We start from the raw sequence: 72,089 nt of genomic DNA on the forward strand, positions 1-72,089 counted from the left end.
GGCAGAAATGTGTCCTGTTCCTGCAGTAGGTTACTGGGGCTGGGCCACTCCAGGTAGGAATCAGTTTCGTGCCTTGGCCTGTTCCCCTTGGCAGCCTGGTGACCACCATCCTCCAGAGGCCACTGGACAGTAAGGTTTGGGCCTGCAGTGACGAGACACGTGGGGCCTCACCAGATGGGGGTGGAACCAGCCCTTTCCTCCCTATCCCAGCAAGACCTCAAGTCACCGCCTACAAACGAACTCTCTGGCTCCTGATCAAGCTGATTGATGGCCATGATCTCAGAGAATCAGAAACAAATATCAAAACCCAGTGGCTTTTGGCAGAAATATATCTGAACCTCATACACAGCCATGGTTCCAGGGGCAAAAGGACTTAATCCAAGAAAGTAAACAGCCAAAAGTTAGGTATGTGGGAGACACACCCAAGAAATCCAGAGCCCGAAAGCTTGCAGCAGAAAAGTGAAAGGACCATGCGTTAAACTACGGCACCATGCCTTCCCGGGAGGGAAAGGATGTTTCTCCCTTCCGCCTTTCTCCCCCCAGCAGCAAGGTGGCCGCCCTGCCTCAGAGCTTATTGGAAAGCCAGGTATGAGCCGGTGGTGATGGGACAACGGCAGTTTCATGGGAAAGGGGACTGTACCGGCTCGTCCTTCATGCCCTACCAAGGTCACAAGTTGCCCCCCACGAGTGGCTCTCCGGCACAGACAAGGCTCCAGAGGCAAAAGGACTTAATCCAGAGCCTGGCAGTTTATGGCAGAAAAGTAAATGGACCATGCTTTGAACTATGGCACCATGCCTCCCCAGGAGAGAAAGGGTGTTGCTCCCTTCTGCCTTTTTCCCCCCTGGCAGCAAGGTGGCCACCTCCTCAGAGCTTATTGGAAAGTCAGGTATGAGCTGGTGGTGACGGGGCAACTGCAGTCTCATGGGAAGAGGGGCGGTACTGGCTCATCCTTCACGCCCTACTGAGTCACAAGTTGCCCCCCACGAGTGGCTCTCTGGCACAGCCATGGCTCCAGAGGCAAAAGGACTCAATCCAGAGCCCAGCAGCTTGCGGCAGAAAAGTGAATGGACCATGCGTTAAACTACCGTGCCATGCCTCCCTGGGAGGTAAAGGGTGTTGCTCCCTTCTGCCTTTCTACCCCCGGCAGCAAGGTGGCCGCGTCCTCAGAGCTTATTGGAAAACCAGCGGTGACAGAGCAACTGCAGTCTCATGGGAAGAGGGGTGGTACCGACTCGTCCTTCACACCCTACCAAGGTCACAAGTTGCCTCCCACGAGCAGCTTTCCGGCACGGCCATGGCTCCAGAGGCAAAAAAACTTAATCCAGAGTCCAGCAGTTTGCAGCAGAAAAGTGAATGGACCATGCGTTAAACTATGGCACCATGCCTACTTGGGAGGGCAAGGGTGTTGCTCCCTTCCACCTTTTCTCCCCCCGCCAGCAGCTCTGGCCGCTGCCTCAGAGCTTATAGGAAAGCCAGGTATGAGCCAGCGGTCATCATTGTATGACAGAGCAACTGCAGTCTCATGGGAAGGGGAACAGTACCAGCTCATCCTTCAAGCCCTACTGAGGTCCTGAGTTACCCCCCACGAGCGGCTTTCCAGCACAACCATAACACCAGACGCACAGAAACCAATCTCTAAATTATCTGGCTCTTTGCAGAAATCCAAAATTGCGTGGTCACAATAGCGGCCACGCAACATTATATGATTCTCATAACCACCTATAGAAAACAAAGTATTTCACAATGCCCTTTCAGCAATTCTGATTGGTGGGGGGGGTGGAATTCTAAACAATAATGGTACATTTTTTGTCGAAATGATGAATGTAATCAATGTAGAGAAGAGTTAAGTAGAAATCATCTGCCCCACAGGCATTGGGGGGGTAGGAGGGGGGTATATTGGGGTTCTTGGTGGTGAAATATGAGTACTGGTCAAGGGAAAGGTGTTTGATCATTGTATGACAGAGACTTAAACCTGAAAGCTTAGTAACTTTTCCCACAGTGATTCAATAAATAAATATAAGATGAAAAATAAATAAAACTGTGAAAAAAAAGTAAGGTGGAGTTCATGCCCAATTCAATCAGCTAATCAGTGGCTGAATAAATGGCAGTACTCCTACATATAAAAAAAATGTTGAAGGAAATATCAGAACAGGCTAACTGAATGATATCTTGATGCAAGCAGAAAGAGTGGGAGAGATTATGCGAAGGACAAAAGGAAAATGTAGGAATATGGACAAGAATCACAGGAAGGGCAATGGAGCATCTGATTAAAATGAGAACCCCTATGTAGATTATACGCTGTGGAGTGAGTTTGCTGGAATATCTCAAAGGATCACATATGGCAACATGCCGATCAAATGCCATGGCTAGGAGCACAGCTGGCTCCATCAGAGAAAAGGTGTAAATAAAATACATTTGCACTATACAGGTATTCATCTTAATCTTCCTAGCATCAAACCAAAAGACTCTCAGCACCATGGGTAGGGTGGAAATAGACATGCCCATGTCAGTGAGGGACAGCATGGACAGGAAGTAGTACATGGGCTCATGGAGATTCTTATCAGTGTGGATGACATGCAAAATTGTACAGTTGCCCACAATTCCAACCAAGTATAGCACACAAAAGGGGATATAAATAAGGTGATGAACATTATCATAGCCAGGAATCTGAGTGAGGAAGAATAAAATAGATGATTCAAAAGTATAATTAGTGCCTCTAATAAGGCTGTCCCAAGGAACCATTTTTCTATTATGTAAATGTGAATTCCTAGAAAGAAAAAAAATGCTGTTAAGAAGCTATAAATTCATTCTCCATTATTTTTCTTAATTCATCACTTACTATGACTGTTGTTATAAAAATTATTTTAAAAATTAGTCTTTCAATATATTACTGAATAATCTTTTTTCTAACAGTTAAAATTATTTTTATTTCCATTTTTTAATGTTCTTAAAATTTCTTTTGAAAAAAATTTATCCAGGTTTTATGATGACAATACCAGACAACAGAAGTCTTCAGAAGAGTTCATACAATAAAATGGAAAAATAAAATTCTATAGGTATAATTTACATAAATACCTGAGGGTTAGAACTTAATTTGTTGTTTTCCAGAGCATTAAAATATGGAAGTTATGATTTATTTGGTTTCTGGAGGTAGTGATTTACTCCTTGACTAAGCATACCCTTTGGTGAATCCAATTCTCATGAAAATAACAGAAAAGGAAAATATAATTATGCAAAACTAAACTATTAGTACTTACATTAGGGCATTGTCTTCAGAATTTAATTTTTCCTAAAATGTACACACATATTAAACTACTCAACACTGATTCATTATGTTAGAGAAAATGGTCTAAAATTAATATGGGAGATTAATGTCACTTAATCAATTAGCCCATATTCAATATTGTTAAAATATTTTTGTTTGTTTTCAGGTCACACCCCTTTATGCTCAAAACCTACTCTTGTCTCTGCACCCAGGGATCACTGATGATGTCACTCAAAGGACCACATGAGGTGCTGGGATTCCAGCCCAGGTCGAACACATGCAAGGGAAGTGCCTCGTCCACTATTCTATCTCCCCGGGTCCAGATTAATTTTATTCAATGGTAAAATTATAATTATACAATGCCCTCATTTGTCATTTGAAATATCAAATATTTTATAGTAAAGAATACTTTCAGAAAATACATGCCCGGCAGCATAAATTAAGCTTCTATAAATCAAGACCTAAGAGAATATCAGATCTCAGGGTGGTATAAGACTTCTATAAGAACTAACCACTAGAGTTAAGGGTAGGGAATTTGGGGGAAATATGAGTGATATTTCCTGGTTGAAATTAATCTTCCCAAGCACAAAAATATAGTACTTGAAATATTAATGAGATAGGGGACAATAAAAGAATAGATCCAAGAGAAAGATATTGTTATTATATTTTAGTTCAGAGATTAGAAATCTGTAGACTGGAACCAAAGCTATCTAGCCAATCTTTTTTGTAAACAAAATTTTCTCAGAACATTGTATAATTAATTTTTTAAGTAATCTTTTAAATAAATTGTAGCTTTTAGGAAGTTAATGTCAATTTTTTAATTTTATTTGTATAAAGTTGTTCACAATGTTTGATTATGTTTAATATTTGAACACCAATCCCACCACCATTACACATTCCAACCACTATATTTCTATCTTGAACCCCAAACCATGTCCCCAAAACAGAACCAAAGTAATTTTAAATGTCAATCCTCAATCTTGAAATACTTTTAGAATTTTTTTTCAATTCCCTAACTTTTAATATATTTTCCTATTTAACTAATATTTTAATAAATGGATTAATTTTAATTCTTTTGATTCATAATTTAATTTAGTTTATATTTATTTACTGTGGTTGGCATATCGAATACGTCACGGGGAGCTTGCCAGGCTCTGCCGTGTGGGCGAGATACTCTCAGTAGCTTGCTGAGCTCTCCGAGAGGGGTGGAGGAATCGAACTCGGGTCGGCCATGTTGGCTGTGTGCAAGGCAAATGCCCTACCGCTATATTAAAATATATTGCAAGACATTGACTTCTCTTTATAAAACATTTCTTTGCCAAATAAATAGTACAGAAGTTATGGCACTTACATGCATGTAACCATTTTCATTTTGATCCTTGTCACAGTATTCCTCAGAGTGTCAGGAATAAGTCCTAAGTATTGCTACACTTGGACACAAAACAAAACAAATCAAACATTTTTTTTATAACATGGATATTTGGTAGAAATATTTTAGAATGAATGCTAGGCAAAGCTTAGTAACAAACAAATGCACTGAGTTAGTTTTGTTCATTCCCATGTGGGGCATTCACAAAATTACACCTCACATATTGTCCAGAAAAATTCCTTTACAGGTGCCTATGCTTCTAAAGACTGTAATTTTATTAAGTGAATTATTATTAATTCTAATTATAGAAATAGTTTCTTTTATGAGCCATACTGGCCTTCTTTTTTGTCATTGAAAATTACAATTTCCTTTTGGGGGTTGAGGGCGTTGAGGGAGTTTGTGGCCACCTGGTGGTACTCAGGTTTATTCCTGACTCTGTGTTCTGGGGACACAGAGGGTAGGGTGTTTGCCTTGCATGCAAGGCAAATCGGCCCAGGTTTGATTCCCAGCTTCCCATATGGTCCCCTGGGCACAGCCAGGGGCAATTCCTAAGTGCAGAGTCAGGCATAACTCCTGAGCATCACCGGGTGTGACTCAAAAAGAAAAAAAAAGAACTCATCCTTGAAAAGTTGTGGGTCAGAAAATGCCAGTGGGTAGAAAGAAGATACCAGCTTAGCTTTGATACTTAATTTAGTTTACAGTGATAGTCCATCAGCATCTTTTTGGTATTTAAGCACAATTGATCAAAATGTTTCTGACAGAAGGAAGTGAATGAGAAATGAATAGAATTTACCAAGCTACAATTTACCTTGAGACCTGCTAGCACTATTAAAAGCAACAGAAAACAAAACAAAAATTAAAACACCTCTTTTTTGTCCTTCTTTTTTTCCTGTTTGGGGGCAATATGTGGGTGGTGCTCAGGTTTACTCCTGACTCTGCAATCAGAGATCACTCTTGGTGAAACTCAAGCATGCTAGAGATTCTACCTGTGTGGTCCCTAGCACCACAGCTAGCACACCACTGTGCCCTTGCTCCAGTCTGGCAATTTTTAACATAGGAGTGAGAGATTAGATATGTAAATAAATTGTATACATATTTTTTATGAAAAAATATACAAAAATAAGTAAATCGTATCATTTTAAAGAATTGTATCATTATTTAATCCTTTACACATAATAAAATGTATATAATTTATGTTTAAAAGAATTATGAGAACTGGGGCTGGAGTTCATTTCACAGTGATTTGGGCATTTGTCTTGCATTTGCCAGCCCAAGTTCAATCCCATATAGGTCCCTTGGAGTCTTCCAAGAATGATCCCTGAGTACAGAACCAGGGGTAAACCCTGAGCATCAATGGGTGTTGCCCAACCCCACCCTCCCACCCCCCCAACATGAAAAAGAATTATAAGAACAAACAAGAATCAGAATAATATTTCTCACCTCTCTAATCTAACACCCCATGGGCAGAGAGACAGTACAGCAAGTAAGGTATTTCTCTTGCATGCACCCAACCTGGGCCCAATCCCTAGTACCACTGTCCCTGAACTCGACAGTGAACCCTAAGTGCAGAGCACCTGAATACAGAGTGAACCTTAAGCAGATAGCACTCCTGAGTATGGTCAAAGATAGATAGTAAAAAAATCTAAAATGTCTCACTTAAATTAAAATAATTTTAAATAACTCCATGATCTCTCTTCACCAAACTCAAACAAATCCCTCTGCCCTCATGAAAAGGGCTCAGTTCTTTATCCATACATGAGATTATTTTCACATTGTTTTCTCTTCACTCCCTTTCCTCCACACCATGGTGCCCTCATGACCAAATCCACTATAGTTTACTTTCAAATGTTTTCAGTTCTTTTTTTCTGACCTCAAAGCATAGAACCTGCACCACCAAATTATTGAAAGTCATTTCTTCTTTCTCTCTTTATATTAAAAAGTTCCTTCCTTATGAATCTATTCAAGTATCTCTATCAACTTAGCAAAATATTCACATCTTATAAATGAGTTTTACTTTGTTATATTGTACATGTCTGTCCTACAAAATTCACTCTTTATTCATCTCACCTAAATTTTCAATCACCAAGAAAACAAAGTCAAATTCTTCTAATTGTCTATATTTCTGTGCATTTTATTGCCATATAGTATACATTTCAATAGTATACTTAATGTTTTCAATATTAATATTGTTACCTTAGTAGTTATAAGTGAATAAGTAAGTCCTCTCCCAGTTTTGCCCTCCTCTCTTTAAGGGAATTATTCAACTCAACAGGACCTCTCAGCTTCCCCATCACATAATTTGTCTTCATAGTTTTCTCAATATTAGGTTGTTCATGTTGGAGATGGTTTCATAAGCATCACAGAAGTTATGTATCTGAGAAAGTAGAAGATTTTCGGGTTCTGGAATCCTGAAGGAACAGTAGCTATTAAGAAAACATAAGGTGTAACAAGCCTGTGGGACTAAGGGATATGTGATCCCTATGTTGAGAAGGTAGAGTTTTCATAGAATGGGGATTGTCAGGGGAGGTTAAAAGGTATAGAACAAGAAAATACAGAATATAACCATTATAGCTGTGTGAGTGTATGTGTAATTTTATTAAATTTCAATAAATATTATATATGACTACTTTCAACCAACACTCTATAATTATTTTAAGTATCACTCTTTTTCCTTCAATACCTAAGAGTTTTCTCACCCCACAGCTTTTGTACATAACAGTCTGATACATTTTTATTGCATTACTTTTCTTCAATTTCTTGAATGAATGTTTTATCTTCTAAGTCTTAATTACATTTATCATTTGAAAGTGTTTTTTGTAGATTTTTTTCTTATTTCGTTTGAGGGCCACAGTCTATTTTCCCTGGGTCTTAATCTATTTTTTTTGCTCAGGAATTACTTCTAGAAGTGTTCTGGGCAGTGATTTTGGTGCCAGAGATCAAATTCAGATCAACAAGCTCATTATGCTCTGTACTATTACATTGACCACTCTTCAAAATATTCTTACTGAATCACATCAGATTGGGGCTCTGGAGAGAGCTCAGGAATGTCATTGTCTCTCACCAGGTCTGGAGCACAGCTGCCAAGGTGCAGTCACTCAACTTTGCTCCTTGGCCACACATTTCTTCAGTTCTCCATAACACACCATAACCATACAATCACTAATTGTAGAATCCTTAAGCACATAACAACACAAAAGAAACAACTCCAAACTGTAAAGTTCACAATAGTAATCCAACCCAGAAGCCCATCAACTTAGTGAATGAAGACACAATCCCAGGTGACCCAACCAATAATAATGAGCTTCATAGCCACTCTCTCTGATGGGGAATTTAGAATGGATTTTTTAAGGATGCATAAGTAGGTCAAAGAAACAATGGAATGTACCATCAGTAAAATATAAGATAATATGAGAGCACAAATAAGGAAAATACAAACAAAAGTACAAGCAGAAATGACAGGTCAGAAAAACCTGGTAGATAATACGAAAAACTCACTGGAAGGCCTTAGCAGCAGACAACTGCTGAAGACAGAATCAGAGATCCAAGATGAGATGAAGAGAATCTCTAGACAGCAGGAAAATATAGAAAAGAGCCTCCAAATAAACTAATAAATGACAAGAGAATTTAAGGATGAATTCAAGAGGAACAACATAAGAATAATTGAGATCCCAGGGGCAGGAAGAAAACCCTGGAGAAGTAATTGTCAAAGCCATCATTGCAGAGAAATTCTCAAAGCTGAAGAGTGCTTGCACCCAGATCCAGGAGGCCTGAAGGGTACTAGCTAACAGAAATTAAAATAGAGATATCCCGAGACACATCTTTATCAGAATGAAGAAAATCATAGACAGAAAATTAAAAGCAATAAGAACAAAGAAAGAAATTACTTACAAATGGGAGTTCTTAAAATTTACATCAGGTCTAACAGACAAAACCCTATGGGCTGAAGACAGTGGTGGGATACAGTGAAAAAAAGCAATAAAATAAACACCTCACCAAGAATTATCCAGCCATACTATCATTCAGTTTTGAAGGAACAACACACATTTTCACAGATAAATAACTCAGGAAATTCATAGACACAAAACCATTGTTACAAGAACTAAACAGGCTACTATAAGGTTAAGAAAAACCCTACCAGCACACCTAACTCCTACTGAAAGATGACAGAAACTTCATAATAGTAATCTCTCTCAGTGCACCAATTAAATGACACAGAATGACAGGATGGACTAGAATATTGAATCCAACACGCTGCTGTCTACAAACAGAGTAAATATGGACTCAAAGCCAAAGGCTGGAAAACAATCCTTCAAGCAAACAATACCCCCAAAAAGGAGGAGTGGCCATACTAGTACCAGACATGTAAACTTCAGACTGAATAATGTTAGTTAAGAGACAGTATAGCCATTTTTTAAGGATCAAGGGACCAGGGACCTACACATCAGGAAGAATTCCCACTCCTAAACATATATGCACCTATGTACCTAATGAGGGACCAGCAAAATATTTAAAACAACTGCTAATAGAATTGAGGAAAGACATTTTTAGCAATACAAGAAAAATTGGAAATTTCAACACCACTTTGTCACCTCTTCATAGATCAACTAAACTGAACAACTTCACAACTGTGTATCTCACTGAGAAAAAGAAAATGCTAGGAAAAGTCAGCTTGGATTCAGATTTATATTAATCCATTTTAATCCAATATAATCAACATTTAATAGTAAATTATATGCAAAGTAGAATCAACTTTTCAAAGGAGAAATAGCTATAGTATTGCAAATTCATACTTGAGAACTAACAGACATTGGAGACTTTATTTTCTCTTCTCAAAATTGCATCAGATTATTCACAGATATTTCAAAAAGGTACAAATGCAAAAATCTAAGCAAAATGTTTTATTGGCAGTAAGCACTGTAGCTACTGACAGGTCCAGTCCCAAACCGTGCAGGCTTAGAGATCTCAGTCCCGGGTCCCACGCACCTGGGTTCCTCTGCCAGTTCGGTTATGTCTGAGGCTTATCCAAGTGTGTGGAGAGTGGCTCCAGTAAGGCCTTGGTTGGGGCCTGGAAGTCTTCAGCTGTTGGAATGCCTTCAAGAGCATTGAAGAAATAACTAAAAGGACAAAGAACCTCCAGCTACGAGCACATCTCTTTGATTCCACTATTCTTCCTGCATTAACATATGCCTCAGAGACCTGGACCCTACGAAAACAGGATGAGAACACTATTCGGGTCTCTCAAAGAGGAATCGAAAGAACTATGCTTGGAATATCACAATTCACTCAAATGAGAGATAGAATCCGGAGTTCTGATCTTCGTCAACGCTCAAGAATCAGGGATGCTGTCTCATTTGCCAAGACATCAAAAATCAGATGGGCTGGACATGTAATGAGGTTTACAGACAACCGCTGGACTAGAGCCATTACTGATTGGATTCCACGAGACATCAAAAGATCACGTGGACGCCCACCTATAAGATGGTCAGACTTCTTCGTCAAGACCCTAAATGATCGGTTTGAGGCTCTACATGTTCCTAAAACGAACAGATACCATTGGGCTACGCTAGCACGCAACCGGGATGAATGGAGACGTTACTGGCACCCGCTCGAATAAATCGATGAATAACGGGGATTAAGTGATTAAGTGATTAAGTGAAGTGATTAAGCACTGTAGCACTGTCATCCCATTGTTCATTGATTTGCTCGAGTGGGTGCCAGTGATGTCTCCGTTGTGGTACTTGTTACTGTTTTTGGCATATTGAATATGCCACAGTTAGATTGCCAGGCTTTGCCATGTGGGGATGATACTCTCAGTAGCTTACCAGGCTCTCTGAGAGGGAAGGAAGAATGGAACCCAGGTTGGCCACGTGCAAAGCAAATGCCCTACCCACTGTGTTACTAATTTTTTTTTCTTTTTGGGTCACACCCAGCTATGCTCAGGAGTTATTCCTGGCTCTTCACTCAAGAACTACTCCTGGCAGTGCTTGGGGGACTATATGGAATGCCAGGGATTGAACTTGGGTTAGCTGAGTTCAAGGCAAATGCTGTACCCACTGTACTATTGCTCTGGCCCCTTTAATATTTTTTTTTACTTATTGGGGTTGGGATACAGAGTAAAGAACCAGGATGCATGAGGACCTAGTGGGCCCTGCATCCCTAGAGAGAGCTACATGACCTGGCTGAGACCCACCACTTGCATCAGGCCCATCCTGCAGGTCCAAGACTAGCAGGAGTAGCCCCAGGGTCCCACACACTGTTGGGGGGCCTTGAACAATGACTGCAGGAGAAGACAATGGTGGCACCACTTGACAATAGTAAAGACAATAGTAAAGAATAACTTGTCCCTGCCATTGAACTAACATAGGCTATAAAACTCCACCAAACATTCTCCTTTAAAAGCAAGTACAAACTTGTTTGATGCTATCTTTATATTCAGAGTTCTCCCAGAACTCATGCAGGTCCACTGGGCTAGATGCAAATTTGCTGGTCACCACATTTCATGTGTCCTTTTTAAAGGTAGAAATTTATTAGGATAACACAAAATAAATTTTAAGATATGCTACTGTTGATACTGAAATTCTAAATATAATATACACTTTTACTGTTTAAATTTGACTATTTACTCTTTAAAAATATATCCTTAATCTTCCTTCTTGGCTTGCACAAAATAAAAAATTACTTGGAAAGAAAACTTAACCATCCTTAATCAACAAATTGATGTTCGATGCTTTCATTTTAGTAAGTTAATCTTATAAAGCACTACTTTTCTTTTCTTCTGTCTAGTTGCTTATTAAATATCTGTGATCTTCCTCTTTCTTAGGCAATATTAAATAGCATTGGTCAAGGTTTATTTTTACCACTTTTAAGTAGAGTATTTTAGTACATTTCACTACTATTTTTGAAGAATTTTCTTTTAATAACTGCTAATTTTTCCTCTATATTGAGATTATAATTGTATTTCTGAAAATAAAAAATGATAACAAAATTTAACATATGATAACAAAAATGTATACAATAACATCAGACATATAAGCTATAGGATTCCAAAGTGTAACTTTACTAATGTTTCTATTGTGTCTCTTATGATTCTTACATCCTATTGTCTTTGTCCAACTTATGAATACTCCTACCTTAATTTAAAGAAATGGGACTCTTCATACATTCATGACTTTGGTTATATAATTTATGTAGTGATGCTCAAATGAATATTAAGTGCTGCCAAATGAATTTTCATATGGAAACATGGAATGGAGTTTGATTTAGGGAAAAGGAATCAAGAAAAATTTCCTTAAAATCAGCATTAATTTAAGTGATAAGTGAACTAAGTAGACAAAAAATAAATGCATTATAAATGGAAAATAAATGCATTATAAAATAAAAGCAGTGATACTATAGAGAAAACAAGATGTGTGAGTGTTTAGGGATCATAAGAGAGAAAGGATTTTTCTTCATTTAAAGAACTGAATTACTCATTTGAAAGACACCCATTTTACAGGCTAGAATATAGAGATAAAATGGGATTGCTAAAATGGAATCGCATCTCAATGGACTGTAATGTTGGGATATTCTCCTTCTGGCCTGTATCCGGTGTGCCCCCTTGTCCAGTAAGAGGCTGCCGCTCAGGGCCCTGAGGATAGGCCTATCTACCCTTCCTGTAAAGAGAGAGGTCTGGGGAAAAGAGCATGCCCTATGCCGCTGCCTTCTCACGAGCACAGCTGGGGTCCTCTCAAGAAGTTCCAACTTTGTTGGACAATCAGCACAACTTACATAGGCTGGGAAATGGGTGAGACATGCAAATAGTCACATATTCACAGTGGTTGGAACAGATAGGTGTTTCTTCACTGTTCTATAGATGGGGTTACATTTTTGTCACCCACACATACACCAGATTCATCCTGTTCCCCTGGTAGCATTGAGCTGTGAGCATAACTGTATATTGTAACAGGCTTCACTTCAAAGCAAACCAAAAGGGGCTTTTCTCCCAACATATCGGCCAGGGCCTGAACGCAGGGATTAGTGTTACACTTCAGAGTAGACCAAAAGGGGCTTTCTCCCAACACTGTAATATATGTTAAAGATTCCCAATTTTATCTGAAGATACCAAGAAAAAAAGCAAAGTTTTATGCATAGGATTGTGACACTCAAGTTTATGTTGGAAATTATCAATTTGACTGTAATGATAAAAATGGGGTTAACAGAAATAATGGAGAAAATTAATGCAATAGACCTTTTCAAGAGAGGTTATAAATCTTTTATTTTACAAGTATTGGGCTAGAGCTGGTGGTGCTCAAGGCTTATCCCTAGCTCTGGGCCCAGGGGTGACTCTTGGCAGAGTTTAGGGGAGCATGTGTGGAGCTAGGATTGAAGTGGGACCAGTCACATATAAGGCAAGTCTTTATAATATCTGTAAGCCCTGTGCTCCTCTCCAGTTTTTTTGTGAGGTGGGGGGAGTAGGGGGTATCAGGGAGAATCTCAAGCAATGCTTAACTGTTCAGGGAATAACTCCAAGACATAGTCAGACAATTGGGTGGTGAGGGCCCACCAAGGTCACACAGGATGGCCTTGGGTAAAGCGTGCAGTGCTGGGTATCAAGTTGGGGTTTTGCACATGCAAGTCATGCACTTCAGCCTTTTGTGCAATGCCACTGACTTGGATATTTTTAAAGTTAACCAGCACATGTGTCAGCAATTTAATCCTGAGTATTAGTGATCATGATTGAGAGAAATGTATTGATATAAGTACCCTGAAAATACCTATGACTATAAGACATAGATTAATGTATATTTTGAAAAATTCACCGCATATGGGATTGTTGTTTTCTCTCAATATTATCCCAGAACTAGAATATGAATTGTATGAATGAGAAATTGTGGTACACAGGTGGTACATTTCTTCATATAAACTATTTGAGCATCCTTAATTTGGCATACATTTAAAACATAATAGTGTGCAAAGAGAACCCTGATCTTTAACTTTAGGATATGTAAACTACCACTTTTTTGTTTATTTTTTAATTTGAGAGCCACACCCATCGGTACTCAGTGCTAATCTCAGGCTCTGTGCTCAGAAACCATTCCTGGCTGACTTCAAGGATGAGTACCATATGGGGTGTTGTGGCCTTGTGCAAGGCAAGCACCCTACCTGTGTGTTGCTCTGGTTTTTACCACTTTCTTTAGCAAAATAGTAATCAGGTTTTTACACCTTGTATTTATTCACAATTAAGTTTCTCTTTTTTTTCATTTATTCACCTTTAACTTCTGATTTCTGCCAAGTGTTTCTGTAACTGTCTCTTCTAAAATTAAAAGCATGCAATTTTTTCTGAACCTCCTTTCTTAGATTTACTTTAATCACTTTTTAAAATTCTCTTTTATATAGCTTATTTATCAGTCCTATTAATATAGTTAATTATGTTCTTATTTAGTGCACAGCAACAGTCTCCCAGCATTTTGTGTATCTTAATTGCATCTGGTGAACCAATATTCAAGTATCAACCTTTTTATTTTGTCACAAGATCAATTGAAAAAAATTATTGATTTTGAAGCAAGTTACAAGTATTTTGTATATAAATATAGGCACAAAACATTCTGGCTTCTATTTTATCCTAACACTATTTAGTTCTCATTGTAAATCATTTTTTCCAGTTCCTATATCTCTTTTACTTACATCATAAATCATGTCATTCCACCTGCCGTGCCACAATATAGCAATGGTTTTAGTTTTAAAGTGCTCTTAAAGAGACTGGAGAGATAGCACAGCAGGTAGGGCATTTGCCTTGCATACGGCCAACCCGGGTTCAATTTTCAGCATCCCAAATGGTCCTCTGAGCACCGCCAGGAGTAACTCCTGAGTGCAGAGCCAGGAGTAACCCCTGTGCATCGCTGGGTGTGACCCAAAAACGCAAAAAAAAAATTAAAATTAAAAAAATTAAAAATAAAGTGCTCTTAAATATTTACAATATTTACTCTTAATTATAGGTGCTATTTTTAATGATTAGGTCTAGGATTTGTTCCCTAGAATATTCAAACAAAGAAAGCACTTTGTCCAACAAAGCCGCTAGGGACCTTGGAGAGTCAAGGTAAATCTGCATAAATATACCTCCAGTTTGAACACTGTTCTATTCTGCACATATATAGATATTCTCCATATCTCAAGAAGACGGTATCTTTACTGGTTCCGACTTCATTGCGACAGATATCAGAACCATTTCCTGCAGGTATTTTCTAGGAAAAGAGAGAGTAGGAAGGAGGGGAATAGCGTAAAATTTTGTATAAAGAAAGAGATTCTCAGTGCCTTCTATCATAAGATCACAGTTGTTGATCCTTAAAAATCTACAGTTGGAACTTAAAAACTTTAGGATGTCATGTGACAATTATTATGAGATACCAAACATATCTTACAAGATTTACATTGTTTAGAATTTTTTTAACTAATTCCAAATGAATAAGAATAATTTTAATTATTTAGAATTAGTTTCATTATAGTTTTGTTTGACAATGTTCCTGATATCTCAGTCAAACTTTAATATGTTTCTTGGAGCGCTAACAATATTCTAATTTCCTAAAGTTACTACCATATGGAGAATTTTCATCTACAGTATTGCTGATAGATGACCACTGAGTTGTTATCTGATAACTTCCACTGACAGCTACTGGTTTCACAGACTCATCTTTTTGTTTAAATTTATTATGTTACTTTCCCGTACTGAATTAAGGTGTAAATCTTGAAATTTGGTTAGCATCTTTTATTTAGTCATATCTGTCTTCAGTGATGCATTTTTTCTCTCTATAGTGCACAATAAATCAAAAATGTGTTTGTTACTTTGTTTTGGTTTTGGTTTGGGTGTCATAACCTCCAGTGCTCAGGACATGTTCCTGGCTTTGCACTCAGGGATGACTCCTGGTGGGGTTGGGGGACTTCTATGTGGTGCCAGGGCTGAACCCAGGTTGGCTGTGTATAAGGCAATTGCCCTATCCACTGTGCTATTTCTCTGGCCTCTGAATAAAAAATTTTAAGGATAAAACTACTAGGTTCAAAAATATTTTTACATATATTAGCAAGACCAGATTATTACTGGTCATAGTTACAGTTTTTTCCAAAAGACAAACTTAAAAATGGCTATTATATTTATATACCTCACTTTAAAGTCAAACTTAATATAAAATAAATAAAGACTGTATTTATGAACACCAAAGCATTTCAAAGGTAAACAGGAACAGTTCATTTTTTAGTATTTTATCAATGTTATATGTTAGGATTTAATAATGAATTGACACTTGCTGCAGGATTTAAAAGGTAAGCTTAATTCCACACTTAAAATGAGGTAATGAGGCTCACAGTTATGGTTTGATTTTTTATAATTAAATTATTTGGTTTGGGGAACACATCTGGTACTTCTCAGGGTTTAGTTTTTCTAGCTCTGTATTAGGGATCACGCCTAATGATTTTTGAAACTTTATGGGGTGCTGAGATGGCCCTATGCAAGACAAACACCCTCCCTTCTGTATTATCTCTTGGATCCCAGGGCCAAAGTTTTAAACAACTTAGTTAAGTCACATGAAAGAAGTGGCAGCACTGATATTGTATCCCAATCATATGTCATTTTAAGTATTTTTCTATTTTCACTATACCACATTAATTTTCTGACCTAGCATTCAAGTAAGGTAATGAAGCTGAAAATAAAACATTTAAGTGAATGGTACAATTTATGATTTTTAAATACTACAACACTATTTCAGTATATATGTACATACATATAAGACATTCTGAATGAGATTCTTAAATATTTGAAATGCATTAACTATCAAACAGAGATAAACAGTCTAATCTTATCAAAAAATAAAACTCAGGAGTGTACTATATCATCATTCCTAATTAGAAAACAATATTTATTACATTTTTCATGCCCTTATTTTAAGCTTTTATTGAAAGTATTTTTGCAATAATCTTTTATAAATAGTAATGTATTAATGTTTTTAACCAAACCTGGAGTTTAAACTTTAATAGTGAAATTTAAAACTATAATAATAATAAAATACTGATTCCTATTTGCTACTTTTTAATTATTACAAATAATTTGATTTCTACTCATAATATATTAACCATATACATTCAAATACATATATTTAATCAAATAATTATTTTATAAAATAAGTAACATATTATCAAATATTTGATAATTATTTTATGAACTAATTAATATATATGGGGCTGGAACGATAGCTCAGCAGGTAGGGCATTTGCTTTGCACGCAGCCAATCCGGGTTCAATTCTTCCATCCCTCTCGGAGAACCCAGAAAGCTATCAAGAGTATCCCACCAGCACAGCAGAGCCTGGAAAACTCACTGTGGTGTATTTGATATGCGAAAAACCGTAACAAGTCTCACAATAGAGATGTTACTGGTGCCCACTCGAGCAAATCGATGAACAACAGGACAACACTGACAGACAATGCAGTGCTAATTAATATATATAAATAAAATTTGCTTAAAATAGCTATACATATTAAATATTTGCTTTAATGAAGTAAAATCTAGCTTTAATGAAAATATATGTTGTGTGCAAGAGAGATATTACAGAAGTTTAGATATCTGTCATGTGGCCAGTTCTGGTTTAATTCCTAGCACTACATATAGTCCTCTGAGACCCAGGACCAATTTAGTTTTTATTTAGTTTTTATTTTCACAAATCAGCCTTCAACTTTTGTCATCTAAAATATCTTTTTTCCCCCAGAGTGCCACAATGCCTTTCAAGTATAACATCTATAGATTTTGTAGGTCCTTTATCAAAATCAGCTAGGACTCCAAGAAAAAAATCCTACAAAACTAAGACCATTCTCTGAAAATCAAGATCCTATGGTGATGAAATGCAACTTCCTACTTTTGAGTGAAAACATGCTAATTTTTGTTTATATCCCACTTCTCATCTTCAGTGCTTCCATGTTGAAAATGTTAGATCTGGGACCTGAACAATAGTACAGCAGGTAGGGTGTTTTCCTTGCATGTGTCTGACCTGGGTTCAATCCCTGGCATCCCATATGGTTCCCAAAGCAGTGTCAGGAGTGATCCCTGAGTGCAGAGCCAGAAGTAACTCTTGAGCATTGCTTGGTGTGGCCCCTCAAGTTTTAAAATGTTAGATCTCTGCCAGAACCTACCACATAGGAATAAATTTTTCAGGGATGTATATATTGAATTATGAAACAGATGGCATCAGCCATCAGACCTATGGAAAAGCTAGACTACAGAGTTGGTAGTTCCTTATTAAACATTTATTCCTCAGGCATTGCCTTCTTCTAGAGGCTGTGATCATGTCCTTCTTCACCCTATGATTTGCTCGAGCAGGCCCAGTAATGTCTCCACTGTGAGACTTGTTGTTACTGTGTTTGGCATATCAAATACGCCACGAGTAGCTTGCCAGGTTCTGCCGGGCAGGCGAGATACTCTCGGTAGCTTGTTGGGCTCTCTGAGAGGAATGGAGGAATTGAACCCCACTTGGCCAGGCCTGCCATTTGCAGAGCAAACGCCCTACCGCTGTGCTATCGTTCCAGCCCCTCTTAATCCTAAAGAGACAAAAACATAACTTTGTTTACATTTTATAACTATCGTGAGGTATTATAAAGCCCAGCATTTAAGGTGCAAATAAAACAGATAGTTCAAAATGTCCCTGTTTCTTTCTCCCCAGGAATCAGATCTTGAGGAGTTCAGGTTAGGGATGTCCTCTTGCAACAACTCCATTCCTCAGCCTTCGGAATTTGTGCTGGCTGGAATTCCTGGTCTGGAGTCTTACCATGGTTGGTTTTCTTTGCCATTTTTCCTGGTATTTCTTATTACACTCATTGGAAATGTCACTATCTTATGCATCATTCGGGTAGAGAAGAGCCTTCATGAACCTATGTTTCTCCTACTAGCCATGCTATCAGTTATTGATCTGTCCCTCGTCACTGTCACCGTGCCCCGCATTCTGGGTATATTTTGGATGAATGCTAAAGAAATCAGCTACAATGCGTGCCTCACACAGATGTTTTTTATTCCTTCTTTTTATGTCATGGAATCTGGGATCCTCCTGGCAATGGCTTTTGACAGATTTGTAGCCATCTGGTACCCTCTGCGATATACAACCATCCTTGCCAACAGCATGCTTGTGAAGATGGCACTGGCTGTCCTGGCACGGGCAATAGCAATACTAACCCCAGCACCCATTCTGACAAAAAGACTGGAAAGCTTCCAGACCCAAGTCATTTCTTATTCCTACTGTGCTTATATGGCGGTGGTGCAAATAGCCTGTGGAGACATCTCTGATCACATTATCTATGGCCTTATGGTTATTGTAGCATCTGTTGGATTTGATCTGTTCTTCATTATGTTGTCATATGGGTTGATTCTCCATGCTGTCTTCCGGATACCCTCTTGGGAGGCCAGGGGCAAAGCTCTCAGCACATGTGGCTCTCATCTTTGTGTCATTGCTCTCTTTTATTCTCCAGTTGTCTTCTCTGTTCTAGCCCAGATTTTGGGCTACCATATGGCTTCTCATCTACAGATAATCATTGACAATCTTTACTTCCTGGTGCCTCCCATGGTCAATCCCTTAATTTATGCAGCCCGTACCAAACAAATAAAAGAGTGGGTATCACGGATCCTCCACTGTCATAGAAACTGAGGTTGATAGTTGCAGTGAACAGAAAACCTGAGAATAGGGGATAATGTTAATTTTAAAAAAATTCTGCTAGATATGGGGATTTCGGAGAAAGGAACAACCAAGGCAAGAAAATCACTTAGTATGAGAACATGAGTGTTCTTCTCACCCATAATGTAGTTATGAAAATTTTATAAGCTAATGTTCCATCAAATGCCTCTTCAAGTAGTAAGATAGAATACTTGGCTGTTAATGTTATTGTTTGTGTAATAATATCAGATAAAATAAAAGCATATTACTTTTATTTTATTGTAAGCATATTACTTTTAAGTGAGACCAAAACTAATTCAGACAAGCATATTACTTTCAAGTGAGGCAAAAACTAATTCAGGCATGTTTCATCTGTTCACAAATAATTGTCTGAGGCATTTTACTGATTTCATGTTATTTTCCTTCATTTCTCATTTATATTCCCAGAACAGAATTAGGTATTGTACAAAATATGCTAATAAAAATTAATAATAATTATCCATGTTAGGGGCTAGATACAGTGAGTACAGTGCTCGCTTTGCATGTAGCCAACCTGTGTTTGATCCTCTGCACTCCGTATGTTCCCTGAAGTCCCTCTAGGAGTGATCTCTGAACATAGAACCAGATGTGCCTCCTTCAAAATACACTATAAATATACACGATAATAATAATGAGTAATGAGCTTCTTTTCTGTCTGGAGATTTTCTAATTGAAATTAGTCATCTTTAGAATATTAGTGTTAATATAGAATCAAGATATATTAGATTGAATTTGAGATATAGGCATTTTACAAGAAATTTTAAAAGTATCTTAATAATTTATTTTTTCTCAGTTAACTTTTCCCATCATCTTCCTGAAATTTTTACAAATCAAGACATTCAAATATTTATCTTAAGTAATAAAAAATGTTTGTTAATAGTCCTGCAAATAATTCAGTATATATAATCACTGTCACTGTCACTGTCCTCCCGTTGTTCATGGATTTGCTCAAGTGGACCCAGTAACATCCCCATTGTGACAATTGTTACTGTGTTTGGCATATCGAATATGTCACGGGTACCTTGCCAGGCATTGCTGTGCGAGTGAGATACTCTCAGTAGCTTGCTGGGCTCTCCGAGAGGGGCGGAGGAATTGAACTCAGGTCGGCCATGTTGGCTGCTTGCAAGACAAACACCATACCCACTGTGCTATTGCTCCAGCCCATTATATATAATATATAATTATACATATGCATAGAAATATTAATATTTTGCAAAATAAGTTCTTAATCTACTTTCCCATCCAAATTATTTCTCATCCAAATATTTAGCCCCATCCAAATTCTCTGTTCTTATTTAGTTATATTCAGTTTGTTGTTTGCTCCTCCAGGTTAATTCCATAGAATAGAATGCAAATTAGTTTACACTATGTTTCCAGTGTTCCTCATGAAGTATTTTGTTCTCATTAAATCATAGTATGTAGCACTGTCCTCCCATTGTTGTTCATTGATTTGCTCAAGCAGGCACCAGTAACGTCTCCATTGTGAGACTTGTTACTGTTTTTGGCATATTGAATATGCCACCGGGAGCTTGCCAGGTTCTGCTGTGCAATCAGGGTACTCTCAGTAGCTTGCCAGGCTCTTCCAGAGAGACAGAGTAATCAAACTCGGGTCAGCCGCATGCAAGGAAAACACCCTACCCACTGTGATTAACTTGTAAAGAAACCACTAGTTGCTTTCTTCTTTAGCTGATTCTTTATGTTACATGTGAAACAATTTTCTTTATGATCTTTCTTAATCGATCCTTTCATAGTCAATACTCCTTCCAAACTTGAAAGTTTCTCAAGTATGTTTTCTCGATGTTTGTTATCAAATATTATCAACTGGGTTCTTTTTATTCCTTGACATTCAAGTGTTTTGGAGTTCATTGATATTCACATGTCAAATCTATTCTGTGCCTCAGATATTAATCTACATGCTGTGCAATTATTCTTATGCTGGCAGTTTAGTAAAACGGTCCTGTCTAGAAGTTTGATTTTGTATTGTATACAAAAATATATAAGTGTAAGTATCTAAAGAAATGTATGACACTAATTCTTAAACCAAGAGTCCTAACCATATAATCCTAACATATTCTCCCAGAATATTCTGATGCTCATAGTTCAGATATCTGCCTGTGTCATTGAAACAAATATTTTTTATCCAAACATAGACAAATAAATATCCCTCTATTTTGTTGGTATTTCTCACCTTTCTTTTTTTCCCCATATAGCATCATATTCATATCTAAAGAATTTCATACTCCTCACCTGCAATATATGTGCATTCTCAAGAACATATTCTCACCTGAATATATGTATGGTGTATATGTCAACTAAATATCCAGTAATAAAGATATTAATTGTACTGCAGAAAAATATAGAATTTAGAAGATAGTATTTTAGACAACTTTGATAAATATATTCTGGCAAAATTCCCTCTCTCTCTGCCATGATTTATATTTCTTTCCTAAGCAACTTACTTCCAAACTGCCTCTAAAACTTTCTGGTCTCATCCCATTAATAGGTTTAATTAAGAATTTTATTGTACATATTATATTCAGGTACAGTTGAGCCTTTGGAAACATGGTTGCTTGGATGCAGTTCTTTGATTGTGGCTCCTCTTTTTCTGAGTACCGTCACTGTCACTGTCACTGTCCTCCCATTGTTCATCGATTTGCTCAAGTGGGCCCAGTAACGTCTCGATTGTGAGACTTGGTTGTTACCGTGTTTGGCATATCGAATACATCACGGGTAGCTTGCCAGGCTTTGCCATGCAGGCGAAATACTCTCAGTAGCTTGCTGGGCTCTCTGAGAGGAGTGGAGGAATTGAACTTGGGTCGGCCATGTTGGCCGCATGCAAGGCAAACATCCTACCCACTGTGCTACTGCTCCAGCCCTCTGAATACCTATTAACTAAAAAATATGTCATATGGCATTTGTTTTTAAGATGCTGGACAGATGGCTGCAAGACCTCCCAATCCAAAATAAGGAGAAAAAATGGAACAGAGTTGGTTCTAGGTTCCCACCAAACTAATATATAAATAGGTATCTGTTGAAAATAGAGCATGACTAGAGAAAAAAAGTAAATGAGAATCAGTTTATACTTAAAATCAAATAGCTAAAGCCTAATTGTTTCTATGAACCCTTTTAATATATTTTAAATTTGCATGTTAACATCTCTATGTAAGACTAGGAGTTACAAATAAGAATACAGACATTCTGAATATTTGCAGACCCTGGTTGGCATTAACAATATAGTCAACAAATCTATTCCCCACAAGTATGTTGATTCATGGGACAAATAGACAAGCAAAGTGGTGGATGAAAATAATACAGTGAGACAAAACAAAAGCAACAATAAATACAAGGTACAGAGAGAACAGCTGATAAGTCACCTGTCTTGCACCTGGTCAACCTAGATTCAATCCTTAGCCCCATATATGGTCCCTAAAGCACCTCCAGAAGTGATCCTTGAGACTCTGGACATCATTAGATGTAGCCCCCCAAAAACAAATTTATCACTTAACAGTTGATTCTCTCTTGAATTAGCTCTTTATATGTCATTTGACTTTCCAGATTTTATAAAAATCATTGACAGAAATATGCCAGTAGTTATAAAAATAAAAACTAATACATAAGTGGAGAAACAAATACATTGTTCCATGGAGCTACAATTGCTTTTGCATCCACTTGCCCCATGGACTATCACTGGCAAATACTTTCCCACTATAAGTATATATGGTTAAGAATAGCATTATTTACAATATTTTCTGTAGGATTGTGAATATTATAGACCTTTAATTAATATCAACCATGCTTTAATTATATCAGGAGTGAAATATTGATCAACCTGTGCAATTCAAACCATAGTGGCAATATCAGATTTCTCTCTGTGAATGAGTGAGAAAATGGTTTTAGTGATTATTTGAGTTTTCAGTTCCTTTAATAATAATATAAATTTTTAACCACTCAAATCAACTTTGGTGCACCTTCTTAAGAGAAGCCATTGTATACCACAACTGTAAGAATCATGATTCAAAGTGCAGTTTTTTTTAATAATTTATTTCTTTATTGAATCACTGTGGGAAAAGTTACAGAGCTTTCGGGTTTAGGTCTCAGTCATGTAAATATCAAACACATTTCCCTTTACCAATACTTATTTTTAACCGCGAACCCCAATAGAACCCCACCTTCCACCCCTCCCAATTCCTGTGAGGCAGATGAGTTCTGGTTAATACTTTATCTTGTATTCTGAGGTCAATTTTCAAAAGTAGATTTGTACTGTGAGTAGTCTTACTAGAGTTACTGCACCTGTTCTTTGGTATCATCATGGAAATTACAATATTTCTCTCTTGATATCCTCTCAAAAAATACAATAAAATTTTCCTATATATGCTGTGTCTGTACTATAAATTGTTTGTTGACAAGTCTTCGTTGATGACAATGAGATCTTTCTCAGACTTAGAAAAGTGTATTTTCTTCTTGAATGGAATATGCAAGAAGGTTGAGAAGAAATTACTATAGCAGAACAGAAATTACTATAGCAGTCATGATCAAAATTTCTGGCTAAATCACTACATATTTACAGACTGGCATTGGGACAGTTTGGAGGTATGCTTACTGACATTTTTTTCCCAATTACTCCTAGAAGAAAAGAGCTCTTGTTATTTTATACCAAAAAATGGCTAACTAAGACATTTTATTGCCTTTGTCACTTTCTCTGTGTTCCTTGTTCAGTCTCATAAACTTTTAAACTTTTTCTTGGATCATTTTCTAAATAAAGCAGATACACAAAAATACAATTTTTATTTTCCTGTTGTAACCCTTAGTAGATCTCATGTGTCATTCCCCCAGAGGTTTTCATGTTGAGATCACTATACAATAAAATTTAAACTTCTTTTTCTACTTAGTAAAGTGCAGAAAGTTATTAACTTGACTTTCAAAAGGAGAAGACAATGACTGTGTGAATGGAGAGACTAAATAAGCTAAGATTATTGGTGGTCATGTGGTAATGGAGATCTAATAAAACTTTAAAATCTTCACCATGGATATAGCTCAGTGGTATAACATTTGCCGTATATGTTTAAGGCTCTGGGTTTTATCTCCAACACCACAAATAAATAAATACAAAGGTCTCCAAATTCTTTATTTTTTTTCATTTTCCAGTCAGACTTCTTAAATTGTAAAAGTAATGAGACTAGGACAAAAGATGTTTCCATGTATTTTATTAAAGGATTTTCCCTTTTTAATAAACTATACCTCAAAACCTTTCAATTTTCAAAAATTTTGGAGTTGGAAGAGAATCATTTTACAGTGAGTTACAGTTTTACTCAGATAAATATTGGACTTCTTTCAAAATCACTACAGTTAGTCCATAGCAAATTAAAATTTCCATTAGTCACTTACATAGTAAAATGACCATAGCTATGCAGTTAAATAAAATAAAATGTTAGATATCTGTGTTATAAATATAATTTTTAGGTTCTTCGTGTTCCTATAATGAGCAGACACCATTGCATTGGGCTACACTAGCACATGACAGGGACAAATGGAGACGTTGCTGGTGCACACTTGAGCAAATTGATGAGTAACGGGATGTCAAATGATCAAGTAATAAATATATAATTTTCTATTGGAAAATGATTTATATATTTTTCTCACTGATTAAAGCAAAGATATTTTATTAGGGGAATGTTCAAAGAAGTCAGTTTGACAAATCTAAACATCTATGTGAGTTCTGATGATCGTACTTTAAAGTTATCTTGCATAAAATGAATTATCTAAGTTTAACATGTATCAAGATTTTGTATATGATACATCTTCTGATTTCTTCTGAAAACTAGAAAAGCTGCTTCTCATAGTTGAAAATAAATCATCTGTTTTTAATCTCATCATGGCTTCAATAAAATAAATCTCATTTTTGTAATAAAAAGGATATCTTTATGTTCCTATTCTTCTGATGCCATTGTATATGTCTTTGTCACAGTTACACTTCTGACACCATGAAGTATGTCTTTGTCCCTGTTACACTTTCAAAAGATAAAGCTTTCTCTTGGTGAAAGTCACTAAATATATAAGTATATATATGTATATATACATATATCTATGTGTGTTTTTGTGTGTGTGAGTGTACAAGGAAGAATAAAATGAAGGACTTATGGAAGAAAAATAAAAATATTAAAGTGTAGGAAAGCAAAGATAATAGTAATTTATGATATCCAATAAACTTTTCACCCATTTATCTCTTGTTCGTATTGCTTTTATTTTAGGGCTATAAAACTATAAGTGCTTTAAAACTATAAGTATAATTTCAAAATAGCACCAATATGTACATAGTTCAAAAGCTCCCATCTTAAAACTCATAAAAACATGTTTTTTTCTAGTCTTATTATTATGGGTCAGTTCTGGGTATCAGGTTTCAGAATAAAAATCTGGGCAACACGCTTGCGTATCTCCTTGGTCTTCACACCATAGACAATGGGGTTAAGTGCAGGAGGGACAAGCAGATATATAGTAGACAAAAGGATGTGGGTATAGGGTGATACATGACCAAAACGGTGGCTGAAGAAGGAAAAAAATGCAAGGATATAAAACTCCAGGAAGACAACAATATGGGCAGTGCAAGTGTTGAATGCTTTGAGCCGAGCCTCCTTCTGGGGAAGTCGAAAAACAGCTCGAAAAATTAGAAAGTAGGAAACAAAGACAAAGATCATGTCAAAACCAAGTATAGCAAATGCTACAAAGAGCCCAAATGATTTGTTAATCCGAACATCTTCTGCAGCCAGTTTGACCACAGCCATGTGCTCACAGTAAGAATGGACAATAACAACTGAGCGGAAATGTTGCAATCGTTTGAGTAATATGGGTAAAATCCCAACAAGCACTGTTGCTCGAATTGCAACCATCAGTATTAACTTAACTAGAAAGAAAGGTGTGAGGATGGAGGAGTGCCGCAAAGGATCACAAATTGCAACATAACGATCAAAGGCCATAGCCAACAGAATGCCTGATTCCATGCCCTGCAGAGCATGAATGAAGAAAAGTTGAGTTAAACAAGCATCAAAGGCCATGAAGTAGGACCCAAACCAGAAGATAGCCAACATCTTAGGGGCAATGGCTATACAGAGACCTAGGTCAGTTACTGCCAATACTGCCAGGAAGATGTACATGGGTTGGTGAAGACTGCGTTCTGTTGGGATGATAATTAGCAAGAGGAAATTTCCAAGTAGAGCCACCATGCACACAGCAAAGAAGGGAAATCCAATCCAAAACTGCACATGTTCTAGACCAGGGATTCCAATCAGGGTCACAGTTCTTGGGTTTAGATATGTTATATTGGTGTATCCCATCAGGATGGTAAATTCTATCCTCACCAATGACTCTGGTGATTCTTTAGACAATAGTTATGAATGTGAAAGAAGGATATTAAAGGAGCATGTGAAACATGGATTGGAGTACGGTCATATGTTTTATAACATATAATACAATATCCAAGACATCCAAGAATCTGGTTGTGTGTGAATAAGGAAAATGATATACTATTTTTTATCTAGAAGGTACAGAAATGGAAATTATGATCCATGAACATTGATTTTACTATTTTGGAAAATGTTCTAAGTTGTTATAGATGCTAACACATTTCTTTCTATGCCCACATCCATGTTGCAAATGTTTCAAATTAGATGAAACTCATCTGTGACACCTAAAACCATGGTATAGATATTTAATCTCATTACTCTGTCAAATTTATTTGAAGTTCAGAATTTCTATATAGTAGTAGACTTACCTACTTTTTCCATTTTATCTGGTCCAGTGTATAAAATAACACATAATAAATAATGATTTGACTTCAAATTGATGATTGATAGGTTAGAATTTTCAGTACATGCAGGCTAAGTTTCCTTTATGCAGTCCCATGATACAAGTTCTTGAGAGAGGAGAAATTTTTATTTTAGCCATACAGATGGATCATACTTAACTTCATGAACTAATTCTGGACCATTTGTTCTCAAAGTTGTTATGTAGTCAGAAGAGGGAGAAAGGTGATAGAAGTACTTTGAGATCTTAGAGGAAACAAAATTAAGAAAAAGGCAATTGACTAAAAATAGTGTAAATTAGAATATGATGGCAACTTGTATTATGAACTAATTCAACAATTCTTGGAGTTTGAGTTATTTGATATTATCAGTATGTTTCAGGTGCAAAATTGTAGCATTCATTATAGGGCACACTATTGTTTATAACAGACCTATATTAAACTAACCAAGGAGTTATCTTCTGTTTCATTGTTACCAGTTGGCAGTAAAAAACTTTCTCTGATATATTTATTATATTGTACCACATGACACCTATCCTTAACTTCTTTGTTTTTATTTTTGTGCCACACTTGATTAGGGTTCAGGACTTACTCCCAGCTCTGTTCTCAGGGATTACTCTGGCTAGGAATCAGAGAATGGAACCTGGTATGGCCGTGTGTAAGGCAAATGTCCTGCTAACTGTATCATTCTTCTAGATCCCCAAGTTTCTATTTTTATTGATTTGTTCTTTCTTTAAAAATCTACTCAATAAAGATAACTATATCATCCATTGTCTTTTATCCATTCTACAATCATTTATCATTTGAAAGTTTTATTCTACTAGCCTTATGATTTTATCATAGGCAAATGCATTAAATTAAAGATTGCAATTTTGAATGGTAGTTTGGATATTTTCCTTGAAGGGAAACTATAGGAGAATCCTGGAAAAGTGCTATACAATCATCTAAAAGCAAACTGACTCAGAGGCTGGAGCCGTGGTACAATAGGTCATTTGCCTTGTATGCAGTCCACCCAGGTTAGATCCCCTGCATCCCATGTTCTGTCCTGAACCCAAAAGGCATCATCCCTGATCCCAGAGTCAGGAATAAATCTTGAACATCATTGGGTGTGACCACCCCACCCCCAAAAAAGAAAAATAAATAAATGAAAAATTAACTGGCTTATAATTAGTAGGACATGACTTAACATATAATCAGAAATTCACCAATATAATAAATGCAAAATATTGTAATTGTTTATATAGGAAATATTCTTATGAAACTGTGTTTATACCTATCAATAGATAATTACCAAAATAACATGGACATATAAATCAAAACCTTTAGATTATTTTGTAAAAGAAATTTCCCTTTCAGGCCCATATAAAATGAGGTTAGGAGGGGAAAACAGTACTTTTTAATAAATAATGAGTAATAAAAATGACTGTATACTATTAAGGGGACATGAATAAAGGTTGAACCCAGTGGAGTTATAAAAGACAATCATTCCTAGATAATTGTTTCATAATTTTCTTGAAAAATATAAGGATAAAAATAGAATTTATCTTTAATCACACAATTTTATGTGTAATGGAATATTCACAATACTTTTCTTCTGCAAAAATTATAACATAGTGTATACAATATATAAACATAAAATTTTATATTCATTATAATTTTTTGACATATCAAAGCAGCTCTCTGGCTGGAGTTAGATAGCTTTTCTTGTTTCAACTTGCCAATACTTAGAGACAACATAGGAACTCACTAGGTGAATCCTGTTTCTGTGCTAATTCGTCAATACGTTTCATTATCCAATGCTCTTTTATTCAGCTCTGATATTCCAGAAAGTAACATTGCTCTGCTATAGTCATCCAAAGTCCATGTACTAAGCAATTAGATATCACCCATATACCTAAAAACAAAAAACAAACAAAAGTATCATGATGTACTTCCACTTGGTTCTGTAAGGTCTGCTGTGCTTCTTGTTACTAGAAACTAAGTAACAAGATTTTCTGTTACTGAGTGTTTTCTATTATCTCTTATAAATATACGTGACTGCTAATACCATATTTGAGATGCAAAATCATAATATAAGGAATTAGAAGTATAAAATATAACCTATATTTTACTATTTAAATCATATGGAAGAAATATTTTATAGTTCTCAGATTTATACAACCATAAATGGGAACAATGCTGTTTAAATCTTGTGATCATTGAAAGTGCAAAGAAAGTTTTTAAAAGAAAAATTCAGTATAGCATACAGAAGATAGTAAGATCTTAATGTTTAGAGGTTAGTATTTGTCAGAAACTCTAGAGAATGTGAATACTGAAATATATTACTTCCATTTTAAAAATAAAAACAAAGTAAAAAATAAAGATATTTTCTAAAAAAACAATTGAACAAATATTCATGAGGTAGTAGGTTTGTGGAAGCTAAGTAATCTTCCTCAGTCTGACCAGTTATTATTGTAATTAGATCTGATGACTGTTGTCACAATAGAATAATTACTTCCTGAACATGTGCAGACCTTAATGGAGTTAATAAATTTTAGTAATCAAATTTATTTCATTGCTTCACCTAAGAAATTATTCTCTTTTATTGTTCTCCATAGTCTCCATTAATTTCTTACTTAATGAATGGATAGGAGACATAAGTAGAAAAACTAGTTTCCTAAAAGGGAACAGATTAAAAATGGCTTCTAAGTCAGAAAAAATGCATGCATTTTACGCAAATAAGCATAAAATGTTTATTCTTGGTTTCTTAATGAATTAAAAGAAGAAATAAATAGGATGATGTTTTTACATGGAATCAAATTTAAAGCATATAAAATAAAAAGCAAAAACAAAAAACAAAATATGTTTCTGTCCCAGATGAAAGATGATCTCTTTTAGGAGATGGAATTATGAACTGTAATTCCTGTGCCAACAGCTATCAAAAGCAATGAATATTATTTAAGCATAGCTTTAAATTGACCCTAGCTTTGCCCTTCTTCACAATCTTTTTCTCAAAACACAAATATACACACAAACATACAAACACACACACAGATTTGCAAAACAAAACCTTTATTTAAAAAAATATCATGAATGTTAGTAAGTCCTGAGCACAGCCAGTGTTCTCCCTCAAACAAACAAACAAACAAACAAGAAAGAACTACTTTGTAGGTAAACACTTATAGAGGATCCTGAAAACTGCATTTTTATCTTCTTTGCAATTAATGAATTGAGGTGTTTCAGATGCATTTCTTCACATGAAATTAAGAATGTATGTGATTATATTTGCATCTTCTCCATCTCTAATCAACATTAGACTTGTTAATCTCTCAAATAACTGTTATATAGAATTACATTAAAGGCAAAAGAAAAGATGGCATACTGAATGGGGAATAAACATTACTATAAAATGAGGATCAATACCATGTGATTCACTACTTTTTCCACATTTTTTTTTAAAAAAATGGACAGAACTAGACATACTAAGCATACACAGGCCCCAAATCTAGGAAAAGAAACTTACCCAGAAAAACAGATATCTGAATAGAATGTAAGATCAGAAACACAAATGCTTTTATCTGCCAGGCTTTGATTTTGGGTAGGTTTTAAATAGCATAATGTTTCCATCATTTGTTCTTTGCTGTTGATTTTATTGGCCTTGGACTCTAAGCTAGGATCCCAAAGCAATTTTCAGAACTTACCCTAGAGAGTTGGTTACACTTCTGAAAGAATATGCCCTGTTCCGGAGGACAAATGTATCCCTTATATTCTGTTGGATATTAACCACAAATGTTTTAGGTTTCATCCCTTTCCTCCCCCCAGAGATGCTTACAGTGCTCTGACTAACATAAACGTCCAAAATACCCTGAGATTATCTTTAACCTTTCCTTTGTGGTTTGCCTCTCATTCTATTAGCTACTAAATCCCCTGAAGCAAATTTGGTTACCTATAAAGTCAAACCTTTCAGTGACTGAACTTTGTAGTGAATAACTTGCTTTTAATTTCCCCTAAAACCTTTTCATATTTTACTCTAGAGCAATGATCTTTGCTCAAACAAAGAAAGACTGTTGATCCTATGCTTGTAGAGTTAATTGACTCTGAAATATACTTACTTACTTACTCCTGGGTATCCATCATAATTAATTGGTTCAGGCTTCAGTTGCCATAGTTACTATCACCCCCCAAAAACTAAAGGTTTTCTGGATGGACACAGGGCAAGCAGCAATGCTACTCTGAATTCCATATGGGACAGTCTAGAAATTATATAGCAGTCTTGATACAAGCCATAATGATCTAAAAGATAGGACGCCACAGGGTAGGAAAAGCTAAGATGGATGAGGAGTTGGGATAATGTATAGGTTGAAATGTTGGTAGATAGCAATCTAGTCTGAGTCTGTTTTCTAGTATATGGCTAGACTTGTGGCTACATAAAAGAGAAAAGTTACTTAACTTTCTGAACATCGTGTCACTATAGATGGAATACATAGCTACAAAAATAACTACAATTATTATCACTGCTGCTATTGCCCAAATAAAGTTGTTTAAAAGTATAGGGAAACTTGAATTTCTTTAAAGAAACTAGAATTAATCAAATCTTATCTTCCCATTGTCAAGAAAGATATTGAGATATTGTGGCCTAGGAAAACTTGAGAACTCATTGTTCTCTTCCTTGTTCCACACAGACACTGCCTCTCACACGTCAGTTGATATCCAGTGATAATTCTTATGACAACTTGCTGTGACTACTGTTATATCTCAGATATGAGATTTCTAATTCAGACCCTCAATAGATGAGTTTTATAGAATATTGAGGAATATTTGAAATGTAAAGCTGGTATTTTTATTTTTAGGACAAAGTTAATACGCTAGGAGGAGGAAGTACATTCTCTTTCCATTTTATTAAACACAGGTTCAGTCTTTAAGGAAGAACCTAAACAAAATGTTTGTCCTGGGGCTGGAGCAATAGCACAGCGGGTAGGGCCTTTGCCTTGCATGTGGCCAACCCGAATTCGATTTCCAGCATCCCATATGGTCCTCTGAGCAATGCCAGGAGTAATTCCTGAGTGCAGAGCCAGGAGTAACCCCTGTGCATTGCCGGGTGTGACCCAAAAAGCAAAAAAAAAAATTGTTTGTCCTACTGCTATTCAGTGTATCAGAAATTTTATGTGAACTTTGGATCATAATGCTATTTAGTACCGTAATGTGCCCTTGGTCTTAAATCTTGCATGCTATGTCATTTCCACCCCTATCAAAATATCCTTTCTCTTGGAAATGGAAGTAACTAGAATTCATTAAGTAACAGAAAATATAAATGATCAGGCAATAGGCATTTCTCTTAGAGACTTATTTTTACACACAAAGCTTAAAATCTTGAGTCTCTAAGTGGAAGGTTTTTAGGCAAAATAACAAAGTGAAAAAAATCAAAAACAAAGGAATAACCAAATGAACTTACAGGTAAATACTGGGATACATTGAGCTAAATTTCCAGGAATATGATTCCTTTCAGCCAATTTTACTTTCATTGCTTTCCTAGCTTTATCTAATGCTTAATCTAGAAAGTCTCTAAAATATGCCAATGGTTGGTTCTGCAGAATCTTCCATATTTATCTGGTGGTCCCTGAGAACCTCCATGAGAGATTCCTGAGCACAAAGATAGGAGTAAGTCTTAAGCACTACAAGATGTGGGCCCAAAACAAAACCAAAAAATTCATATCCATATATTGAATAATTTTCTTTCTTTTTTGGGTTTTGTGAAGAAATCTCAGGTCTTACTTTGTTCTTTTCTCTGGGATTACTCCTGGCAGAGCAGGGGAACCATAAGTGGTACTTTAGGCGGAGCCTAGATCCACTGCATGCAAGGCAAGTGCCTTACCTGCCATATTCTCTTTCTGGCACAAGTGTTTCCATTTTATAAATGGTTGTTTATGTAATGGGCTGGAGCTATAGCACAGTGGGTAGGGCGTTTGCCTCACATGCAGCCAACATGGCCACATGGCCGACCAGAGTTCAATTCCTCTGCCCCTCTCGGAGAGCCCCGCAAGCTACCAAGAGTATCCCGCCCACATGGCAAAGCCTGGCAAGCTCCCTGTGACGTATTCAATATGCCAAACACAGTAACAAGTGTCACAATTGAGATGTTACTGGGCCCGCTCGAGAAATCGATGAACAACGGGAGGACAGTGACAGTGACAGTGTTTATATAATAAATTCTGAAATTATGATTTAATAGTTTTTAAAAATTTCATTGATATTTCTGCTACATTATGCATATCTGTGGTTTATCTTATACACACTTAAATTATCTTTGTGGTTGTTCTGATTACTTTAATATTTCCTCATATTCACATGTGTGGGGACATACATAATTGTGCTTGAGGACTGTTTCTGACTCTGTCCTGAGATACAGCCAGTTGTGTGCAGGCCCATACGTTATATATCTGTCTCTGCACATGTTAGTTATTTGTGTGTTTTGATTTGTGGATCCAGTCTTGCTCAGAGCTTACTCTTATGCTTAGGAATAACTCCTTGCAGAATTCAGGGGACTGTATGCGGTGCCAGGAATCTAACTTGGATGAGCAAAGTGCAAAGGAGAAGTACAAGCAGGACTTTGCTTCCTTCTTTTTTCTTAAGAAGTAGATACCAAGTTCAATGTGGATGAAAATATTGAATATTTCAGATGAAAATATAATATGATGTAAAAATAAAAAGAAGTTTTTATCAATGGATAAGTTTGTGAAGGTGAAAATATGTTTATAAGTTCCCACTGGATAAAAATCTTTTAATTACATCTTCACAACTGTTCTTGAGAAATCATCAGATGATTTCAACTTACGACATAACTAAAACTAGCAGTGTATGTCTTCAGAATCTTACTTATAGTTTCATTCATTTAATATTAATTTAAATCACTATGACATCATCTGGATTTTCTATGATTATTAATAATTTGCAGTTTAGGAGATTAAGAGTCACAGTACTCCATTACATCTATTGCTCAATGTAATACAAAGTAAAGTATGCAAAGGCATACTGATTTCTCTCAAAGTCTTAGGTCATTGTATCAACTATGAATAATTTTTATAATAAGGATATGAATGAAATGATTAACCCTGTAACTTTTATTTTAGTTTTTTATTATTTCTTTTCTTCAGGTTATTCTAGTTGCAATATAGGTAAAACTATTTCTATTTTAAATGTTTCAGGATGAATTTTAGTTGTATTTGTGTAAATAAAATTTGTTTGAACTTTCTTAAACTTTCTGTTTCTTTTGATCCCCCATAAAGTGAGTACTTTAAACGTTTAAAATCAGTTTGTCTCTATCCCCCTCCCTTCCCAAGTCACAGTCACAGTCCTCCCGGTGTTCATCGATTTGCTCGAGCGGGCCCAGTAACGTCTCGATTGTGACACTTGTTACTGTGTTTGGCATATTAAATACATCACGGGTAACTTGCCAGGCTCTGCCGTGCGGGCGCGATACTCTCGGTAGCTTGTTGGGCTCTCCGAGAGGGGCGGAGGAATCGAACTTGGGTCGGCTATGTTGGCTGCGTGCAAGACAAACGCCCTACCGCTGTGCTATCGCTCCAGCCTCCCTTTCCAAGAAATTGAATATAATTTCAAAGGTTTTGAACAGTTACAATAAAAGATACATATATATATATAACTTTAATATTTTGCTGTATTTTTAAAAATTCTGAATGTAAGACATTCTGCTTAGTAGGAAAATGCACTGAATAGAGAATTTTGATGTATATTTTATTCCTTATCATATGGAATAATAGTGGTGTACTGTGAAGTTTTTGTATTATGGGGTTTTCTCATGGAGAAAATTAATAATATATTTACTATCCAAAGTTTTGAATATATTAAATCCAAATGAAGTAAAGGAAAAAAGAAAATGGTTTCGGTTAGGCTGTCTTAAAATTTCAAAAAGCATCCAGTTTGATTTACTCTAAAATCTGGATAATCAGGTCTATTTGACTCAATAAAAAGGAAATTTAGGGGTCAGAGAAAACATACAGGAGGCAAGGCACTTCCCTTGGAAGAAGTTGAGCTCCGTTTATTCCCCAGCAGTGCATATGGTCCCCTACATACTGTCATGATGATTCCTGAGCACAGAGACAGGGACAAATATAAGAAACAGAAGAAAAAGTGTATCTAGTTCTCAATGACAATTCTACAGCATATTGCCTTTGAAAGCAAGTGAACTTCACTAAATAATAGTTGCAATATCAAAGTTTGGACTTATTTCTATCTAACCTAACTGGAACATAGCACTGTAACACTCCATTGTTCACCAATTTGCTCGAGCGGGCACCAGTAACGTCTCCATTGTGAGACTTGTCACTGTTTTTGGCATATCAAATACGTCATGGGGAGCTTGCCATGTGGGCAGGATATTCTTGATAGCTTGCCGGGCTCTCTGAGATGGGAGAGGAATCGAACCCAGGTCCGCTGCTTGCAAGGCAAACATCCTACCTGCTGTGCTATTGCTCCAGCCCAACTGGACCATATAGGCCAAAATGATATTAATGAAGTAAAATATTACTAAATCTTCTTGCACAACAATACTGAGAAACTTTCAACCTAGGAAATAATCATATGCATATTTTTCATGTAGGGAAAATTTACTCCAATTTTATTTATTATTTGTTAAATTTATTAATTTTTATTTATTAAGCTTCATGCATTATTTATTACATTTCATGCATCACCTCGAATAAGAAAGTCTAAGAGTGACATATTTAATATGAAGACAATTTATAATAATGGGAAAATGAAAAGGAATATAAGGAATATAATGCTAAGTGTGAGTAAGCCCAATTTTTTTGACTGATAATATCCTAAGGAAACCTTGGCGGATCTTCTTTGTCTTGATGCTATAAATAATTGGGTTTAGTACTGGTGGGACAAGCAGGTAAACGTTGGCCATAGTTATGTGAATAATGGGGGAGGAATGTTTTGCAAAGCGATGTACTAGAGATAGCCCTATCATTGGTACATATAGAATGAGCACAGCACAAATGTGAGAAACACATGTGTTAAGGGCTTTGAGCTTCCCTCCCTCAGATGCAATCCCTAACACAGAGTGGAGGATAAATGCATAAGATATAAATATTCCTAAAGAATCTACACCCCAATAAGAAACAATAATAAATACGCCATACAGAACATTAAAAGAAATATCGGAACAGGCCAACCTGATGACATCTGGATGCAGGCAAAAAGAGTGGGAGAGAACATGGGAACGGCAGAAAGAAAATGTAGGAATACGAGCAATGACTACAGGAGCAACAATAGAGCATCTGATAACAGTGATGATGCCTATGTAGACTATGCGCTTTGGGGTAAGTTTGCTAGAATACCTTAAAGGATCACAAATGGCAACATACCGATCGAATGCCATGGCTAGGAGCATAGCTGACTCCATCAGAGAAAAAGTATGAATAAAATACATCTGAACTATACAGGTATTCATCTCAATCTCCCTAGCATCAAACCAAAGAATTCTCAGCACTGTAGGTAGGGTAGAAATAGACATGCCCATGTCAATGAGGGCCAGCATGGACAGGAAGTAGTACATGGGCTCATGGAGACTCTTGTCAGTGTGAATGACATGCAGAATTGTGCTGTTTCCCACAATTCCAATCAAATATAGCATACAGAAGGGGATGGAAATAATTTGATGAAAATCCTCAAAGCCAGGAATTCCAATGAGGTAGAATACAACATATGATCCAATACTTGAATTAGAGTTTCCAAAGAGGCTGCCCCATGAAGCCATTTTCTTATTTTATAAATGAGGACTCCTAGATGAAAAAGAGCACTGCATTAGTAAGAGAGACACTTGTAATTCTCTATTATTTATTTTCTTAATTTATTGATTTGTAGGTAGAGCTTCTATATAGTTTGGAAAATGATTTTTGAAAAATTATTCAAATTAAAAACAGGCTGCAACTTAAACCTTTAGATGGTTTATGAATTTTTTAGTCATATGTCCATCATTTTTATCATAATAATTTTTCATTTTGAGACATTCATAGGATATTTATCTATTCTCTACCTTATATTTTATTCAGCCATATTTCCCCCTTGTATTTTGGTAGACTGTTTAATTAATTTTTGGATTCATAACTTACCTGCCATTGATCTTTGTGTATGATATTACATAAGGACATATCCCTTGATCTCTTTTTGGTAACATTCCTTTTCATCTAACAGAGATAGATGAAGGCATGCTGTTAGAATGAATGTTAGGCAAATATTAGGTATGGAATTCATAGAGTTAGTTGTTTTGTTTGGCTTTTACTTTTGAGACAATCCACAACATTATCTAGTCATATATTACTAAACAATTCTATATACACTAATGCTTCAGTGAGTCTGTAGTTTTACTAATGTGACTTCCAGGGATAATATTGATTTGTGAATCATTTCTTCATTCTAATTCTAGTTTATCCTTATTTTTGGCACTGAAACTTATGTTTTGTTTTCTTATTCTCCCATCTGTGAAGATGGTATTTTAAAACATAAGCTTTATTCTTATAGTTGTCATAATATTAGTACCGTAAAATACCTCAAATATATCAAAATAAAGGCATCTTTTATGTAATATGTAATAGACTAAATCTTAAAGACATACGTGGTTCCTGAAGTCACATAGTTCAGAGTAAGAGGCTTAATAAATTTATTAATTGGTAGTGCTGAAGGAAATAGAAGTTCTCCAGCACTTGCTCATCTATGTGGTTCTTGCCACATGTTACTAACTGGGACAGCACTTTAAAGTTTCAGTTTTAAGTCTATCATCAAGTTTCCATGAAGCCAAAAATGTGAGAAAAAACAATAAAATTAGTTCAATTCAATATGTCATATCTCAGTAGTTGACAAATCTATACCTGGTAGTACAGGTGTAGATTTGTTACACTCTATACCTATCCTATCACAATAACAACACAAAATCTGAGGTCTGTTTCTAAAGCCCCTGATTTAAATAATCTATACCTCTTTCCCACAAGATTCAATAATTCTTTCATAAAAATTCATTTGACTGTTATTGTATATTTCTCTATAGTTAAAGAAAAACAAATGCTACTACCTAATAACTTCACTTTATCTGTACTTTATACCTCAAGTTTGTATCTTACTGAATATTTTGCACACTCTTGGGATAAAACAATGGATACAACTAATAAATGACCCATTGCTCTTAGGCTACACATTGCTTGACAAGTAAAATTTCAATATCTGAGTAATATCTCTGGCTTTTTCTAAAATGCATCCATGTTTTATTTGAGCATATTTTATCTTCTCACATTTCTATAAGACTTTATCAAAAGCTGAACATAGAAGAAAACTAAGAGGTATGAAAATGGGAAGTTTTAGATGGTCAGAGAAGGAGTAAAAGGGAAGAATTAGAATTATATATGCAATAAGAATTATGCTTTAGGAAACAGCTGTAGACAAACAATTGCCAGGGGATAGAAAGATCATTAACTGTGTTTTCTAATTTAATTTAATTTACACTGAAAGCCCTCTAGCATGCAGTTATTTCTTTAATTATAATGAATTGAAATGATTTGAGAGAGAAGTGAAAAAAATGTTACCAAGCCAATCATTCAAGTTCATGAACTTTTAAGATATTTAAAACCCAAATAAAACAAAGCAATACTAAAAGTTCCTAAGGTATAAGTTAAAATATATATTTGGAAAAGATTTTGTATATTTTTGGTGAGAAGGACTGATAACAATTAAGTGAATAGGGAGTTGTAGAGACAGTACAGCTGTTAGGGTGCTTGCCTTGAACACAACTGATCTGGGTTCAATCCCCAGCATTCCATATCGTTCCCTGAAACCCACTGGAGTAATTCCTGAGTGAAGAGCCAGGAGTAATCCCTGAACATTACTGAATATGCCCCCTTCAAAAATTAAATAAATGGGATTATTATTGATAATTTATAGATCAATTGAAATTGTATAAAAATATGATTTAAGGAATCATGAGAACACAGAAGAGTACAAAAAATGTCCTTACCTCACTCAGCATTCCTTTATCTAGGCTCCTAATGACTCACTAAAATATCTTCTTTAAATTTCTTTTATAGTTATAATAGTATTGATGTACAAAGTCATTGTATCCCCCTCACCACCAATGTACTCAATACTACCAGTATTGTAATGTCACTTTCTCTCTGCCTCTTCTTCACTCAAATTTACCAGAACAAAACAAATCCATCTGCCCTATTGAAAACCCCGTAACAATATGTGAAAATTTGATGCTTTCTCTTCCTACGTATGTGAAAAGAGAAATATTTTGTTTTTTTAGACTTTCCTGCACAATATTGTGTTTTAATGCTTAATTAACTATATTTTCCTTTCAGACAAGTTCAGTTCTAACCTTATAATACTGCTACTTTGGATCATCAAATAGTAGAAACTCTCTATTTCTATTTGTATAATAATCCATGTCTCTTCCTCATGTCTTTTATTGACTTACTAAGACATCTACAGGAATCTCATTGCATGTCATACTTTCTCATGCCATACTCAGTTTTCTAAAAAATTGACTATTTACCTTACTTGAATCTACTGTCCTCAAGAAAACAGAATCAAACTTTTTACCACTCTACTTTCAATTCATAAGTTAGCTGCAAACTTCTTTACATGCTTTATTCTCCCACTAATAAGATACTTACCCAGGTCCGTAGGACAGGTCAGTTTCCCCATAATTTAAATGACTTTCATAGCTTTTCTCCCTTCTGTATAATCAATATTCAAATCGGAGATTATTTCCTTAACGCTATAGAAATACATTATCTTATGCATATGTGACAAAGAAGATTTTTATGTCATGAAATCCTGAGGGAATCATAACCATTAATAAAGCATTAGGGAGTTGTATGAGACTTTGGGACTTGGGGATCAATGTTGCTCAACATGAGAACTGGGAATTTCTACTGTAATAGGAATTACCTAAAAAAGATAGAACTAGTAAAAGATCAAGAAAACTCTAATTTTCCATTTATATTTGTTTGTGAATGTATGACCTCATTATTAATAGTAAACATTATATGTGGCTATTTTGCAACATATACACATTTTGCAACAGATACTTGCAAACATTCCTCCTTCAACCCTGTACTAAAAAGATTCTACTACAGGATTTTTGTACCTTACATTTTTCATGTCATCGCTTCTTAACTTTCTTAAATGCCTGATTCATTTTACCATCTGAGACTCAAAATTAATGTTCCCTCTTTAAGAGTCCTATGAGGGGCTGGAGTGATAGCACAGCAGGAAGGGAGTTTACCTTGCACACAGCTGACCCTGGTTCGATTCGCAGCATTCCATATTGTCCCCTGAGCACCGCCAGGAGTAATTCCTGAGTGCAGAACCAGGAGTAACCCCTGTGCATCCCCTTGTGTGATCCAAAAAGGAAAAAAGAAAAGAAAGAGTCCTACAACACCATCTTTTTCTAAGTTCTTCCTTTGTATTCAGTCTTCATCACCGCAACCCGTTAATTCCCATCAAAGAACTGTAATTCCTGAAATATGTTCTGCTTACTAATTATTGATTTTTTTCTCTACTATAGTATTTTAAACATGCTTGTGTAGTTTATTTTTTTTTATTAGTGAAAAACCATGAGGTACAGTTATAGGCTTACAAATTTTGTGCTTGGGTTTCAGTTATACAATGATCAAGTGCCCATCCCTCCACCAGTGCCTGTCATCCATCCCCATGGGTCCCAGCATCCCCCCCACCCTCATCCCCCCCCCCATCCCATCCTGCCTCTGTGGCAGGGTATTCCCCCTTGTTCTCTCTCTCTTCTTTTGGGTACTGTGTTTTGCAAGAGAGGCTTTGAGTGGCAATCATGTTTGGTCTATCGACTACTTTTAGCATGCTTCTCCCACCCTGGGAGGGCCCTCACAACACCCTTCATTTGGTACTCTCTTCTCTATCTGAGCTTCCTTTTCACCTAGAGCTTGTGGCTGGCCTTCCATTCATGGAGCAAAATTCCTGGTACTAATCTCAGCCATTTCTGGGTGTTACTCTCCCTTTTTGTTGCTTTATGTTCCCCAGATGAATGCAATCTTTCTGTGTCTATCCTGCTCTTTCTGACTCATTTCGCTCAACATGATACTTTCCATGTAGTACCACTTGTATGTAAATTTCATAACTTCATCTTTTCTAACAGCGACATAGTACTTACTCCATTGTGTAAATGTACCAAAGTTTCTTTAACCAGTCATCTGTTCTTGGGCACTCAGGTTTTTTCCAGATTCTGGCTATTGTAAAGAGTGCTGCAATGAACAAACAATTGCAGATGTCACTTCGACTATACCTTTTTGCCTCTCTGGGATATACTCCCAGGAGTGCTATCGCTGGGTCAAATGGCAGATCAAATTCTAATTTTTTGAGAGTCGTCCATACTGTTTTCCAAACGGGTTGGACCAGCCGGCATTCCCACCAGCAGTGAAGGAGGGTCCCTTTCTCGCCACATCCGCACCAGCAGAGGTTGCTTTTGTTCTTGTGGATGTGGGCCAGTCTCTGTGGTGTGAAATGATATCTCATTGTGGTTTTGATTTGCATCTCTCTGATGATTAGTGATGTAGAGCATTTTCTCATGTGCCTTTTTGCCATTCGAATTTCTTCTTTGCGAAAGTTTCTGTTCATTTCCTCACCCCATTTTTTGATGGGGTTGGGTGATTTCTTCTTGTGGAGTTTAACCAGTACCTTGTATATTCTTGATATCAACCCCTTGTCGGATGTATACTTGGTGAATATCCTTTCCCATTCTGTAGGCTGTCTTTGTATTTTGGTCAATGTTTCTTTTTAGGTGCAGAAGCTTCTTAGTTTAAGATAGTCCCATTTGTCTATCTCTGTTTTCACTTGCTCGGCCAGTGGCGTGACATCTTTGAAGATACCATTAGCTTCAATATCATGGAGAGTTTTGCCGACTTTGTCTTCAATAAACATTATGGATTCTGGTCTGATATTGAGGTCATAAATCCATTTTGATCTTACTTTTGTGCATGGTGTTAGGCAGAGATATGAGCCCACTTTTTTGCATGAAGCTGTCCATGTTTTTCCAGCACAGTTTGTTGAGGAGGCTTTCCCTGCTCCATTTCACTTTTCTTGCCCCCTTATCAAAAATTAGATGATTATATGTTTGGGAGGAAATGTCAGTATATTCAACTCTGTTCCATTGGTTTGCAGCTCTGCTTTTGTTCCAGTACCATGCTGTTTTAATTATTACTGCCTTGTAGTAGAGTTTGAAGTTAGGGAGGTTGATTCCTCCCATTTTCTTTTTCCCAAGAATTGCTTTAGCTATTCGTGGGGGCTTATTGTTCCATATAAATTTCAGGAGTGTTTGCTCCATTTCTTTGAAGAATGTCATGGGTATCCTTATAGGGATTGCATTGAATTTGTACAGTGCTTTGGGAAGTATTGCCATTTTGATGATGTTGATTCTCCCCATCCATGAACAGGGGATATTTTTCCATTTCCTCGTGTCCTCTTTTATTTCCTGAAGTAGCGTTTTGTAGTTTTCTTTGTACAGGTCCTTTACTTCCTTAGTTAAGCTGATTCCTAGATACTTGATTTTCTGGGGCACAATTGTGAATGGGATTGTTTTCTTGATGTCACTTGCTTCTCTTTCACTATTTGCGTATAGGAATGCTATGGATTTTTGGGTATTGATTTTATAGCCTGCCACTTTACTATACAAGCCTATTGTTTCTAGGAGTTTCTTGGTAGAGGTTTTAGGGTTCTCTAAGTATAGTATCATGTCATCTGCGAATAGTGAGAGCTTAATTTCTTCTTTCCCTATTTGGATGCCCTTAATATCTTTTTCTTGCCTAATCGCTATTGCAAGTACTTCCAGTACTATATTGAACAGTAGTGGAGAGAGTGGGCATCCTTGTCTCGTCCCTGACCTTAGGGGGAAGGGTCTCAGTTTTTCCCATTGAGGATGATGTTTGCTGTAGGTTTGTGGTAGATGGCTTTAACTATATTGAGGAAAGTCCCCTCTATCCCCATTTTGGCAAGGGTTTTCATCATGAATGGGTGCTGGATCTTGTCAAAAGCTTTCTCTGCGTCTATTGATATGATCATATGATTTTTATCTTTTCTTTTGTTGATATGATGGATTATGTTGATTGATTTCCGAATGTTGAACCATCCTTGCATCCCTGGGATGAATCCCACTTGGTCATGATGTATGATCTTTTTGATGAGTTGTTGTATTCTATTGGCTAGTATTTTGTTGAGAATCTTCGCATCTGTGTTCATCAGGGATATTGGCCTGTAGTTTTCTTTTCTTGTGGTGTCTTTGTTTCCTTTTGGTATTAGAGAGATATGGGCTTCATAGAAGCTGTTTGGGAGAGTTTCTGTTTTTTCAATTTCCTGGAAAAGCTTGAGAAGAATTGGCAATAGGTCCTCTTTAAATGTTTGGAAAAATTCGCTAGTAAATCCGTCTGGGTCTGGGCTTTTGTTTTTGGGAAGACTTTTGATTACAGTTTCAATTTCCTTGATGTGAATAGGTCTATTCAGGTACTCTATATCTTCTTGATTCAGCTTTGGGAGATGGTAGAAATCCAGGAATTTATCCATTTCTTCCAGGTTCTCGTGTTTCGTGGCATAGAGACTTTCAAAGTAGTCTCTGATGATCTCTTGAATTTCTTTAGTTTCTGTTGTGATATCCCCATTCTTATTTCTGATTCGATTTATTAGGGTTCTCTCTCTCTCTGTTTCTTTGTGAGTGTTGCTAGTGGTTTATCTATCTTATTTATTTTCTCGAAGAACCAGCTTTTGGTTTTATTGATCTTTCGGATTGTTTCTTTGTTTTCCATGTCGTTGATTTCTGCTCTAAGTTTTATGATCTCTTTCCTTCTGCCTGATTTAGGCTCTTTCTGTTGATCATTTTCTAAGGTCTTGAGCTGTGAGGTCAAATTGTTTATGTGCATCGTTTCTATCAACTTAAGATAGGCTTGCAGAGCTATAAATTTTCCTCTTAATACAGCTTTCGCTGCATCCCATAAGTTTTGGTAGTTTGTGTCTTCATTCTCATTTGTTTCCAGGTATCTTTTGATTTCATCCTTGACTTCGTTCCTGACCCACTCATTGTTCAGCATCGAGTTGTTTAATTTCCAGGTGTTTGATTTGGTTCTCTGTGTCTGTGTGTGATTCACTTCTATCCTCAGTGCATCATGGTCTGAAAAGATGGCTGATACTATTTCTATCTTCTTGATTCTGTTGAGGTATGTTTTGTGTCCTAGCACATGGTCTATTTTGGAAAATGTTCCGTGCGCACTGGAGAAGAATGTGTATTCTTTCTTTTTGGGGTGTAAAGCCCTGTATAAGTCCATAAGCCCTTTCTCTTCTATTACTTCTTTCAAAGCCAATAATTCCTTGCTGGGTTTTGTTCGTGTTGATCTATCCAGAGGTGATAAGGCGATGTTGAAGTCTCCAAGTACTATTGTGTTGGTAGTGATGTCCTCCTTAAAATCTGTTAGCAGTTGTTTTAAATATTTAGCTGTTCCCTCATTAGGTGCGTATACATTTAACAGTGTGATTTCTTCCTGTTGTACGTATCCCTTGATGAAGAGAAAATAGCCTTCACTGTCCCTTCTAATCTTTTTCAAGGTGAAATTAATGTTGTCGGATACTAGTATGGCCACCCTAGCTTTTTTGAGGGAGTTGTTTGCTTGCAGGATTGTTTTCCATCCTTTGACTTTGAGTCTGTGTTTGCTCTGGCGGTTGAGGTGAGTTTCTTGTAGGCAGCAGAATGTTGGGTTCTGTCTCTGTATCCATTTTGCCACTCTGTGTCTCTTAACTGGTGAATTTAGACCGTTGACATTGAGAGAGAGAATGGTTATGGGGTTTTGTGTCATGTTTCTGTGCGGGTGTGTTATGGTTGTAGGGTTTGTCTTTTCTTATAGTAGCCCCTTTAGGCCTTGCTTTAGGTTTGGTTTTGAGTCTATGAAGTTCCTGAGCTGCTGTTTATCTACAAAATAGTGTACTGTTCCTTCGATTTTGAGGGAGAGTTTAGCCGGGTAGAGTATTCTTGGGGAAGCATTCATTTCCGTGAGTTTTTTGACTATATCTCGCCACTGCCTTCCGGCTTGTAGGGTTTCCTCTGATAGGTCTGCTGTGAATCTAAGGGATGCTCCTTTGTATGTGATTTCCTTCTTTGCTCTTGCTGCTTGCAGTATTGTGTCTCTATCGGCAGTATCGATCATTCGAAGTATGATATGTCTTGGAGTGTTTTTGTTGGGGTCTCTTTTAGCTGGCACCCTTCGGGCTCCTTGAACCTGAATGGCTGCATTGTGCAGCTCTGGGAAGTGTTCGGCAATGATTTGTTTGACGAAGTTTTTTTCGTTGGGATTGTTTCCCTGAGGTTCAGGTAGTCCCATGATTCTAATATTGTTCCTCTTGGAATCATCTGCTAGGACTCTGATTCTCTGTAGAGCCATTTTGAGGTCCCTTGCCACTGTTTGTTGTTGCGTGTTGGCTTGTTGCAGCTGATCTTCCAGGTCACTGATTCTCTCTTCAGCTGTGGTCATTCTATTTTTTTTTTTAATTTATTTATTTATTGAATCACTGTGGGAAAAGTTACAGAGCTTTCGGGTTTAGGTCTCAGTCATGTAAATATCAAACACATTTCCCTTTACCAATATTTATTTTTAACCCCGAACCCCAATAGACCCCCACCTCCCACCCCTCCCAATTCTTGTGAGGCAGATGAGTTCTAGTTAATACTCTATCTACTTTGACTAGATAGATTGTTTCGATAGAAGATGCACAATTATTGTTTAGAGTTTACGACCCACCCCCCACAATCAGATACGCTGAAACAGCATTGTGAAATGATTTGCTTTCTACGACTTGGTTTAAGAATAAAATGATGTCACGCGGTTTTGGATTTCTGATGTTTTACTTATTAACCCTGGAAGTATTTCTATTAAAAGTTAGATAGTTAAGAGATTGGTTTCTGTGCCCTGGAGTCGTGGCCGTGCCAGAGAGCCGCTCGTGGGGGGCAGCTGGAGACCTCGGTGGGGCGTGGGGGACAGCCCACAAAGCCCCCCTTCCCATGAGGTCCCCGCCGCTTCCGCCGAGCCCGGCTCAAACCTGCTGTCCACAAGGCTCCCGTGCGGCCACCATCTTTCTTTCCAGAGAGGAGCGGTCGGGCTGGTCAACGCCCTTTCCCCTCCGGGCAGGCTTGGTGGCGCGGTTTAACACATAGTCCATTTGCTTTTCTGCTCCAAGCTGCTGGTTCTCTGTGCTAAGTCCTTGTGCCTCCGGGGCCGTGGACGTGCCGGAGAGCCGCTCGTGGGGGGCAGCTGGAGACCTCGGTGGGGTGTGGGGGACTGCCCACAAAGCCTCCCTTCCCATGAGGTCCCCGCCGCTTCCGCCGAGCCCGGCTCAAACCTGCTGTCCACAAGGCTCCCGTGCGGCCACCATCTTTCTTTCCAGAGAGGAGCGGTCGGGCTGGTCAACGCCCTTTCCCCTCCGGGCAGGCTTGGTGTCGCGGTTTAACACATAGTCCATTTGCTTTTCTGCTCCAAGCTGCTAGTTCTCTGTGCTAAGTCCTTGTGCCTCCGGGGCCATGGCCGTGCTGGAGAGCTGCTCGTGGGGGGCAGCTGGAGACCTCGGTGGGGCGTGGGGGATGGCCCACAAAGCCCCCCTTCCCATGAGGTCCCCGCCGCTTCCGCCGAGCCCAGCTCAAACCTGCTGTCCACAAGGCTCCCGTGCGGCCACCATCTTTCTTTCCAGAGAGGAGCGGGCGGGCCGGAGTGGTCATTCTATTTTTCAGAGAAGAAACTGAATTTCTCATTTCATCTATGGAATCTTTTAATCGTGACATTTCTGCCCTCATTTCTTCTCGTAATTTGTCGATTTTTTCTGTGGTGTTACTGGCTGTCTGTCTGACTGTTTCATTGAGTTGATTGAACATCTTGATGACTTCGTACCTGAATTCTATATCAGAGAGGTCCCTTAGGTGAGCTGTATTGTCGGAACGGTCTAGATTGTTTTCGTTGTTCTCCCCATGTGTTGGAGATTTTCTTTGTTTCTTCATATTGCTGAGTAGGTTGGGTTACTAGATTCCTTGGGGACTAGGTTCCTTAGTGTGGGAAAACAACCTGCGGCCGCGTTAGTGGCCGCCCGCCAGAAATTAAGCCAAGCACACTTTTGAGGCCACGCCCACTTTTGAGGAGGCCACGCCTCTACAGAACCCTGGGTTTGGGATGAGATGGGCGCCGCCGTCAGGTCAGGAGTGAAGAGGGCAGGGCAGACGCTCAAAACTGCTTCTCTTCAGGCATCTCGGGGGACACCTGGGGTCCTGCAGGGAAAGATGGAGGTCCCAGGGTCACGAGCCGGCAGCTGTTCTGACCGGCTCTCTCATACTCAGTGACTGAGTTCCAAAATCCTGAAGACATGCTTTGAGTTCTGGCGTCGGTGTGTCCGATGGCACCTCACCATCTTCTCCTGCCTGTTTTTCCAGAGGATCAGAGACCTCAAAAGCCAGCGGTCTGGGCAGGGCTTTGCAACTTGATGTGAGGAAGCAGATACTCCTTAGGAACCACTGGATATCGGGAAACAAGAAAAACAAATACGAGAGCAACCCCTGAGCTGGCGCGGTACTGCGGCTCAGGGTGGAGACGGGGAGGCGCGGGGCGCTCACGGGAGGCCACCCCCGACCTGCAGCAAGACAAAATCGGGCTTCAGAGTCCTGCTTCCTCGCTGGGGCTCTACTCCGTCCTTTACCCACGTGAACAATAACTCTCTGACCCGTTTCCAGGAAGAGAAGCACTAGGAAGAACCCCCCACTATGATCTTGTGTAGTTTATTTTTTTTTATTTATTTTTTTTTTTATTGAATCACCTTGGGAAAGGTTACAAAGCTTTCAGGTTTAGGTCTCAGTCATGCAAATATCAAACACATTTCCCTTTACCAATACTTTTTTTTTACCATGAAGAACCCCAATGAAACCCCACCCCCCACCCCTCCCAGTCCCTGTTGGGCAGATGAATTTTAGTTAACACTCTATCTGCTATGATTAGATTCATTGTTTCAATAAAAGATTCACCACTATTATTTAGAGTTTACCCCCCCCCCAAATCAGACATGCTGAAAAAGCATTGTGACGTGATTTGCTTTCTACAGCTGGGTTCAAGAATTAAATGTTGGTTTTGGATTTCTGCTATTTTACTTATTGACCCTGGAAGTATTTATACTGAAAGTCAGATAGTTAAGAAACTGGTTTCTGTGCTCTGGAGTTGTGGCCGTGCTGGAGAGCCGCTAGTGGGGGGCAACTGGTGGCCTCGGTAGGGCGTGAAGGGCGGACCAAAACGCCCGCTTCCCATGAGGTTTTAGTCGTCCCCACTCCCCCGGCTCATACCTGCTGTCCACAAGGCTCCCATGCGGCCGCCATCTTTCTTTCCAGAGAGGAGAAGGCGACTGGGGCAACACCCTTTCCCCTCCGGGCAGACATGATGGCCTGGATTAACGCATAGTCCTTTCACTTTTCTGCTCCAAGCTGCCAGGTTCTGCATTAAGTCCCTGTGCTTCTGGGGCTGTGGCCGTGCTGGAGAGCCGCTCGCGGGGGGCAACTGGTGACCTCGGTAGGGCGTGAAGGACGGACCGGAAGGCCCCCTTTCCATGAGGTTTTAGTCGCCCCCACACCCCCGGCTCATACCTGCTGTCCACAAGGCTCCCATGTGGCCGCCATCCTTCTTTCCAGAGAAGAGAGGGCGAATGGGGCAACACCCTTTCCCCTCTGGCAGACTTGATGGCCTGGATTAACGCATAGTCCTTTCACTTTTCTGCTCCAAGCTGCTGGGTTCTGCATTAAGTCCTTGTGCTTCTGGGGCTGTGGGCGTGCTGGAGAGCCGCTCGTGGGGGGCAACTGGTGGCCTCGGTAGGGTGTGAAGGACGGACCGGAACGCCCCCCTTCCCATGAGGTTTTAGTCACCCCGCTACCCCGGCTCATGCCTGCTGTCCACAAGGCTCCCATGTGGCCGCCATCTTTCTTTCCAGAGAGGAGAGGGCGAATGGGGCAACACCCTTTCCCCTCCAGCAGATTTGATGGCCTGGATTAACGCATAGTCCATTCACTTTTCTGCTCCAAGCTGCTGGGTTCTGCATTAAATCCTTGTGTTTCTGGGGCTGTGGCCGTGCTGGAGAGCCGCTCGTGGGGGGCAACTGGTGGCCACGGTAGGGCGTGAAGGACGGACCGGAACGCCCCCTTCCCATGAGGTTTTAGTCGCCCCCACACCCCCGGCTCATACCTGCTGTCCACAAGGCTCCCATGTGGCCGCCACCTTTCTTTCCAGAGGGAGGAGGGCGGAAGGGACCAACACCCTTTCCCCTCCGGGCAGACATGATGGCCTGGATTAACGCATAGTCCTTTCACTTTTCTGCTCCAAGCTGCCGGGTTCTGCATTAAGTCCCTGTGCTTCTGGGGCTGTGGGCGTGCTGGAGAGCCGCTCGCGGGGGGCAACTGGTGACCTCGGTAGGGCCTGAAGGACGGACCGGAAGGCCCCCTTCCCATGAGGTTTTAGTCACCCCCACACCCCCGGCTCATACCTGCTGTCCACAAGGCTCCCATGCGGCCGCCATCCTTCTTTCCAGAGAAGAGAGAGCGAATGGGATAACACCCTTTCCCCTCTGGCAGACTTGACCTGGATTAACGCATAGTCCGCTCACTTTTCTGCTCCAAGTTGCTGGGTTCTGCATTAAGTCCTTGTGCTTCTGGGGCTGTGGGCGTGCTGGAGAGCCGCTTGTGGGGGGCAACTGGTGGCCTCGGTAGGGTGTGAAGGATGGACCGGAACGCCCCCCTTCCCATGAGGTTTTAGTCGCCCCCGCTCCCCCGGCTCATACCTGCTGTCCACAAGGCTCCCATGTGGCCGCCATCTTTCTTTCCAGAGAGGAGAGGGCGAATGGGGCAACACCCTTTCCTCTCCAGCAGATTTGATGGCCTGGATTAACGCATAGTCCGTTCACTTTTCTGCTCCAAGCTGTTGGGTTCTGCATTAAATCCTTGTGTTTCTGGGGCTGTGGCCGTGCTGGAGAGCCGCTCATGGGGGGCAACTGGTGGCCTCAGTAGGGCGTGAAGGACGGACCGGAACGCCCCCCTTCCCATGAGGTTTTAGTCGCCCCCACACCCCCGGCTCATACCTGCTGTCCACAAGGCTCCCATGTGGCCGCCACCTTTCTTTCCAGAGGGAGGAGGGCGGAAGGGACCAACACCCTTTCCCCTCCGGGCAGACATGATGGCCTGGATTAACGCATAGTCCATTCACTTTTCTGCTCCAAGCTGCTGGGTTCTGCATTAAGTCCTTGTGCTTCTGGGGCTGTGGGCGTGCTGGAGAGCCGCTCGCGGGGGGCAACTGGTGACCTCGGTAGGGCGTGAAGGACGGACCGGAACACCCCCCTTCGCATGAGGTTTTAGTCGCTCCCGCTCCCCCGGCTCATGCCTGCTGTCCACAAGGCTCCCATGCGGCCGCCATCCTTCTTTCCAGAGAAGAGAGGGCGAATGGGGCAACACCCTTTCCCCTCTGGCAGACTTGATGGCCTGGATTAACGCATAGTCTGTTCACTTTTCTGCTCCAAGCTGTTGGGTTCTGCATTAAATCCTTGTATTTCTGGGGCTGTGGCCGTGCTGGAGAGCCGCTCGTGGGGGGCAACTCGTGGCCTCGGTAGGGCGTGAAGGACGGACCGGAACGCCCCCCGTCCCATGAGGTTTTAGTCGCCCCCACACCCCTGGCTCATACCTGCTGTCCACAAGGCTCCCATGTGGCCGCCACCTTTCTTTCCAGAGGGAGGAGGGCGGAAGGGACCAACACCCTTTCCCCTCTGGCAGACTTGATGGCCTGGGTTAACACATAACCCGTTCACTTTTCTGCTCCAAGCTGCTGGATTATGCATTAAGTACTTGTGTTTCTGGGGCTGTGGCCATGCTCAAAGCTTAACTATGATTTTCAGAGAGAAACGTTAGATGGTTTACTTCCCATGGATCACTTTGTATATAGAGATGTCGCGTGGGCGCGTAAGCGGCCGCGCGGTTTTGAGGAAAAGTCCTAGTTCCCGCATACTCAAGCTGTGCTTGTAGAGGTTTCTGGTCACCGGGGTTCCATCTGGGGGAGGCAGGATGCAGTACCTACCCCATCTGGGACTTCCCGATGATCTCGGCTCTTTTTGGAACATGTTTTTTTTTTTTTTTCCTTCGGGATCTGTGGATCCTGCCCTCCATGTAGTCCTTCTCTTCGGCTAAATGCTGTCAAGATGGTGCTGGGGGGCGGGCTGTGGGCGTGACTTCCGGAATCTGAGGTTACCTGGGAGGTGTAGTCCCGGCATTTTTGAGGAAAAGTCCTAGTTCCCGCATACTCGAGCTGTGCTTGTAGAGGTTTCTGGTCACCGGGGTTCCATCTGGGGGAGGCAGGATGCGGTACCTACCCCATCTGGGACTTCCCGATGATCTCGGCTCTTTTTGGAACCTGTTTTTTTTTTTTTCCTTCGGGATCTGTGGATCCCGCCCTCCATGTAGACCTTCTCTTCGGCTAAATCGTGTAGTTTATTTTTAAAATAAAAATAGGACGTCATTATTTTCCTTTTTGCTTTAATAAAAATAATATATTATGAAAACTGTTAAATCAATAAATACATTACAAAATAAAAATCAACTATCTTATTTGTAACAATCACTTGTATCACTTGTCACCCCGTTGAACTTCGATTTGCTTGAGTGGGCACCAGTAAAGTCTTCGTTCGCCCCTGTTGCGTGCGAGTGGAGGACTGGGCCACCTCCACCCAGATCCCCCATCTTCCAGTAGGTAGGCATTGCACCCATTACACCCATTACACTCATTACGCAGTGTTACCCAATGGCATCTGCTCGCTCCAGGAACACAAAGAGCCTCAAACCGTTTGTTCAGGATTTTGACGAAGTCTAACCATCTCATAGGTGAGTGGTCATGCATCCTTTGGATTTGTAACAATAAAATTTATCACTGTCACTGTCCTCCTGTTTTTCATTGATTTTCTCAAGCTGGCCCAGTAACGTTTCCATTGTGAGACTTTGTTGTTACTGTGTTTGGCATATCGAATACGTCATAGGTAGCTTGCCAGGGTTTGCCGTGCGGGCGAGATACTTTTGGTAGCTTGCCGGGCTCTCTGAGAGGGGCAGAGGAATAGAACTCGAGTTGGCCATGTTGGCTGCATGCAAGGCAAATGCCCTACCTGCTGTGCTATCGCTCCAGCCCAATAAAATTTATAATTATAAAATAAAGCATTACAGTAATGGTCTTTATTGTAGTATATACAGTTATATACAGTATATATAGTTCAGACGAGCCTCACACATGAATGAACTGGCAGAGGAACCCAGGCATGCGGGACCCGAGGCTAAGATCTCCAAGCCTGCTCGGATCGGGACTGGGCCTCCTCCACCCAGATCCCCCATCTTTCAGTAGGTAGGCATTACACCCACCAGCTGCCCCTGGCACCGTGTTATCCCATCAAAGGCCAAGACCCAGATACTGTAAAACCCAGGTCCTGGAAGAGCACAGCTGCAAATGTTACCATGAGACCTCTTATTATCTAGTTCTTACTCTTGGAGTACCCAGCAGGCTACCGAGAGTATCCTGCCCACACAGCAGAGTCTGGAAAACTCCCCATGGCATATTCAATATGTCAAAATCCAATAACCATTGTTTTTTGGGTCTCATTCCCCTGACCCTGAAAGAGCCTCGAATGTGGCACTTTCTAAAATCTCAGGGGGTAGAACGAAGGATATGTTACTGGTGCCTGCGCAAGGAAATTGATGAACAACAGAATGACAGTGATACAGTGACAGTAATACAGTTAAATTTTTCTATAGTCAGTCAAATAAAAAACTATATAAAACTTTAGTGGTCATTATTTGAAAGAAGTTAATGTAAGAAACATGTCTATATGGGGCCACATCTGGCATTGCTCAGGGGTAATTCTTGGCTCTGCACTCAGTGATTACTCCAGGTGGTACTCAGACGACAATATGAGATGCTTAAGGTTGAGCTCAGGTGGGTTGCATGTAAGGCAAGGGCCTAACTACTGTACTATACTTGGGTTTTTGTGGGTAGAATGGAGGTTGACCAATAAATATCATTGAAAAAGTTTTATTGTGAGACAGATTGAATTGCGGAAAATAGACTCATCCTTCCATGTTTTTTCATATCTAATAAAAGCTATGGAAAAACATCTCTGAAAAATTGCCCCGACTCAGGAATATTTGCACTGGTAATTGTTAGGCTCTACTGAGAGTCCATGAATATTTAGGCCGCTCTTTTGCACACTGGGTGACTGTGGGTTAAGGCAGGACTAAAATGGTTAATGTTAACTAAAAACACAATAGCTGGTAATAAATACAAAGCTGGAATTTCTAGTGATCAGGACAGATAGGGTAAAATAATAAAGCAACCATTTTGATACTGCTTTTTCCTAACCAAGGCAGGTAGGGAGAGATTTTCGCAATGAGCCATAAGAAAGATTTTAAACCAAGATTTTATTAAAATAAATCACTCTGCCACTAACCCTAAAATAATTGAAAACATGAGGGCCAAATACTCTTTGTGTGCACAGCTGAGCTCTATGTATGGGGAAAGTGTGGGAGAAAAACTTATGAAGCCAACTGTGGAAAAACATGTGGGCTGCTTCCCATTCTAAGGGGTGGTTGCACATGTCTCAGGCAGAGGTGTTTCTCTCTCCCTTCTGGAGAAGGCCATGTTTGCTCTCTTTTTTTTTTTAACTTTTTGGATCATACTGGAATGCACAGGGATTATTCCTGACTCATACACTCAGGAATTATTCCTGGTGGTGCTCGTGGGACCACGTGGGATGCTGGGAATCGAACCCAGGTCGGCCACATGCAAGGCAAATGTCGTATCCACTGTGCTATCACTCCAGTCCCCATGTTAGCTCTTGATCACACTATTCGCTCTATTTCCTATTTCAGACTCTCTAAATAAACTGTTTTTACTTCACTATTTGTCTCCTCTTGAAGTTTTTTTTATGTGAAGCAAACCTTAAGTAGCATAACTATAAATAAAGACTGATTTTCCTTTTCTGCAAAGAGCAATTCCTAACTCTATGAATTCCACAATTATCTGAGATATCTGGTGTCAGGGACAATTTCCCATTCTGTGCAGTGCAATTTGACAGCTGCTGTGTAGAGAAGGTGAGATATAAGGTCTATACCAGGCAAGTGCTCAAGAATATTATCAGACCTAAATGCCTCCGGATACATATTTTTTTAAATTTGGTTTTATTTTGGTAGAATGACACCTCACAATGTTCAAGTTTTAGACCTTGTTTTATGCTCAGATTGATTGTTCAGAACAGTGCTGGGATAGGGGGAGAAAGGCATGTGATTCAAAAGATCTTACTTGGGCCTTCCTTCTGAAAATCATACACCTCAGCCAGCAATTCTCCAAGTGCATGATACAGGATGGTGGTGAGATGGATTGGTAGCCTGGTAGCTTTGCACTCAACTCTGTGATCTTTCTGTTTACTGGTTTTTGTTTTATTTGGGGTTATAGGCCACACCCTAAGTAAGAGCTAGGGGCTCACTCTTGGATGTAGTCTCAGGGATCCCTCCTGGCTGTGCTTGGGAAAATTAGGGGGATCAGGACTCCAACCCAGGTGAGTCTTGTGAAAAGAAAGTGCCCTACCCATTGTATGAACCCTCCAATCCCTGTTTATTCTCTCAACAAAATAAATTTCTAGGGGTGCAGTGAGTAATTCTTTTTCTGAAAATGGGGCTGGAGGGCACATGATTTTGGGAAACTAGTTCCAGCTCTTTAAACCATCTTCTGAATCTGCAGGATATATATTACCACAGGAGAGAAAATGAAACATGAGATGTACTTTCTCATGCAAAATGACTATTTTCAATCTAGTATTAATATTTTGCTGTTCATAATATAGTTTGGATATATTATTTTATAAAAATTATGATAAAATCTCTTTAAAAACTCTGAAATTACTAATGCTTGGTAATTCTCCTAAAGAAATAGACTTCAAGAAAAATGGTAATCATTGACCAAGTTTAGACATTAAAAAAAAATCTTAGCTTTTATCTCCTGATTTTCTGAGTCGCTTCTTCAATCCTTTCATTTTTGTGGTTTATGTTTTGCTTTAGTCTTGCTTCTGCATAGAAATCCTATAATGAGTTGTACCAAAAGTACCAGTAGAGATTATTTTTTCTTTCTTTGATTTTAAGGGCTTTGGGTATTTTCACTGATAAATTCCAAAACCATATGTCTTCTGTAGTCAGATGTGTCCTCCCCAGAACCAAATCTAATGAGAGTCTTATCACTTTCAATTCAATCCGTGGCATTTAACAATCACATTTTTTTCAACAGCAACTTGTAATTTCTAAAGAAAATCTTCCAGTTTATTGCAGCCAAGTGTAAAACTCTAAACTAGTTTATTACTCTAAACCAGCCAGGTGGTTATTTAATACTGTGGGCCCTTTGAAGATATAAGCAAACTCTTTTGGCCTGCTATCAAATCTTCTGTTACATCAAAATCAGCACCAGCAACTATTAATATGTGTTTTATACTATCGGATATTACCCTTCTTCTCTTTTACAGAGACAAACTTCTCAACACCTAATTCAATCATATCCAGCACGTGGCAGCATACATCAGATGTATTATCAGATTATTTGGGAATAAACATTAAAAAATAATTGAACTTTTTTGTAAAGAATTGTAATGCTTTTTGTTTTGTTTTTGTTTGGAGGCTATACCTGACATTGCTCAAAGCATACAGCTGACTGCACTCGGTGATCATCATACTGGAATTTTGCGAACCATAATGCAGTACCAAAGATCATCAAATCCAGGTTCCATGGCAAGTACCTTAATCTCTGTACTATATCTCTGGTCCCAATAATTTTTTTAATACAGAACAGCACATATGTATATATATATATATAAACATAAAAAAGGAAAACATTGTTTTTGTATATATGTTGTTTAATATATTTATGTATATATTATGATTAAATATGCATATATTTTTTCTTTTCAGCACATATCTTTCTCTAAGTTAATGTGTCATGATTAAAATTGCATTTACACTTTAGTAAGTATGACATATTAATATTTTCATTGTGCTCTGGTTCTTTTCGTAAGATAGTTTATGCTTTTCATTTGAGGCAATATGACTCAATTCATTGCATCCATGATTAATAAAACATGTTGCAGGATCCTCATATACTTAAATAAGAATTATCATATAATCTAGCTATTATACTGATCTATATTTAATGGAAATAAAATTATAATCCTAAAGAGATATTAACATCTCCATGTTAATTTTAGCATTCATACATTTATCTATGTACATATATATATATTTACGATGCTATAAATGACTTTGGAGGAAATTATATTGTGTAATTCTAGACAAACAGAAAGGCATTATAAACATAGAGCATATACTAGTTACTAGAAATGGAGAATGTGAAGAAATAATGGTAAGGTAAAGGTAAAGGCCCTCCCGTTGATCATCGATTTGCTCGAGCGGGCCCAGTAACGTCTCCATTGGAGACTTTGTTGTTATTGTGTTTGGCATATCCAATACGTCACGGGGAGCTTGCCAGGCTCTGCTGTGCGGGCAAGATACTCTCCGTAGCTTGCCGGGCTCTCCGAGAGGGGCAGAGGAATCGAACTCGGGTCGGCCATGTTGGCTGCGTGCAAGGCAAACGCCCTACCGCTATGCTATCACTATGTATTTTTGTTCTCAAATGAATAAACTGTTGAGCCATAATGCACAGGATTATAATAAAAGGTAAAAACAATGTATGTGTACTTAAAATTTCCTAAGAAAATAGATTTTAGGTGTTTTTTTTTTAAATTTTTATTAGTGAAACACCATGAGGTTCAGTTGTAGACTTACAAATTTTTGTACTTAGGTTTCAGTTATACAATGATCGAATACCCATTCTTCCACCAGTGCCCATTCTCCACCACCACTAATCCCAGTATCTCTCCCACTCCCCATCCCCCCTCATCCCACCCTGCCTCTGTGGCAGGGAACTCCCTTTTGTTCTTTCTTTCCTTTTGGGTGCTGTGGTTTGCAAAAGAGGAATTGAGTGGCAATCATGTTTGGTCTATAGTGTACTTTCAGCATTCATCTCCCCTCCTGGGCGGATCTTCCAAACACCCTTTTCTTGGTGATCCCTTCTCTATCTGAGCTGCCTTTACCCCTAGAGTGTGAGGCTGGCCTCCAAGCTGGAGTAAACCTCTTGGTATTTATCTTGGCTATTTGTGGGTGTTACCACTCCTGGGAATATACCCCAGAGAGGCAAAAAATTATAGTCCAAGTGACATCTGCACTTGTTTGTTCATTGCAGCACTGTTTACAATAGCTAGAATCTGGAAAAAACCCAAGTGTCTGAGAACAGATGACTGGTTAAAGAAACTTTGGCACATCTACACAATGGAGTACTATGTAGCTGTAAGAAAGGATGAAGTCATGACATTTACATACAAGTGGTACTACATGGAAAGTATCATGCTAAGCAAAATGAGTCAGAAATAGGGGGACAGACAGAAAGATTGCATTCATCTGGGGAACATAACATAACAAAATAGGATTTTAGGTGTTTTAATAAGACAAAGAAAAAAAGTAACTATAAGAGAATAGGTTTAATTGTTTGTGCTGATCTTTTTAGATGTGTATATGTATGCATATATATATATATATATATATACACACACAGTCTCAAATTTTTTTGTTCTTTCTGGATTAGTACTTTTCTCTATAATTTGTTTTATATTTCACTAATAACTATTTTATAAAATTTTTCATTTTCAGTATATTTATATTAATTTACTTATTTTCTTTACTTTTCAAAGTATAAATAAATCATTAATGTATTTTCTTAGAAAAATTAATACAAAAGTAGCTACATAATATTTTTCAAGGAACATACAAAATATAACTTACAAGTTAAATAGATTACACTGTAAGAGTAAATTCTCTGAATATAACTAAATTAGTGTGTTGTGCATCAAATAAATTATTAAAATATATTAACAGTTGAAAAGTCAAATAATCTCAAACAGAAAATTTGACAACAAATGATCCTTATCTTATTTATAAAGAATGTAAATTACATTAATCAAAACTATAAACAGGGTAGAAAGCAATAAAGATCAGATTTGAAGCTCAATTAAATTATTTAGTTAGAATTAATCAGGTGGAGTGATAGCACAGCGGGTAGGGCGTTTGCCTTGCATGCGGCCAACATGGCCAACCCGAGTTCGATTCCTCCATCCCTCTCAGAGAGCCTGGCAAGCTACTGAGAATATCTCGACTGCAGGGCAAAGCCTGGCAAGCTACCCATGACGTATTCGATATACCAAACACAGTAACAAGTCTCACAATGTTACTGGGCCCGCTCGAGCAAATTGATGAACAATGGAAGGACAGACGGTGACAGAATCATATAATACTATAATTTCGCTGCATTCTTGGACAAATTTAGTTGCAGTCTTGGACAAAAATGCCACCAAGATAAATAGAGGCAATGGAAGTGCCTCAGGGAGACAGACAGCTCACAGTGTTATTTATTGATCACTTTAGCAACTCCAAGACTGCAACCCTACCTTTAAAAACTGTTTCTCTGTTCCTTTGTTTTCTTTTATTTGGGGGCATAAAAAGTGGGAGACATACATAGTTGTGCTTGAGGACTTTATCTTAATCTGTTCTGAGGTCATACCAAAAAGACTATGAATTATCTCTCTAGTCCTGTATCTATTCATTTTCTATATAAATTATTGGAACAATGCAGATATGCACAGGGTATTGCTAAATAAGGTTCTTTAGTTTCCTTTTGTCCTGTTTCTCCATTGATTGTTCCCTGGGTAAAGCAATGAAAACAACCTTTGAGACTGGATTGCAAGGCACATCAAGGAAAAGTAGATTCTGAGTTCATTCTGTATGGAAATATTTATTATTTGAGAAGCCAGTTTCTTAAGATATGAAAATAAAAAAAAAATCAACCATGAATGATCTGTGAAGGTGAACACCTGTTTATATTTTATTTTTTAATATTAATTTAAATCAGTCTGATATCATCCAATTTGTGAAGAATTTGAAATTTAAAGGATTAACAGTAAGCAATGCAACTATACTCCATTGCTTCTACTGCTTCTTATAACACAATGTAAGGTAAGGTAAAAGGTAAAGGCCCTCCCGTTGATCGTCGATTTGCTCGAGCGGGCCCAGTAATGTCTCCATTGGAGACTTTGTTGTTACTGTGTCTGGCATATTCAATACTCTCGGTAGCTTGCCGGGCTCTCCGAGAGGGGCGGAGGAATCGAACTCGGGTCGGCCATGTTGGCCGCTTGTAGGGCTAACGCCCTACCCGCTGATATAAAAGCAATCACACACCATCCACAGTCAACTTTGTTGTCAACTCTAGGTCATTGTCCTAGCAATGAATAATTTCACAATGAGAATGTAATGGGCCAGTCTATACATTCAGAGCTACTGGAAAGAAGGGAAGCCAATTTTTATGGCTTCCACATAAAAATTCCTCTGCACATTAAAATAACATGTTATTTTTGTATTAGCATCAAACCAAAAGTGTATCCCAAAATGTTTTGCTTACTTCTAGATAGACAAAGGTTTATCAAGAGGAACAGCACACTTTGTAAAAAGGGAAGCAGAATGGTGAAAAAATTTAAAAATTTTTTAGAATATGGTATACTGATATTACAGATTTTTTAAATAAAATGAAACTGAGATTGATCTTTAGGTCTATGTAGCAGACAAATCACTTTCCAATTAAAAAACACAATAAATAATTCTTGTTAATTATGCATTTTAGTTATATTTCACATTGTCTGATGGAATATGTGGAAGTAATAGGATTATAATACATCACCATATTCCCTTAAACAGGGTTCAACATATTTTGGAGTAGAAATATTGTACAGAGTTTAAGAAAGTGTACCTTTCATACAGTATAGCCTGATGCAATCTCCAGATCTATATGATTCTCTAGCACTGTCACCATATGAGCATGAAGGCCCCAAATAGCTCTGGGGAATCCCGATTATTCCCAGTACAGTAGGGTCCAATCGTATTGATATTCAGGCCCTTGAATTGAACTGCAGGTCATTGAGCTGAGAATCACAGAGAATGCCTCCAGTAGGGTTCCCCAAACCTGGTACTGTTTGTTGTTTTTACTCTTTCAATTTTTCCAAGATTTTTGAGATATATAAATTACATTCTATAATTTAATATACAAATGCTTCTTATTGCTGTATAGACGATATTCAAGTCATGTGCTTTCTCCTTAAGCATTGTGATACATTATTTTAAATTATATTTCTTTGTTATAAAAACTCTTGTTATGAGGAATTATGAGATTCTTAAATTCTGATTTAACATATCTTATTTTATTTGCAGTTTTATGTCACAATATAAATCTCTGAGCTCTACTTTGCATATAATTATTTTATAGTTGTGTTTACTTTGTTTTCCTTTTATTTCATTATTCAATAAAATATTTTTCTTAATTTTATTTGATTTTCTTTAAATAATTGATTTTTGAATTATTTTAATTCATTTATTCTCTTTAGCATTTGCTGTCATTTGATTACTTTTTTGACTTAAAATCTGCCTTTACCACATTTCCTCTTTAGTATGTTTCACAGATATATCGTTACCTTATGTTTTAAAAAATTTCAATATCTGACTAGACAATAATCAATAAACAATGATTATTGTTTAGTCGCTTTTCAGATTTACTTCCAAAGTGAAATCTTTAACTCTGATTCTCTATTATTTTTGTTATAATTTTTGTATTATTTCTTCTATTCAGTTATTCTAACTACAATATACTTAAACCTAAGTTTAAAGCTTCTCAGGACAAATAAAGTGGTATTTGTACAAGCACAATTTTTTGATTTTCATTAAACTTTATTTCCCTTGGTCTCCCATAAAGTGAGTCCTTAAATATTGAAAAAAAGTTTTCTTTTCCCTCCTCTTGTGTAAACTCACACAAAGGGGGCACGCGGCACTCAGCGGTGGTGGCTCTATCTCTCCCACCGCCCGCGTTCGGTAGTCTCACCTTTCTCCCACCCCGAGAGGTCGATGGCGATGGTCAGGCGGAGGAAGGAACGAGGGCCAGGCTGGTAGGTATTAGTCGTAGTTTATTCTGATTCTTTCCTCATCTGCCTCTGTTCCATTCTTCCTCCCCCATGCTACTTCATTCTCCTTCTCCTCTCCCTTTCATCCTCCTTCTGTTCCTTCTCATCCTCTCTGACCTCTGCTTCTTCCTTCTGCCCCTAGCCCACTCCTATAGTACAGTTAAATCCTCTCTCCATGAGGAATTGGGAAAACAATTACACATAGGTGCGGTCACAATCAATAGGGGTAGAAATCAATAGGGGTAGAAATCTTAGCCTCAGGGAAGACCGCTCCTAGGACAGATCCTTCCTCAGCAGGAGGACCCATCCTAGAGCAGAATCCCATGGGTGTGTCTCTCCACTCCTTGTCTGACAAGCATATAAGAATATAATATAAATCATTTTGTATGGATACAGTAAGAAATATCTTAAACTTATAGAATTGCTCTCCTAGGACCATCTCGATCTCAGACTACGGTGCTCAGGCCAGATAGTCTTTCCCACCCCTAACAGGATCCTAGTCTTGTCCTTACCTTTGGATCATGACAGCGTTTGTTTATTATCAAACTCTTAACTTATAGTTAAGAATCGTGGCACTTTGGCCTGGCCCATTTTGCTGCCAGGGTAGCTCACCGCTTGCCCTGGGTCCATTCAGTCCCTCGTCGGGACCCTGCTTTTGGGGTGTTAGGAACTAAGGGCAACTGAGGCGTAAGTTGAGAAAGCAGATGCCCGGGAGTGAATAATATTCAAGTCCAATCAAATCCTAAGTTACAAAGCATGATGTTAACAGTCTTCCTGTATCTATACAAAAAGGATATTACTTTAAGGTAAACTGTTTATAAGGCATAAGGAGAGGAGAAAGGCAATATTTCACTCATACATATAAAATCATAGATTTCTGGGAAACTGATCTTACAAATTAACAAAGTCTGATTAAGGGGAAAGCTGATTAACTGGGTGGGAAAGAGAGCATAGTGAAGACTGTTTACAGATAAACACAATGGAAGTGGAAGTGCCTCTGGAGCACTACGATGGGTGTAACCAGATTGATGGGTGTAACCAGGTAAACCTAAGCTTCTTGTACTCCAACAACTCTCATTTCCTGAAAAATTGAATGTGACTTCAAGAAACTTAAACAGATACAATAAATGATAAATATTTTTTCTTTTGCTGTACATTCTAAAATTCTGCATTTAAGATAGTCTGCTCAGTTAAAAAAAAGTACACTGAACAAAGGGTTTTATGCATATTTTTTCCATTTGAAGGTGAATAAATTATAGTGTGAAGTCTTAGTTTATCTTGTAAGTTTTCTCCATGGAGAAATATCAATAACAATAGCAATAACAATGCATATATTGTCTAAGATTTTTTTTAGATATTAAATCTAAATGAAAGTAAAGGAAACAAGTGAACAATTTTTAATGTACAATCTTAAAAATCAGATAGGAATTTGGTTTGGTTTACCATAAAAGGTTTTCTTTTAGAAAGGAATTGTGTCTATTTGCCTAAAAAAATAATTAGAACTAAAAATAAAGTATAGGAGGTAAGGAAATTGCCTTTCAAGTATTTGTGCCAGTTTAATCCCTAGCATTACATAGTCTGCCACAAGGATCCCTAGAACAGAGACAGATGCGGTCCAAACTAAAAAAAAAAAGTAAAAGCACCTAGTTATACCAATTTTACTGTTTCTTATACTTGGTGCCTTTGAAAGTAAGTGGATTTCATAAATCTTGGTTATAATTTGGAAGCTTGGACTTCTTTTCAATCTGACTGAAAAATTTTGGCAAAAATAATTTTAATGAAGTACACTTGCTCTTAGTAAATCTTCTTGCACAAGAAGACTGAGATGCTTTCAACCTAGGAAATGATCAGAGAAAAGTAAAGGCATATTTTCCATGAAGGAGCATACAGAATTTATTAATGTTCATGGAATAATTATGCATCAATTGTAACAAGAAGTTTTAAATTTGACCTCTTTAGTATGAAGAAAATTCATATTAATATAGATAATAGGGATTATGATATTTTTCTAAGTCTGATTTTGCCCCATTTTTTCACCTGATAATATCTTTAAGATCCTTTGTCGGATCTGCTTTGTCTTGATGCTATAAATAATTGGGTTTAGTACAGGTGGGACAAGCAGGTAAATATTGGCCATAGTTATGTGAATAATGGGGGAGGAATGTTTTGCATAGCGATGCACAAGAGATAGCCCTATCATTGGTACATATAGAATGAGCACAGCACAAATGTGAGAAACACATGTGTTAAGGGCTTTGAGCTTCCCTCCCTCAGATGCAATCCCTAACACAGAGTGGAGGATAAAAGCATAAGATATAACGATTCCTAGAAAATCTAAACCCCAATAAGAGACAATAATAAACAAGCCAAAGTAAATATTGAAAGAAATATCAGAACAGGCCAAGTGGATGACATCTTGATGCAAGCAGAAAGAGTGGGAGAGAACACGGGAACGACAGTAGGAAAATGTAGGGATACGAGCAATAACAACAGGGTTGACAATGGAGCATCTGATTACAGTGATCGCCCCCATGCAGATAATGCGCTTTGGAGTGAGTTTGCTGGAATATCTCAAAGGGTCACATATGGCAACATACCGATCAAACGCCATGACTAGGAGCACAGCTGTCTCCATCAGCGAAAAAGTGTGAATAAAATACATCTGAACTATACAGGTATTGATTCCAATCTCCCTAGCATCAAACCAAAAGACTCTCAGAACTGTGGGTAAGGTAGAGAAAGACATGCCTATGTCAGTGAGAGACAGCATGGACAGGAAGTAATACATGGGCTCATGGAGACTCTTGTCTGTGCGGATGACATGCAGAATTGTACAATTGCCCACAATTCCAATAAGGTATAGCACACAAAAAGGGATGGAAATGAGTAGATTAAAATTCTCGTAGCCGGGAATCCCAGAGAGGAAGAATGAAACAGGTAGTCCAATACTTGAATTAAAACCTTCACGGAGACTGCCTGATGAAGTCATTTTCTTATGTAAGAGGACTCCTAGAAAGAAAAAATAAACATCATACTAATGCACGAGTCACGTTTTCCACTCTTTCTTTATTAAGACAAATATTCCTTTCTAATTGATTTGTAGTACAGGTTTTTAGAGTTTGGAAAAACAATTCTGAAGAATTATACAATTCAACACTATTACTATATAATGACATAACTTTTTTAGTTCTATGTCTATATTTGTATCATATTGATTTTGGTTTTTTGGATATTCATATTGATATCCTTTTCCATCCTCTAGCCTTCTTTTTATTTATTTATTTATTGCTTTTTGGGTCACACCTACTGATGCACAGCGGTTACTCCTGGCTCTGCACTGAGGAATTACTCCTGGCGGTGCTCAGGCGACCACATGGAATGCTGGGAATTGAACCCCAGTCGGCCACCGTGCAAGGCAGACGGTTACCCGCTGTGCTAACACTCCAGCCCCTAGCCTTCTATTTTAAACATTTATATTTTTCCACTTATATTTTGGTAGCTTGGTTAATTTTAATTAACTTAAACTTTTAAATTCACAACTTACTTGACTTATATAAGGATCGATTTCAGGTACTTGACTTTATTTTGTTAAACATCCATTTGCATCTAACAGGAACACTTGGAAGAATATTATTAGAATGAATATTGGCAATCTTTAGGCTTGGATTTTGTTGTTTTTTTTCCCATTTGAGACAATACACAAGATTATCTAGTCATATATTTCTACAAAACTTTATATATGCTTACCTATGCTTCAATTACTTTATAGTTTTACTATTTGACTTTATTCCAGGGAAAATATTTCTTTGTGAATAAATTCTGCCTTGTAATTCTACATTACCTTTTTAAATTTTTTGGCATGCACACATAATAATTTGTTTTCTTTTTTTTTCTTTTTTAGATCACAGCCAGCGTTGCATAGGGATCAGTCCTGACTCTGCACTCAGGAATTACTTCTGGCCGTGTTCAGGGGACCATATAGGATGCTGGGAATTCAACCTGGGTCAGCTGCATGCAAGGCAAACACCCTACCCACTATGCTATCACTCCAGCCCCCCATAATTTGTTTTCTATTTCTCCTATTTTTGGACATGTTTTTTCTAAATGTGAACTTATTCTTATATTTTGATAATATAAACCATAAAATAACTCAACTATGTAAAAAATTAAATTGACATGTTATATATAAGTAGGCTGAGGCTTGAAGACTTCAGTCACCTGTGTAAAGTCACATTGGAATATGAGCCATACTAAATGTCAGTTTTATTGCAGTGCTGGTGGGAATGGAAATGAGCCAGCATTTGTTCTCCAGCTCTTGTAGTCACGATAATGACCTGGACAGCACTTTGAAGTTTCAGTTTTAAGTCTACCATCATATTTCCATAAGTCAAAAATATCATAATCAACAACAAAATTAGTTCTATCCAGTAATTAATTATCACGGTAACAGACAAATATGTACTTTATCTGCCAGGCTTCAAGAGACATCTGTACTTGTTGAACTAACAAATCTGTACTTATTCTTCCAGGCAAACCACACATCTGAAGTCTATTTCTAAATTAAACTATCTGTACCCTGCATTAAAAAATCTGTACCCTTTCCCACATGATTCAATGATTTTTTCATAAAATCCATTTGACTATTACTGAGAATTTCTAGGGTATAGCCTTTATTTAACTTTAGCTATAGTTAAAGTAAAATTAACTATAGTTAAAGTAAAATAAAGGTTACACCGCACTTTTTCACTTTATCTGTAATTCATGTTCCTATCCTAATATTTCAGATTACTGTCAGATTCCTCTACATGATCTATTTATCTATTGGAGCTAGAGAGTTAGGTAGTGGGTATGGTGCTAACCTTAAATTCTTTTTAGTGGGTCCTCAGCAACCCATTTGATCCCCCAAATCAAGCCAGAAGTGATCCTAGAGCACAGAGAGAGGAGTAAGACCTGAACACTGCTGAATGTGGCCCCCAAAGCGAAAAGAAATAATAATTAAATTATCTATAAATTTCTTATTACAATTAAGTTACAAGATGTCTGTGTGAAGTCAGCAAAGATGTCTATGTGAAGGCAAAAAAATTATGTAATCAGAAGACTGAGATTCAGAAACATCACCTAGCAAACAAATGAACTGTTTCTCTAGAGTCTGAATCCTAGCCCTTGCTTCTGAAGCTTTTGTATGGAAATATTTTATACTTTGTTCATAAACAACCCCGAACCTGCACCTTATTGAATATCCCATGTGCTCAGTTAATAGAATTACAGATGTTACTCTTAAATTACCATTTTCGTGCAGACTACATAATATTTTTACAAGTAAAAATGCTGTATCTCTGAGCAATATTTCTGGCTTCTCCTAAAATTTGTTTCATGTCTTCTTTGGACATGTTCTATCTTCTCACACTTCTACAACATTTTGCTTAAAAGAAAGGCAAGTAGAAAATTAAGAGATGCGTATTAAAATGAGAAACTTTAGATAGGCAGAGAAGTGGCTCAGGGAAGGTTTGGAAGGACACTTTCAATGAGAACACTGCATTAGAAATAGTCGTGACTCAGAGAATGCCAGGGTATAGAAATGAGATTATCAACTGTGCAGTTATTTAATTTACAGATAGTCCTCTAATATATCTTATTAGCTATTTAAGTATTATTGACTGAAATGTCCCTGGCAAGTGGAGGTAAGTACCATTTAAAGGTGAAATGAAAAGAAGCAGGTTACCAAGTAAGACTTTTAATATGTAACCTTTTAAGATATGTAATAAAATAAAAAGAAAAGCAAAAGCAAAACACAACAAAAAAATCTTTCTAAGGTAGAAGTCAAAGCCTCAGATTTAGATGATTTATATATCAACTGAAAGGCAATTTTTTAAATACGATTTTTTAAATAATTGTGAGAATGCAACACTACCTTATTCTGCACATTTTACTCTAGTCCCATAACATCTTACTAAAATATCTTAACATCTTTTTCAAAATTGTTTTCTTGCAGTTAAGTGACATGATTATAATGGTATTATCATTTATAATATTGTAGAATGTTAATGAATTTAAACTTTGTATGACCAACCCAGCTATTTCCCTTTTTCCTTTTTAAAAAATCACACTAATTTTGACTAATAAACACATACAAAATAAAACTGTATTTTTATGATTTTAAAATCTTACATAATTTAATTAAAAACATACTATTTTAACTACTTTTTCTTTACTAACATTATTTGTAACTACTAATGTTTTATACCAAATATTTTAATAATTTCTCTCAAAAACAAAACAATATTATCTTCATACCTCTGTATGTGACCATGTTTTTAAAAAATCAACAAAGTACATAGTCTTTTATGATCCACACCCAGTAGTGCCTAGATCTAACTTCTGGCTCTCCCCTCAGGGATCACTCCTGGCCAATGACAGGGGCTAGTTACATTTTGTTTCTTCACCCATCCAGGAAGGAGGATGAAGAAGGGAGAGAAAATAGTGCCCCAAAAGTTGGGACTTGAAGAAAGAGAAAAAGGCTCTGGAACCAAGCAGTGGCAGAGAAATGGGCAGACAGACTGATCCTTCATCTATTCCTTAAGCATTCCAATAGGTTCCTTCTCGTCCTTGGAAGAAGAGAAAGACAGAGAGACAGAGAGACAGACAGACAGACAGACAGACAGACAGACAGAGAGACAGACACAGAGAGACTCTTAATCCTGCCAGAACCTTCTAGCTGAGGGAGACGCCCACGGATCAGACAAGACTTCTAAGCCTGTCTGAGCCGCGCTCCTGACAGAGACTTGTCAGTTCTATAGCTAAACCCATAAGGTCCTATCTGTAGGTGAAAGAGAAAAGGATATTGTAGAAAGGAATAAACGTCTTTCAAAGCCCAACATTAGGGCCTGGAACAATAGCACAGTGGGTAGGACATTTGCTTCGCACACGGCCAACCTCAGGTTTGATTCCCAGCATCCCATATGGTCCCCTGAGCACCGCCAGGGGTGATTCCTGAGTGCAGAGCCAGGAGGAACCCCTGTGTGACCCCCCAAAAAAACCAAGAAAAAAAGCCCAACATTAGAGTGTCAAAATGAAGAGTAAGAAGGAGGTGTTCAAACCCTGACCCCGCTGGGTCGAAGCTGTGTGGCAGTAACAGAATTTATCAGAACAAGATGGATTAGGCAGAACAAAATGTTTTTTATGAAAGAGAATATACTAGTGATATGGAAGCTTCTGAAGGAAGAGACCTGTCTTGCATTCTTAGGAAGCACTTTTATGGCACAATTTTGGGTGCTCTGGGTGGGAAATTTCTGCTTTCTATAGATTTCCATAGTCCTGGAAAGCTGGAGACAGACACAGAATTTTGGGTAAATTGTAAATGTAATATTCTAAGCTGATCACATAAAAGGGATTAGAAATGCATATAGTAATTTGGATCAACTATAAAACATTCTGTTAATCATATAGAGATAAAGTTCATGAAATAATTTTAGACTATCCCAAGAAGGGAGTAATGTGGCAATCCTAGGAATTTGGGTGGCAAAGGCAAAGAATGTATATCTTTCTGGGCCAAGTCAGGAGTGCCTAGCCCAGTTCTCAGAACTGTGAGGCACTAGAGCTTCTTGGGCACAGATGATTATCTCTGCCCACTTGGCCTTTGAGATGAAGGTTAAGCTAGGCATCCTTTTAAGGGGCCTTTGCAAGACTACTCTAACCCAACACCACCAATGTTTCCAATACTACAACCACATAATATGTTACTTCTAGTCTGTCTTTTCTTTATGCAAGTTTACCAAACCCAGGCAAATCCCTCTGCCCTTATGAAACAACCTAACCTGTATGTGAAATCTTCACACATTTCTCTTGCTCATGTAAAAAAAAAGAGATTTTTTTCATGTTTTTATTTCTTTCAGTCCCTTTCCTACACACCCACGTTTTATTTCACGTTACTTTGTCACACGGTACTAGGTTTCCTACAAAATTCAACTATTTATTCAATCCATTCAGATCTATTATCCTCAAGAAAATAAAATCAAAACTTTATTTCTCTACTTTCAGTGTATAAATTAGCTGTTGTCTCCTCTTCCTGGTTTGTTCTCCACCCAGATAAGATACTTACACAAGTTCTGTAAGTCTTATCAGCTTCCCAATGATATAATTGACTTTCATAGGTTTGCTTCTTCCCACAGAGTCAGTGGCCAAGCTGGAGATATTTTCCTAAAGATTACAGGAGCTTATCAGCTAATGTATCTGTGACAAAAGAATATTTTTAAGTCATGGAATCCTGAGGGAACCGTTTTCATTAATAGAGCATTAGGGACTTTGGGACTTTGGGATCAAAGTTGCTCAACTTGGTAATTGGAAGTTTTCACAGGCACATGAATCATCTAAGGGATATTCAAGTGGTATAATATTAAGAAGACCCTGATTTTACATTTTACATGTTGTGTCTATATATTATTTTATTATTTTCAATAATTATTATACGTAGCTATTTTGCAATAAATGATCTTGTATTATTTCCCCCCTGCCTCAATTCCAGGTCAATTCTTCTTCAGGATTTGTGTACCTCAGAGTCTAATACCTTTTCCTTGTAATCTGCCTCTAAAATTGTTCATTTCATCATCCAGGTCTCAATTGTAATGTTCAAGCTTCAAGAATCCTTATGACACCATCTTCCTACATCTATTCAGTCTTCATCAGACCAAAAATTTTTTATTTTATAAAATGTATACTTTTTAGTAATCATTTCTTTCACAAAAACAATATTACTAAATTTGTTTTCTTACTTTTTGATGGGGCTGGAGTGATAACACAGTGAGTAGGACATTTACCTTGCATGCGGCCAACCTGGGCAACCCGGGATTGATTCCTCCACCCCTCTCGTAGAGCCTGGAAAACTACCGAGAGTATCTCGCCCTCACGGCAAAGCCTAGCAAGCTACCAATGGCATATCCAATATGCCAAACACAGTAACAACAAGTTTCACAATGGAAACGTTACTGGGCTTGCTCGAGCAAATCAATGAAAAATGGGAGGACAGTGCGTCAGTGCTACAGTGCTAGTTTTTTTTTTGGGGGGGGGGGTTGTGTGGGCTGGGGGACACACCCAGAAGTGTGCAGAGCTTATTTATGGCTTACTTGGATGACATTAGTCTCTGTACTACTTATCTTGCCCACACTTAATTTAATTTTTTCGGTGGGGGGGCATATCCAGGTGTACTCGAGATATACTCCTAGCTATGTACTCAGGGATTAAATCTGGTGGGTCCTGGGTAATCAGTAAGGGGATGATCAAACTGAGGATGCCTGCAAGACACGTGCTTTATCACTGTACTATCCATCATCTCTGTTAGTCAAGGATTACAAATTTGAGATGGCTCAAAGGGCATACGGGTTGGGTGGGGAAAGGCTGGAGATCATAGGCAGGTAGGGTCTCCTCCACGGCAACCAGATGTGGCACAACATCTTACACCCACCCCCCTAAGGAAAAGGGAAAATAATCCCCTGTATCATCACTGGGAGCACAGCTGGGAGCCACCCTCCGCTCATCTCCAGTAGCAAGAGTAGCCTCCCACTCCCCAGCCTTTGGTGTGACCTCTCCTTCACCTCAGACAAAAACCCGACCAACTCTCCTATGTTGTCCCAGTAACCAATGTGAGACAAGGAGGAAGCACATCAAATTTGGTATGAGGCTAGTACTTTTAGGTCCTCTTATTTATCAAGACTTGGACTCTAGGCCAATAGTACAGCAGCAGGTAGAATGTTTGCCTTGCATGAGGCCCAACAAGTTTCCATCCTTGGCAACCTGTAGCTATCTCTACGTACTGCCAGGAGTAATTCCTGAATGTAGAGTTAGGAGTAACCTCTGAGCATTGCTGGTGTGGCCGCCAGACAAACAAACAAATAAAAACTTGGAATCTTTTAACAGTTTTTTTTAATTTGTATGTTTTGACAAAAACATGATTTTGAATAGGGGACATTGTTTCTAAAATGTTTTTGCCGCCATCATGCAATTTAAATTGGCTTCATTCTGGGTTATCTGCTCTTCTTTCTGGTGGTAGGGGTTAAACCCAAAGTCTTACACACATAAGCGAGACCCATCGATGACTATTTTGGAGAAAAAAGCCAACTCCAAACTATGAATCCTTCCTGAAAGTGGCAGCATGGGGCCACTAGCCTTCAAGCCAATCACTTAGCAATTAAGTTTCAAGAAATGTCACACACATGTGCCTCACTGGACATGCCAGTGTCCATGATATCCCTTCATCCACACCCCTTCCAAGATAGGCCCAGCCTATCATCAGAAACTTTTACTTGCAGTTTTGTATCAGTGGCAGCACTAACCGCAGCCTGCAGCTCAGTTCAATATCAACAAAAGCCAGAATAACTCTCAGGTCTGCGCCTATAGTCATAGCCCAGCCCAGCAGAGACTTGGGACCCACCACTATCACTCAGGCTCAGAGGCGTAGACATAAAAGTGCGTTCTGGCAGTGCACCTTGTGGGAGACTATGCTGGGGACCTGGAAAAGGGAGTTTTCCCTTTGCCCAGCCACTCACCACAGTGCCCTGAGACCTGTCCCCAACATCACCCCCAGCTCCCCTGATGAACATTCACTGGGGTGGGGACACCCATTTTGACCATGGCTTAGTTTATTATAGGTCTAGTTCATAGAATATAATCTGTTACTTTGTATATAGAAAATACTGCATATTCTGACTTTGTGAATGAATAGAGGAATAGGAAAAAATTCCCAGTGTCAAATGGTACAAAAAGAAATCAGAAAGCATCTTATCAG

The 72,089-nt window shown here is 38.2% G+C and overlaps 5 protein-coding genes and 1 pseudogene across 5 annotated transcripts in view; 1 reads left to right on the plus strand and 5 right to left on the minus strand.

Annotated features, from left to right (window-relative positions):
* LOC130025461 (olfactory receptor 51G1-like) overlaps positions 1-2,743 on the minus strand; it is a 3,452-nt gene extending 709 nt beyond the window's left edge. Inside the window, exon 1 of the mRNA XM_056116401.1 lies at positions 2,132-2,743. Within this exon, the coding sequence (XP_055972376.1) occupies positions 2,132-2,743 (612 nt within the window). The remainder of the gene's footprint in view (positions 1-2,131) is intronic.
* A 15,599-nt stretch (positions 2,744-18,342) lies between these two features.
* Positions 18,343-19,287, plus strand: LOC130025017 (olfactory receptor 52B2-like). The gene has a single exon (XM_056115834.1). The coding sequence runs from the start codon at positions 18,343-18,345 to the stop codon at positions 19,285-19,287; it is 945 nt and encodes a 314-aa protein (XP_055971809.1).
* Positions 19,288-25,709: 6,422 nt separating this feature from the next.
* On the minus strand, positions 25,710-26,660 carry LOC130025462 (olfactory receptor 52A1-like). Its single transcript, XM_056116402.1, has one exon. The coding sequence runs from the start codon at positions 26,658-26,660 to the stop codon at positions 25,710-25,712; it is 951 nt and encodes a 316-aa protein (XP_055972377.1).
* A 9,246-nt stretch (positions 26,661-35,906) lies between these two features.
* LOC130025463 (olfactory receptor 51I2-like) lies at positions 35,907-36,887 on the minus strand. Its single transcript, XM_056116403.1, has one exon. It carries the CDS (start codon positions 36,885-36,887, stop codon positions 35,907-35,909), a length of 981 nt encoding a protein of 326 aa, XP_055972378.1.
* Positions 36,888-51,600: 14,713 nt separating this feature from the next.
* On the minus strand, positions 51,601-55,802 carry LOC130025464 (ribosome production factor 2 homolog; annotated as a pseudogene).
* A 7,518-nt stretch (positions 55,803-63,320) lies between these two features.
* LOC130025465 (olfactory receptor 51G2-like) lies at positions 63,321-64,301 on the minus strand. Its single transcript, XM_056116404.1, has one exon. It carries the CDS (start codon positions 64,299-64,301, stop codon positions 63,321-63,323), a length of 981 nt encoding a protein of 326 aa, XP_055972379.1.
* Positions 64,302-72,089: the final 7,788 nt, after the last annotated feature.

Source organism: Sorex fumeus, unplaced genomic scaffold (genome assembly GCF_029834395.1).
Source record: "Sorex fumeus unplaced genomic scaffold, SorFum_2.1 ptg000030l, whole genome shotgun sequence".
NCBI lineage: Eukaryota > Metazoa > Chordata > Mammalia > Eulipotyphla > Soricidae > Sorex > Sorex fumeus.

What these genes read in the sequence shown, in the direction of transcription:
- LOC130025017 (XM_056115834.1), top strand. Translation starts at nt 18,343, where the DNA reads ATGTCCTCTTGCAACAACTCCATTCCTCAGCCTTCGGAATTTGTGCTG.
- LOC130025462 (XM_056116402.1), bottom strand. Translation starts at nt 26,660, where the DNA reads ATGGGATACACCAATATAACATATCTAAACCCAAGAACTGTGACCCTG.
- LOC130025463 (XM_056116403.1), bottom strand. Translation starts at nt 36,887, where the DNA reads ATGGCTTCATGGGGCAGCCTCTTTGGAAACTCTAATTCAAGTATTGGA.
- LOC130025465 (XM_056116404.1), bottom strand. Translation starts at nt 64,301, where the DNA reads ATGACTTCATCAGGCAGTCTCCGTGAAGGTTTTAATTCAAGTATTGGA.